This window comes from Anoplophora glabripennis, unplaced genomic scaffold, assembly GCF_000390285.2.
Source record: "Anoplophora glabripennis isolate ALB-LARVAE unplaced genomic scaffold, Agla_2.0 scaffold129, whole genome shotgun sequence".
Taxonomy (NCBI): Eukaryota; Metazoa; Arthropoda; class Insecta; order Coleoptera; family Cerambycidae; genus Anoplophora; species Anoplophora glabripennis.
This window is the reverse complement of record NW_019416294.1, coordinates 1042175-1112807: the sequence shown is the minus strand read 5'-3', so window position 1 is coordinate 1112807 and position 70633 is coordinate 1042175. Positions and strand designations below refer to the sequence as shown.

General features: G+C 33.2%; 1 long non-coding RNA gene across 1 annotated transcript; it reads right to left on the bottom strand.

Moving 5' to 3' along the window:
* Positions 1-16689: 16689 nt before the first annotated feature.
* LOC108905064 lies at positions 16690-36598 on the bottom strand. Its single transcript, XR_001964250.2, has 3 exons — positions 36441-36598; positions 16933-16998; positions 16690-16877 (listed from the first exon to the last, which is right to left on the bottom strand). It is a non-coding gene; the product is annotated as an uncharacterized LOC108905064 (long non-coding RNA).
* Positions 36599-70633: the final 34035 nt, after the last annotated feature.

Sequence of the window (70633 nt, the reverse complement as noted above, 5' to 3'; positions counted from 1 at the left end):
AAAGTTAAATTGAAAATAACGGATTCTCTAATACTGTCTAGGTTTGATTACTGTGACGTTGTATATTGCCCTGTTTGTCAGCGCACGATGCACATCGCATTCAAGTATTGCAAAATACATGAGATTTTCTACTAATCTAAATAGGAGAGACCATGTTACTCCCAGTTATTTTGAAAATGGTTGGTTGAAGATGAACATTAGGAGAGATATCCATTTTGCATGTTTTGTACAAAATATCATGATTAGAAATATACCAGTGTATTTGAAAAATAAGTTAATTTTTGTGGCAGATGTTTATGACAGGTCCAGAGGAAATCCTTTTCTTCTGCATGTACCGAGGCACTCCACCTCCATATTCAAAAAATCGTTTACTTATTATGCATCATCTTTATTTAATTCATTACCTTTTGAATTTAAAATGTTATCAAATATTACAAAATTTAAATCACATGTTAAAATATTTTTTAATAGCCCAGTGTAAGATCTATGTGTGTTTTTTATGTTGCCGGCAATATTACAATATTACTACCAAAATACAAAAATGTTATATAATAATTTTAAATTAACAAAACATTATAAATTCTAAAATCAGTGTACTACTACTACGATGGCAATTGTTTGCAGATTTAATTTTAGTTTATGTTATATCCGATGTACTACTATGTATTATTATGTATATTTTCAGGTTGGGCATAAGCAGCTTTAGCTGAGCCCCGCTTTAATAAAGACATATTATTATTATTATTATTACCTCATCTCGAACCAGATTCAGACGTTTTGTCTCGAAAAATTCATCTTCAATATATTTGTCCAAATTTATCTATTTTTAGATAAGAATTTTAGATAAACTATGGAAACATTATCTTTCTTACAATTTTTTTTCCTATATCACATTTTTTCTTTCCAGGTGGTATTTTTTGTAAGTTCTTCTACCTATTGATTGACTATAAAGCTAGGTATATATGTAACGCACCAATTTTATATATTTTATAATTTTCGTTGAATTTCTTTATTTTTTTAGTTATTTATATTTTCTTGTTTTATTAAAAATATTTCTAAAAAAAATTAATTCACCGTACCTATTTCTACATATATATTTATATTTCTATCATCTTCTCTCTCATTTTGCCCTCCCTTAGCCCATTGGCTGGTGACGCCCTTGTAGGACATGTTAATTATCCAGAAGCACGTTCTTGGTGACATTTTATATGTACCTATATTTGTTAGCAAACAATAAACGATTTATTGATTTTAAACGATTTTTTTGTTTTTATGAGTCCCGGTTCTCTATTATTTAGTATGTGCTACTAGATGAAATTAGCCAGGCTCTTATTATCAACCATTTAAAGAAAATATGCCAATAAAAGTAAATCATTGTAATAAGTTCGAAAGTTTGGTAATTCTGCTGACGAATGATTTTTTTCAGCTATTTGCTAGATATTGCGGGCGTAATTCAACGCTGAACGAGGCTATAGCCCGCAGAGTACTCGCTTCCTATACTATCATTAGTTTAAGTGTTATCCAATCGAAATTATCATCGAACAAATAAAAATTAAGTAAACGTTAAGGCAGGAAGCAATCGATATTGTTCCATTATAAGCAGGCAAGTAATGCTTCTTGTTCTTGGTCTATGTGAAGTATGCGACGCGGGCTCCACCCTAAACTTCGAAATCGTGATCCATTATTTATATTCGCGGCCGGGTGTGGGGTCTCCGGACTGATATATGGCAGCCACCAATTCCATTTAACTGACTGGTCACACGAAATTGTGCAGGTCACCGTTTCACTTGCTTCAGTGTCGCGACCAAGGCGAAAAGCGCGGAAACTATGTGCCTTAAACAAATTCTTTTGCTACTAATGCTAAATTCTAAGGAATTATAAAGGAATAATCGCCCAATTATACAGTCCAACATTAGATTGTGATTTTATGAAATATTTCTACTTCCTTCACGAAGAAAACGGTGTTCTATTCTAAATGATATATTATGTACCTTCAAACAAAATACTACGCTCTATGCACCATNCTAGAAGGGTGCGGTTTGGTTTGTTGGAATCCTCGAACGAAAGGCTAGATGGACGCCAGAGTTAGTTTTTCGATATTTTCAACGGTTAAAAAGATATGGAGGGGCTTTGTTAGGTCACGTTTTTAAGTCACGTGACTCTTTAAATAGGCGAACAGCCCGTAACTTTTTTATTTTTCGACCTAGAAGGGTGCGGTTTGGTTTGCTGGAATCCTCGAACGATATGCTAGAGGGACGCCACAGTTAGTTTTTCGATATTTTCAACGGTTAAAAAGATATGGAGGGGCTTTGTTTAAATAGGCGAACAGCCCGTAACTATTTTATTTTTCGACCTAGAAGGGTCTGGTCCATCCGGTGCACACTTTTACCAAGTCTGCAAATCTTACCCTTGTCATCTGCAATGGACCTTCGATAAACTTCTTCCAAAGCTGCATTAACTGGCACCTTTGTGAACAACAACATCATGTCAATCTTGCCATCTTGTCAATAAAATCTCCAGCGTTTTTGTAAATGTAAATTGTAACGGCTTCGTACATTTTATATAAAGCTGTATTTAAGAACCTCAACAGTTATGATTACTAATCGACCCGCCCCCGTATCCAGTGGGCCTGGAAACTGCACATTCCAGGGCGCGACGCACGTCCTCCTCGCTGATAACGGCCCTGCTTTACGGCCTCGTTTTTCTTTGTTATGCGGAGAAAAATGAAAATGGATGGCTTTGGAAACGCTGTTATCACACACACCGGCAGGCCTTGCATATTCGTTATTTCGGAGTTGTTTCTACAAGCAATTTTTCATTGTAATTTATTAGTTGGCTGTGGGATATTGTGCACCACGTACCGGGATGGCTTGAATTGCAGATTGTTCAACGTGCAGGTGATGGTAAATTAATCAAAACTATCTCGTATTGCGTTTAAATCATCAGAGTCAACTAATGCCTTGTAAATGGTTGTTTAAATCAATAATATTGAAAACTGTGCACTCAAAAAGTGCTTCTCTAGAGTCTTGGTCAAAATCCTCTCTTACTAAAATTCTGCTGTCACTTATATATCGTGTCTTCTGTTACTGCTCCGCGCAATCGCTGATGTCTCTTCTATCTTATTCTTTAAGTAACACTGTCTTCTAAATTCAAAGAATCAAGGAAGGCAGATTTGTCAGAAGGTAGTTAAGTGCACCTATACGAGTTGCACAAAAAAATACGCTTCAGGAAAAAACAGAATGATGAAATTTTGTAGACTACAAATTTCTTGAAATGCCTTTTGGACTAAAAAACGTACCAAGTACTTTCCTGGGAATAATTGATAAAGTTCTTCACAAACATATCAATAATGTTTTTTTAATTTATTTACGTTATCGTTTTTGCAACATTTTTACAAGAACACCTTACAAATTTAAAGAAAGAGCGTTGTTTTCCGTTGTACTAGTAATGTCTTGTCAAATTTTGGTTGATGCACATTTCATATTTACACACAAAGAAATATAGTTATTTACGCCATAAAGGAGCTAAGTATTGTTTACCAGTCGAGGACGATTTTGGGCCCGAGCGGAGCGAGACTGGCAAATTATACTTAACTGCTGCGTGTTGTATAACATTTCCCACAGTTCTTTATGGTTCACGAAATAAAGAATAGGTTTTATTTTTTGACATTTCTTAATCAATTAATTTTGACATTATTTGAAATCTTGCAAAGTCGCTTTGGTTGTTTGGATTTTATCGTTTCTCAGGTGTTTATAAACAAAGCTACATAAAAGTTGCAATTTTGCTAGTTTTGAATTATTATTTTTCTAAATTAGTGATTTTCAAGTAGCATAACCACTATGCTTACTTTGGACAACGTCAATTTCAAAAATTTCGAGTTACAATTCCAGATACTAAAAATGGTATGTCACGTACTTTTACAATGACTTCTCACCTGGGTTCTGTTTCTCACCTAGAAATTGTCAAGAAATATGTCAAGATTAGATTGGAAAGTAAAACTGAAATTTCACACTTTTTTATGTGCTATCAAACAGGTAGATGTTAAACCAACCAGTCGGGAAGAATACCCTTTCTATGATTCCTAATAAGATTGTACAGTTTTTGAAACTAGAACACCCTGAAATATATACAGGCCATCATTCCGAAAAACATCGGCAACGTTACTGACTAATACAGGAGTTGATGTATTAGCAATCAAGAGACATGATGGGTGGAAATCAGCCACAATTGCAGAAATGCATCAATGCAAGAAACTTTTTTATATAAAAAATAGCCTTGACAGTACACATGAATGAATTTCAATGTTAATGCAATCTTAGTTGTATGATCAAACCCGTTTATTCTTTCTCAGTTGAAGAAGAGATACGATATTCGAAATAGCCGAAGAAGAGGAGTGGGCAGGGCGGCCTACATGTCACAGTATCCTTCAAGATTCGCTTACAATGTTGAACAACGGCCGTCTGGGTGGATGTATAATTTAAACCACCCCCCAGGGCGTCATTTCGTTCACTGCACATAAGTGGGCTTATTGCTCGCTTGCTGGTTTCACGGGGTCCAACATTCATTTCCTTGAGAGTCGGTCTTGCATACATCACAACATCACATTACTGTTAATCTCAAAACTTAATGTTAGCTATAAATATAAGGGGTAATTATATAGCTGCGGGTTATGGGCCGTATATGTATAGTTCGTTTCGGAGAAGATTAGAATGAAATCACACAGTTGATTTATTTATAAATTTTTTTTATTTAGATACAAAATATAATACGTTGATATTAATAAAATAACGGGGTTCAGTGTTATAGTATTTCCTAAGTCAGTTAATAAGTAGTAAGTTTAATGAGTTTCATAGGCGTCCCTAAAAAAGTTTTCTGCTAAAGATAAAAATAATAAAAATTTGTAATATAATTTGTAGAAAATGTCTATTATAGGTATATATGTATTATGGTGGGTCAAAAAAATCGACTATTTTTTTTTTACTTTATACTCTGAAAAATAGTTTGCTAGACACCTCTAGAAAATTCTCACCAAATATGAGCTCTTAATTTTAATAGGAAGGTTCTCCGCTTTACAGTTTTCCATTTGTTCCTCAGTATTAGAAAAAAAATCATATCTCTCTATCAACTGTTCGTTAAAAATATAATAGAGAAATGTTTTAAACTATTTTTCTAGTTTTTTTTTAGTCGTAAGCATGTTTGGTTACATCGAAAAAAAAATTGTGCATTATTTCTGACTGAGAGTCAATGATTCATTAAATCTTGAAAAAATAACGTTTTTGTCAGAAATTTATTATGAAACGTATTAATCTTAAAGAGCTAAATAAATATGGGAACCTGGTACATACCGCCAAGCTCTTTGGTCTTCAATTAAGATCGGAAAGACCACACCAGCTTGAACCTAGTACGAAAATGTTCTCTGGCTTTTTTTTAAATGTTACATAACAACTTTGCCAGTTCCTTTGTTGCGTCTCAAATTCAGTTTAATATACCTACATACACACAAACTTGTTTTCTTCCAACAACAAATATTTGTTTAAACTAAATAATCCTGAAGTATATACGATTTACTGTAACTTTAATGAATTATGTCACGCATGTAGTATTTTGAAGATTTTAAGGAAATATTGTTTATTGCTACATCAGGAACATATATTTTGATATTTTGATAACATGTGGTCTTTGTTATCTCTACAATTTTTTTGTCTAACTGTTTTGTGATAATAACAATTACACAGCCACACAAAAAAAGAAAAGTAGTCTGTACTTATAATGCGGCATATGTTATCAGTAGTATTTTTGCCTCCTGATCACGAATCCGGTGTCAGAATTGAGCTTTCACATCACAGGAATTTCCTAACCTCAAAAAACAGATCAAAAATAGCAAAAATTCACGAAAACGTGTTAGGATAAATACAAAATTGTTTTTTCTATATTCAAACGGTTGTTTATATGGTAAGACCTCGCCGAACATGAATCCGTGGTCAGAATTGATGGTTCCTTTTCTAACCTCAAAAAACGGTCAATTAAGGTCAAATATCACGAATTTTCAAAAAATAAGAGATTCCCGACAGGAGTTTTCGGGGTCGCTGATCCCGAATATGACCTTCAAATTGGTGGATTTTGTGCTTTATTCGACTATACGGATAGACAGACAACTTGTTTTTGTATGGCTGTGTTATTATTACTATTAACAATTGTCAAACTTTCAGTTTTAGGCTCAAAATTTATTCGTACTCGAACGACGCTAAAATTACAGTGTGTGGCCACCTTAAATTTGTANTGCTGTATTTCCTCGACTATACGGATAGACAGACAACTTTTTTTTGTATGGCTGTGTTATTATTTCTATTAACAATTGTCAAACTTTCAGTTTTAGGCTCAAAATTTATTCGTACTCGAACGACGCTAAAATTACAGTGTGTGGCCACCTTAAATTTGTATATTTCTTATCCGACTTAGTAATAGTTTAAACTTTGAAAGCGTGATCAGAATAATTCACTGCCCGCCAAGCCCAGCTACTTCGAAACGATCTATATCGCCGAGGAGGCTTGCGTCAGTGTCGATGATAATCTGGCATGCACTTTATTCGGAATGAGAGGCGCACAATGCTGGCGAGCAGCCCGTCCCATCTCATCAGATAATCTGGGAGCTTTTCAGAGTCCCCGCGGGTCTGCCTGGAGGGAGAGGACGGGCTCTAGCTCTTCCTGCTGTCGCTATAGGGGGCCGTATATTCCGATGTTTAGTAGAAACGGGATACTTTGTGCATAAACTAAGGGTTTTGTTGGAAAGCTCGTAATGAACCTAGACGAGTTAGGTTGAGATGGATGATCGTGGAATTTATACAGACAGTAGAGGCAAAAACTGGAAGTAATAGGATTTTTATTTCGTACTGTACGTTGATGAAATTAATTTTAGTCCAGAAATGCGTTATTACAGCATCGGAGTCAGTAAAAGACAGCTTACCGGATTTCCTTCTTATTGACAGACTATCCGTGAAATAGTTATTTATGGTACTAGACGAAAAAATAATATTTTACCCAACACTTGTATATAATTTCTTTGGTTTTAAAGGAATAATGTGGCCTATAAGTCACTAGTGAGTTATAAGTCATAAGTCACTAGTAAGTTATGATTTATAACCCACTAGTGACTTATAGAAATCATAAAAAGACAAATGTTTGGTTTATTTTTCTAGTTTTTATTAGTAGTCCATTCACTGAAGCATTTTGGCTACCAATTTTTTCGGATGGAATGGATTGACGTGAAATTTGAACTGTAGTTAGGGAATAGCCCAAGAAACAAGTTATATGGTGCCGATGTGTGCTTTTATCCTAGTGGTGGATGCCACCCCCTTCTGGAGGGTGGGAATTTTTTTTATTAAACATAACCTCACGATTCGATAAAGGGACAAATTCTAAGCAAAAAATGCTCTATAGGAATTTTTTGTACAGTCAATACTTTTTAAGTTATTTGCGCCTAAACATGTTCGCTTTTAGCCCAAAAAATTCATGTTTTTTAACCCTTTTTTGCGAATATCTCAAAAATTACAAGTTTTATCAAAAAAATGATCATATGCAAAAATGAAGGTAATTAAATAGCAAAGGGATTGCATTTTTTATTTTTGTAGGTGGTATAGAACCCGAGTTATGACTCCCAGAAGTTGAAGTCAATTTCGAAGATAGCTATAATCGAAACGTTCAACGTCCTGTAGCGGAAAAATTAAAGGTTTTTCGAGGAAAATTTATATAACACTTATTAAAATTCTTGAAAAGACGTTTAAATTGAGTCGTTAGCATGAAAACTAATAAAGTTACAATCAAAATAAAATTTTTGAGAAAAAAATCGGTATTAAAATTAATGACTTGGCGGAAAAAAAAATTAAACGTATTCCTTCTGCAATTTACTTTATTTACGTATTAACAGTAGATTCTGGGAATTTGAACGATTTTAGAAGCATAAATTTAAAAAATATATTTCATTTACTTTTGAATAAAATTTTTGAATTTTTTAAAAAATCGCCTTTTTTCAAAATATTTCAAAAACTACCAGTTATAAAAAAAATGATAGAATAAGAAATTGTAAGTATTTTCTTACTGAACAATTTGCTTTCTTAAATTTTTGTAGGACAAAATTTGACTGATTTATGACCGTTAGAAGCTAAAAACTAAGCTCCAAGACTGCCTTTCCTGAGCCCTTTCAGCTTACACATCTAAAAAACGAAGATCTTAAAAAAAACTGCAAATCACAGAACTTAAAGTGCTTTAAAATCCCTACAAAATGTTTTTTGAGAAAATTTATAACTTTAAAATTACAAAAGTTATGGCAAAAAAAATTAATCGTATTTTTTCGGTAGAATTTTCGGTGCGGGTAAATTAACATAATCTTTGTGTATTTTGGAGCACTTGTAAACTGATTTGAGTAAGTATTTTAATAATAATAATAAAATTAAAAAAAAATAATTATATCATCATACTCACATATAATTTTTAGGAAATTTTTCTATAAGGGGTAGGGTTTTTTATGAGGGGTAGGTCTTCCATAAGGGTTTTTTTGGGTGGCTGAAATGTTGCAGTATATCATAGATCATTTGAAAACCAATAAAAAGTTTATAATTCGACATATGCATGCCACTAAAACTTCTTAAGCTTTCAATAATTTTTTGTTTATTTTATTATAAGGGATGGCTTTTAAGGGTTGCAACTTTGTAATGAGTCGTAAGCTTTCTAAAGAATAACAAAAAATGCAATACATTGTGAATGCACCAAAAGAATATTTTAAACTGTTAAAAACATTTTTTCATTTTTTTGGCCATGGAAGGGTAGTTTTTAAGAATTTTTAAGGGTTGAAAAGTAATTAAATTTCATAAATTATATTAAAAAACATGAAAGGAACTTTATCCAACATATCTGAACCACAGAATATCCTAACTGCAGTTAGGATATTCTGTGTCTGAACATGAATTGAATCCTTAAAATACGTAAATCTGCGATTTTCGCATTTTTTCGTACAAGAGTAGTTTTCACCCCCAAATAGAAAAAAGCACACATCTAGACAATATAATTTCTGAAGTGGGATGTCAGATGAGCTTGTACGCAAATTGTCAGGAAAATACATGCTATCCGAAAAAATTGGGAGCTTTTACCTTATTTTCGCCTTCAGTGAGTGGGTTATAGAAAACCAATTTAAAACAGTAATAACTCAACAATTAACCTAAAATGCGACAAACTTACAATCTACCTACTTATTAACATTAACAGTAACATTTATAGTACAGCCGTAATTTGATGCCAAAGGATATCATTTTGTGATTGTGGCAAAATAGAACAGGTTGCCCTTTTGCTTGTGCTTCCTTCAGGAGTCTGCACCCCTTGTATCTTTTTATCAATATCAATTTTGCTGGAAACTAACTCTTCTATATAATCTTCTGCCACGGTAGATGACTTCCATCCACAGTGGCGTATGAGTGTTGTAATATCCCCTCCAGTATTGGCCAAGAGAGTTGCAGATGCGCGACGCAAGCCATGCCCTGTATATAAATTAGAATCTGTCAAGCCCAAAATTCGCGCAACAACATTAGGGATTTTTTATACCAACACATTGACGTGTGCGGTTTCCCTTTTGAAAATTGCAAAAGAACCTTTTATGCTGCACATTTTGAGGCTCTAGCTTAGAGTATCTTCTAATTAATTCAATTGGATTAACATAGAATCCTTCATTTAACACAGATAAGCTTCTTGGTTTGTTCGTTTTAGTATTTGAAAACATGATGTGGATATACTGCCCTTTGTCCTCTATATTGTCTATGCTTAGATGGGTTAATTCCTCGCAACGGCAAGCGCCAAAAACTCCTAATATCGACGCCACCTAAACACAACAAATTTAATAAATATAACTCAGTTAAACTATTCAGTAGCACCTACCTTCTTCATAAGATGATCCTCGTCTAGGGATCATTTAAGAAGTTAATTACGATTTCTAATCACTATAGTAGCTTTTAACACTTTGTGAAATATGTCTCACCCACTGTGGTAATCATTACAATAATAATAATTGAAAACAATATACAGGGTCGGAAAGTCTCCATGGTTCATCGGCCGTTACGTGAGAGCGATAAAGTAAGTCATAGAAATCCGTGCGATAGAGAAGGATGGCTATAATGAAGGCGTCTCATAGTCACTGCCCGTTTCGCCCTTCCACAAATAACATCCACTTCCACTTGTAATTCAGCGACCGGTGGTCATCTTTGTTTTCGTCGTATGGCTTTTCTTTAATAGATGTCACTACTTATACAATTTCGACTTCGGTATTTCGATAAGTTAGTACCATCCGTTAACAGAGGGCAGCACAACGCGTAACAAAGAAAACTTTTTACAGTAGCTAGTAGATACCTCTGTTTGTAAATCTAGTGACCTCGTTTTCCCTACTGAGAAGTTATTCAAATAGAGTATAGTGCTCAGCTGCATTTAAATTTCATTTAGTTGTTATTTAAGTATACTTTTTAAAATGACTTAAAAATCCCAAGAAATAAAGCAAAATTCCCTATTTCCCCAATTCCAAAAAAAAAATATGTAAATCTGGCATCACTCTTTCTAGGGCTGCCCTCTGTTAACGGATTGTATTAACATATCGGAATACGAAGTCGGAATTGTATAAGTAATGACATCTATTAAAGAAAAGCCAAACGACGAAAACAAAGATGACCACCGGTCGCTGAATTACAAGTGGAAGTGAATCTTATTTGTGTAAGTGCGAAATGGGCGGTGACTATGAACGCCTTCATTATAGCCATCCTTCTCTATTGCATGGATTTCTATGACTTACCTTATCGCTCTCACGTAACGGCCGATGAACCATGGGGACTTTCCGACCCTGTATGTATTATAACGTTAGACAAATGGATTCCAGCCCATCAGTTGCTACAACCCGACCCGGCACAACAAAAATCGCCCATCAAGCCCCTTTCTCTTTCGCTACAAGACCCGCATCCAGGCGAACACCCAATTTTTTAGCTTTCCAATGCCGGTACATTAAGTTCGTCAGTCACAGATTCGCAGTAAAAAGCTTTTAGTCATGCCACGGCCATAAACGGACGAATCGCATTAGCCGGCACCGAGTAATGAATGCTCGAACCGCTGCGGTTATTTTGACAGTTGGGATGATTGATAGAACTGATAAACTTGGAGTGGAACTCTGCCATGTCTACGACTCGGATATTATTATAAACAACTAGGCAGCTGCTGCACGGTCTAGATGTAATCCCCGCTGTAAGTTGCGAACTTAAGCCGCTGGTTACGGCGCAACTAGAAATGGGACCGTCTCTATTATTTTTACAAAGCTCACTCGGGCGTTATGAACGGTTTAAGGGATTATGGTCGGTTTCCAGTGCCGGACCTGCCGGGGTTTATTCGAGGAAGGGAGAGGGGGGATATAACAGCAGGGGCATATCTGTTTGGAAGGAGTTACACAAGGTGCGTCTGAGGTGACAAACAATTCCTTTACATGCCATGAGAAAACATTTAATTTATTTGTTTTCAGTGAAGAACGTGTAGAAACTTAAAAAAATACATATGTGACCATCAAGTTAATGTATTGTTTCATTTTCTTAATAGTATTAACCTTAGAGAGCAGGACTAGGTATATTTACATTACATTTTGATGAAAACACCATGCATATTTTTGTAATGAGTTCTTTAAAAAAATATGACGCTTTTTGGAAAAGAAAATATAGAAAAACACCTATAGTGGTTTGGTCTTCAAGTGAGGAGAAAAACTCCAAGTAGCATGGAAAACTTGATAATACGAGAGACAACCGAGCAGGAACTAGGCTTTAAGACTTGTTCGTGCCTCGAAATGTTTTCGGTTTTATCCTTGTCCCCACTTTAATTATCCTATCCTAATTAACACTTATCCGGGCCATTACCTACTCGGTTTGTGCTTATGTACCCTAACAAACAACAACTAATTTATATTTACAGCCTACTTGTTCTAATCTCATTTGCTAAATACATTTATTTGGGATAATCTCGGATAATTCAAAGTATAATTTATATGGCTCGTAAATTCCCAGAAAGCAAAATATATTTATTGGGGCAGGTACTAAATGTAATTGTAGCGTACCGCTACACACCATTACTGTAAATTTACATATGCATAGATGTAAAATTACAAATATAATTCGCATAAAATTTAAGATTTACAATGGTTACATATATATTTCTGTAAATTTAATGTAATTTTGCTGTAATTTTACATTGATGAGTAAATCAAAATTGTTATATTCTTTACAGATACCTACTGAATATACCAGCACCAATAAACGGTTTAATTTCATTATTAACGTTGCAGTCGTAATTTTTACATTCAATTATATACACCATTACAGTTTTATAATTAAATTACATACTTCTCGAGGTAATTTAGGACATTGACAACAAGTAATCCGATTTAATTGTTGTAATTTTACTGTATTCTGTATCTTTTTAACATATTCAAATTATTATATGCTGTTCAGAACATATTCTGCATTGAAACACATATCATCATTTAGCTGTTTCTTTATAGAAACCTACTTAAAATTCTAAAATACCTTTAATAATTAATTTTATTTCATTATTATCGTTGTAACTGTGTAATTTTTACGTACAACTATGCACACTGTTATAGTTTTATAATAAAATTACTTACTTCTTTGATTAATTACGAATGTAATTTTACATATATTTTTATGGACACTTTACAGTGTACCTGTGCATTTATTCTTGCAATGTAATCTGTGATGACTAAAAAAGCAATTTAGTTTTGTTGTTTTCTTAATAAAAATATTTACATTTTACATATTAGTTTCTACGGGATTGATATGGTTATTGGATATCGACAAAAATATCATCGATACTTTTACAATGACTTCTGATTATAAGTAAAACACTTTTTACAACAGGTTGATGTAAATTTAATGTAATTCTCTCTGCATTTATAAATTTGCTAGTCTTGTGGTGCACGATAATCAAGACTCGATTCCGGACGTCAGACTACTGAAATTACAAAAAATTAACTTTTTAAAGTGTAAATTTATAGAAACCTTCTTAAAATTCTAAATACTACTATTACAGTTTTACGATAAAATTACATACTTCATTGCGTAATTGAGAATGTATTTTTACAGGCACTTACAACTGTGAATTTATATTTCAATTAGAACGCAGGCAACAAGTAATCTATTTTGACTGTTGTAATTTTACTGTATTCTTTTTTGCAATGTAATTTGTCTACGACTCGGAGACAGTGACAATGTAGTAATATTAGTACTGAAACGAAAAGTCTGATAAAGCCTTTTGGAAAAAAATGAGGTAAATTTTCTTTAACGTAGATATAATGTTACAAATATAATTTCCAATAAATTTAAAATTTACAGTGCTTAAATATGATTCCATAAATTTAATGTAATTTCACTGTAATCGTACATTTACTCCTTTTAATAGTTTTGTGACAATCGAGACTATAGTTCGAGATCTCAGATTATCGAAACTGCAAAAAATTACATTTTCAGTGTGTAACTTCAACCGATAAACGAAAAACCATCATTTACCTGTTTTTTATTGGTAGCTACATCCTAAAAATTGTTACTATCACTGTAGTTGTAATTTTCACATCTAATTGTAATTTTACACTAAAATTACCTACTTTTCTAGCCAATTATTAATGTAATTTTACACTCTAAAATGTAACTGTAAATTAACATTTCACTTGAAGTGTTTACAACAAGTCATCAATATTGTTTTACTGTATTCATTTTTGCAATGCAATCTGTATATGATTGAAAAGAGCGGTGACTAATAAATTTAGCTGTGCAAATAAAACGTTTATTTCAAAACGCCACCGAGATATTTTAAAATCCGGATTACATATTGTTATCCGCGAGATTTATATGGTTTTGGAACCCCACACGCTACATCCCAGTAATCATATTTCCACCCAAACCGCCATATACGTTTCAAAACATTTCCCATCGTTCTGTGTGGCTCTCTGTTGTGGCTTTCTTTCGATTCCATTTAAATTCCATGTTGACCCGCCTGCGGTTGCGTGCGAAAATAATTGCTAAACAATGTTATGCATTCTCTCGCTTACGCTGTCCAACTCAATGCATGTACTTTGATCTGACAATGACTATTTAATGAAATATGTGACACTTCATGAGATTCGTAACATATTTATAAGTAAATACTGTTATGATATTCTAAGTTGAAATGTGAAATGAATAAATAGCATAACGTAATGTTGCAAATTTAAACATATTCACGCTAGAAAAATAGAGAAGAACTGACAACAGGGATGTGAAATACTAGACATGAGAAAATGAAGGATAAACATATACAGGTTGTTACAAATTCGCTTCTCACTACAGGGATGTCGGAAACGGTAAGAGGTACGAAGTAGCTTAAATGGGGACAAAGTTGCGTAATCAGGGGACCAACATTATGCCTCTAAAAAATCAAGGCTAACATGATTAATTTTCGAAATATTTGAAAAAAACAATATTTTGGAAATCCGTTTTTATTTAATTTCAGCCTTGTTTGAGGAGATATTGAAAAAGGAAGAACACTTTCTCATGGCCACTTTTTGCCCTATATCGAATGGTATAATCAATTTTTATATGTAACGTTTCGTCTCTCCAGGACCATCATCAACTTCATTTTTTTAAATACGACCCTGGAAATTTTATTACATTTTTGCTAGCTTTCACGACCCCCAATACTGTACTGCCTCAGCCCTAACCAGATTCAGACGTTTTGTCTCGAAAAATTCATCTTCAGTGTATTCGTTCCAAATTTATCTAAATTTTTTATTTAGATTTCTTTGTTTATTGAATTTTCGTACACTGTAAGTGTCATTAAACCCTGTGAAATCCATCTAGTTATTCAAACTATTACCACCACGCAATAAAATAAAACATTAGATATTAGAGTTTTATTTCCGTGTCCATAGTTATTTCTAGGCTTCTCGAGTGCTCAAAATTCAAACAAATTCCAATCTATTTTTTTTTTTCAGGATATCCATACAAATACATCTGACATGCTCTTTGACAGTTGCCGTTACAGATATAATAAATTCCGATAATATTATGCATTATGCTGATCTTCATTTTTAACCTTTGCCAAAACGAAAACGTTTTTGAACATTTACTGAAATTTTTTAAAGAATTAATATTCAGTTGGCGTTTTGGTTGATCAGATGCATTTTTAAGAATTAATTTGTCATAATAAAATTAAAATTGTAACAATGTTTTAATTTTGACTCAACAACTTATTGAGTTATGTATGACCAAGTGATGGTAAGTTAATAATAATAAATGTTCTATTGTAGCGCGTGGTGGAATACACTGAAGATTAATTTTTCGAGACAAAACGTCTGAATCTGGTTAGGGCTGAGGTAGCACAGTATTGGGGGGTCATGAAGGCTTGCAAAAAATGTAATAAAATTTCTAGGGTCGTATTTAAAAAAATGAAGTTGATGATGGTCCTGGAGAGACGAAACGTTACATATAAAAATTGATTATACCATTCGATAGAGGACATCACGTTAGCCTTGATTTTTTAGAGGTATATTGTTGGTCCCCCTGATTACGCAACTTTGCCCCCATTTAAGCTACTTCGTATCTCTTACCGTTTCCGAGATCCCTGTAGTGAGAAGCGAATTTGTAACAGCCTGTAGAACAAGTTTGTTTAATAAAAAGGCAAAATCCTTAAATTAATACATCAATCTGTAAAAATAAACTAAATAATGTAAAATTTTGAATTAAATAGGCTGTAAAAGGCAACAATATATAGTAGAAAGTTAGAAAGTACAACAAAATACAATTCTGTAAAGTCGTGTATCATATAGGAGCATTGGTTTGAGGAAATTTGAAAAAAATTAAGATTTTGACAGATAGATTGACGGAGAGAGGAGTTACACATAAATAAGGTAATAAGTAGAGAGCGGACAATGTGTGACTTTAACCCGAAGAATAGGTCAAATTTTGGTAGAGATGTGTACGCGTTAAAAAATGTATTGTGTATAAACTATGCAAAATAGAATTATTATGTATAGCAAATATATCGTATTATCCTCGCGAAGATTTGTACCCTTTATTTACAATCCGTAAATCATGTGAACAGGTTAAATAACGAGAATATAATTAAGTTAATTCAGTTCTAAAGAAATGAAATGACACTCGCGCCCATCTCTAGTCCATCCATCGACATCGGTTGCGTTTATCGAATTCCTATTGGTCAGAATTCAAACTGCAGCCCTGTTATGAATGGGAGCGTGAGTTGGACTATTCTATCATGTGCTTCGCCTGAGGCTATTCGTTACATTGACTCCTAATTTCCAATTAAAAGAACGACACTATTTTTAATTGAACTTTATTTAATAAATATGTAGTATACAATTTCTGATTTTCTAAATATTTTATAACGCCTAAAAATGTATGTACCGTGAATTATCACGTAAATTTCCGATGCATACCCGACACGCCACTGCGTCATGGGTAATGTATCTAGGTTTATGAATGACATATCTATGTTCAAGGTTAAAGTCACAAATTGTCCGCTCTCTGGTAATAAGGTAATATGGTAAAGGTAATAAGGTAAGTAATAAAGTAATAAGATATATGTATTGAAATTTACAGAAAATTATGTAGAATCTGGATATGTAATTGTCATGCTGCAAAAAATATACATAATGGTATAATTTCCAGTTAAAAAATTTCATAAAACGTCAATATAATGTATCCATAGCAACAGGTTCTTTTGTCTTCAGTTTATCAAAACTAGAACAGGGCTCGTAGGAGTTAGTCTTTCATAATTTGCCAAGCTACAACCATCGTTGAGTTACTCCTAAAATAAACAAAAGCAACTCAAAATTAAGTAAATAAATGGTGAACTTAGTTACCAGTTTTGAAACGTCAAACCACATTCAGAAGTAATCTGCCATCAAATACCTACTGGAAACTTATACCTACAATGGGAACAATTGTTATTTAACCAAAAGCGCAAAGTATAAATTGTCAAATAAAAATTAGTGAAGTGCAGTGAGAAAATACAACGGCAGGTGGAGTGCAAACCCTATTTACCATTGGAAAATCAAGCACATGGAACCAGTTTGACAACCTAGAGTACTTTAAATGGGTCAAAAATGAGTTGTAGAAATATACAGGGTGTTTTTCTTTCAACAAAAGGGGCTTAAGTACTGTAATGTTAATAATATTATTTGAAACACGATAACTGCGTTTATGTAGATTTTCATTATTCAAAATTAGAATGTAATTTCACATCTCGCGCTAACTTTAGAGTTGTTTTATTCGGCCAAGCCCGAGGATCGAACGGAGGAACGCCCGAACACAATGCCGCTATTGGAAACGAATCAATCAAAACATTTATTAAAAACGGCTCGAGAGCGTCCCCCCCCCCGGGCTCGATTCCATTTAAAATTCGGGCGGGACTCGCATCGTCGGTTTAATTCTCCGTTCTCTTTCACAAAAACCCATCAGATACGTGCCCTAATTGAATTTGTCATGGGTTTCTGTACGGCCGTCACTCAACACCATGAATGGGCGTTCTCTCTGGGCCCAGCTAGTTTTTTTCCGGTCGTAAACGGCCAGCGAGTATGTCGATATTGTTGGCCCACATAATCTGGATTTTAATCAGGGGTTTTTGCTGTTTTTTTTTCTCCATGAACCAGCATTCGCCGAATAGTTGTGGTGATTAATTTATGTAGGCAATACGCTGGATTCAATTCGCTGTACATTTGCAAAAAAATTTCTATGACGTTAAATTAAATACGAAGCATTTATATTAGCATCAAAATGGGTACACAACAATGGGTACTTGTTGAGTTTTTCATATTCTGGGATTAATAAAATTAACTGTTCAATTCTTTTATCACCCATACGCAACGATTTTGGCCTGTTAAGAACGGAAAATCCCGTTTCGTCTAACAAAGTACTACAATATTCATATACATGTCGCTACAGGAAATACGTTTATAGTAAAAATAGTACGATTATTTCATTTATTCAAATTCCGGCAAAATACACCTAAAAAACGAGAAAATGACGGTACGTCAGGTGCACGTGCACGTGCACGATGATGAGTTGTCCGGCCTATACGTCCATCCCACTCTCCTGCTATCGCATAATTGCATACGAAAAGAGAAGGGTAATAAAATAATAAAAACTCCAATTTGCGGTCACCGGTTTTTTTGTTCTGAAAATATTTCTATTTTTTATCCTCTACATATTATTATGTACATATTTACACAAAAGGAGGATGGCAACTGGTTGTACTTTATAACATTTGCAACCAACTGAAAGTTTTATTTCATATTTTATTCTACATTTTGGTACTTATATGGATTCGGACTAGAGCAGGTGCGAATGTAGTTATTTCTTGTGTGGATCTTTGAGCTGTTATCTTTTATTGTTGCGTTGTGGCTGCGAAATATTTTATTTGTGGACTTTACTATTTTTTAAATGAAAGAAAAAACATTGTATTTAGTACTAAATTCAAGTAAATAATAGGTATTAAAATAAATATGTAGGTATTGTATTTGATTATTTGAAAATAAAAATTACATATGCGACAATGGACTTTCCGCTTACTTAGTCGTAATATAAAATATGACATATTGTTGTTGCAATGCACATACAGGCTGTTCCAATAGTGTGACAAAATTTATAATTATTTTCAGTTATAGTTGTATCTAAATGTTTAATTCGGTCTGAAAATAATGAATAATGGAAATAATAATAAAATGTGAATCCGAGCAAGTAACTTTTTTCGTATCACTACTACAGGCAGTTATACTAAACTTTATCGCACTATTGTGGCACCCTATATATGACTAGATATATCATTATGGTAAATCAAAAGCATGATAGGTGAAAATGTATAATTATGTATGTTTATAACAAATATTATCTGGTAAAATTCTTTTCTTACTTTCAGATACAGAGACAGTTAAATATGACTAGAAGAAGTTTATATGTTATTTCGTAATATACCTACAGTGGTGAAAACAACCCGCTCTATGTAGAACAAATTTAGAAAGATGAAGAATTATGGAAAAAATCAATGGCAACAAATTTGGAACAATTTTATAAAAATTGTATATTACCTGAAATAATATACAAAAATATTCCACAGGGAAAAAGATGTATGGATCCACAATATATTATAGAAGCACAAATTAATAAAAAGAAATAATTTTATTTTATGAATTTTTAAATTTTTTCCTGTTCTACTGTACCTATTCTATTTATTTCTTTATTACTTTCGTTTATTTACATATTTATTAAACTACACTGTTCCACAGAATTTCTGTTTATATTGGAGGTATTAAAGTACCTACAACTATTTTTTCAAGTGAAGTGAACTGAATATAAAAAAAAAATTTGTCTCAAATTGTCCTTTTGTACAAAATTTTTGGACAAAATAAGTATATCGTACATATTTTTTATGTTTTCTCATCGTTATGTATATTCACAGTTAAAATTCTATTTATATTAACAACACACGAATTTTTTTTATCAAGAATTACTTAATATTAATTATTAATTTTTTTTTTTTTCATTTCTGTTTATACCTACCAAGCCACTTTATTCACAAATCATAATTATAACATAACTTTCCGTTATGAACAACTTTTCTTATTAACATTTTTTTATATTATCAAAAACAAAAGCAGTTTATTCGTCAACGTTATTAATTTTGTTAAATTTCTGATCACCTTTCATATACATATATAAAATTAAAGTTCCTCATGACAACCATATTCAATTAAAAAGCAAAATATTTTTTGTCACGAATTACTTTTTCTAGTAAAATTGAAAATACAAATGTTTGTCCTCTTATCCACTTTAACCGCAGACATACTAAGGTATAGTAATTACAAATTATTGTTTTAAATAAACTACAAATTGTTTATATTTCATATTTCTTAAAATTATAAAATACTATGGATTTGCACTGTTAGTTATATGTTATATACTTTTATATAATAATATATCTGAAATGATCGTGACATTCTTTAAATATTTACATATCAATTAACGGAAACCATGACTACCAATTCAGAATCAGGTTATACCAAACTGACCACAATACAACAGTTGTTCGTTAAAAATAACCCGAGTCCATTCATAAATTAATTTTTACTAGTGCGACATCTATTACAAATCAAGCGAATTAAAGGTCAGACATAATGTGATTTATGAATGAATAATTTTTAATAATTTTATTCCAATATAACTTTTTAAATAATAAAGTGTTAAACAAACTATCAAATAAAGTCTAATCAGTTTATTTATTAAAAGACAACTATATAAAAAATTACATAATTCTGTAATACTATGAAGAAATAATCGTTTGTTTCTAAAAGTCCAAAAAACCTTCATATTTAGAAATTAATTTCTCACGAATTATCTACCTATTTCAATTAAATTTTGCTTTACTGTCTTCGTTTATACTTTGCCAAATGTGATATGAAATTTTACTACTTTCTTTCATTGCTTTAAAAAGTTATATTGGAATAAAAAAAGGGCTGTTTTCTACTACTTTTCGGTATAATTTAGGCAACCAGGGATGCATCAGTTTCCATCCTTAACAAAAACTGTTATATTCAAAAGTTGTTGTTTTCTCAGTGTAGGAGGCGGCGCATCTGGAACCGTGCAGTACACTTAATGACAGCAATAACTCTATATTTCCTTCATCATCCCCAATGCTCCCCGTCTGCCGCCGTCCCAAAAGGTTCAACGATCATATTTTTCCCTTTCCCGCTTTCATACACATATTATACGCCACATTTTGATATATTCAATTTGATAAATTCGTTTTTGTCGTTCGTGAGTGATCGATCAATCTATCAACTGTCACATCAATCTCCATCATTCTTCATAATTGTCGCTGGTCTAACAACGACACATTGTTTGATACCGAGTTATTTTTTTCGTCCGGGTTGATAGGCGTGTTTACTCTTTCTTGCGAGGGGGTAAAGTATATTAATCGCGTCGAGGCGACGTTATTTTAGCTCGCTAATGGATACGTCAACCAGTTATGACTCTAAAAAGAACTAGTTGGAAAACAATTATTTTTGCTTTTAGCATAAGAAGTGTCGCTTTCGTATTCAAGAATATTTTGAAGCAATTCTTGTCCTAGGAGATAATTTGTGCTAAACATATTCTTGCACTCACAACAAAGCAGTGAAACTACAAGTCAGTTTTTAATTGCTCTCAAAGAAGACAAGGCATTTGTACCTGGTATATCACAAAATACTAACACTTTTAGATAATATATATGTCTAGCATTAAATGAAACTTACAATCAAGCTCAATGCGTGGAAATGATTGAAGCTAACTATCAGGGATATTAGTCAAATTCATTTCTAAACTCTATACAAAAAAATTATATGATGGAACAGTAAATGAAAAGAATATTTATAAAAATAAAGCTACTGGACTCAAATCAAATCACTCATATTCCTAATAAAAAATTCAGAAGTTTTGAAAGCCGCACCCACTACATTGTTATAGGCGAGCGGTTCACCCCTTAAAAAAACATGAACCGACTAAATTTTTAAAACAAAAACCTACAGCATGAGACTTTTTTATTTTATAAAGTATATTTTCCTGATAATTTACATATTTTTTTTATATTTTTCGGCGTGGTCAGTCAATTGTTATAAACAAAAAAGTTGTAAAAAAAATTACTCGCCGAATGGCTTTTTTTATTGTAAAATGGACCAAAATAAACACTTTTTGTTCGATTTACGATTTAAAAAGCTTATTTAGTTTAGTTTTGGTATAACTTTCAAGTCAATTTTAGCCATTTATAAAACCAAAAATTGAATATTTAAATTTTACTACTTGCAAAAACCTTACTCCGGCTACAAAACCAAACAAAATGATCGTTTGAACATTTGTACTGTTAGCATACATCGATTAAAAGCAATATTTTTGCTAGAAACGTACTTGACATAGGTTATTTTTCAGGAATTGACGAATTTTTAACACTGTTTTATTTTGTATGTAGCTGGTTTTTGTAGAATATTTTACCATGTCTTACCAAGAATCTTGGCAAAATTTCCTACATTTTTTTATGACAAGGGATGTTTTTGTAAGAAACGCATCAATTTTCGAACAATTGTCATTTTGACATTTTAAAAAGGCAAGTAGCTTTTATATTGTGATATAGCCACATTTTCGTTTATTTGTATAGTACTTTTCAAAATGGATTATAAACCATAAACTGATGCCTTAAGAGATTTTGCCTAAAATAATGAAAAATATCTAAATCGTCTTATTGACACTTAGGAAACAAAATTAAAATGTAGACATTGATACAGATTTAAAAAAAAAAACAGTATCTATCGTAGAGCTACAATATCACCGTTAAATAGAAGCCTTCGTTAGTTTTGAATGTTGTTTATCAATGTGTTGGATTTATTATGCATTCCGACAATGCAGTACGAGAATATTGAGTGAAACAGGCCTACTCTGAAAAAATAAAAATTTATTTCGGTCCTTCCGACCACTGGGTAATCATAAAAACAAACTTAGCCGTTGGGCACTAAACATTTTACGACTGAATTGTTGCCAAGGCTCCGAGACTCTTTGTTGTTAATGTATGCGATTTAGTGTTCTGTTTAAAGTCAACAGCCAGCACGTAAAGGGTAAATATTATCGGAGGAAGGAATGGCGTTTGTCGACATCAAGTCTTAATTTGTGTACTGTTCATTTGAGGATTTCAGAAGCACCTTCGTGATGGGAATATTTAGGAGCTCGCCAACGGAGACGCCAGGGCGGGACTGGCCTCAAGTCTCGACAATGAGTGTATAGTTAGAGAAAAAAGACAGATAACAATCTCCTTTCTATATGAGGTATTGGTGACAACAGTCAGAATCAACCAAAAATAGGGTATAAAGCCAGAGCAACATCGCCGATTAGTAAAAGTTGTAGGATCTAGAGCGCACTGAACGACAAAACTCTTCGAGTGCAACAAGCGAGATCCGACAAGGTAAAAACTGCGGAATCATCGAGCCATGCGTTTGAACGTCTACCCAGATAAGCACACCTCACAAAGATTTAGATCTTTGTGAGATCTAGGACGGTATAGGCTACTAGAGCCGTGAGTGTATGATTCGTAGACATTTTTGTAAAATTTCGATTTTTATAAAAATTTGGGATTTATTGAAATTTTCTTGTCAATGTAAAGAAATAGCGAAAGTTGTATACAATACAAAAATTTGGAGCATACGAACTGGCCAGGTATTAGTTTCTGGTTAATAAGCTGCAAGCTACTCGGGGTGACGCGAACATTTCCGCGCCTTTGTCGTGTTATCGTGCTTTTGTTGGGATATGTGAACTGTGAATGGCTTCTGGAACGTTTCCTGAACTCCATTGGAAACTGGGGTAAAATTCGACAGACCTCGTACTATGATATTTGTTAACCAGGATAGAGTTCCTGGTTGCCGAGATAGACACCTTCAAAGTGAAAGGACGCAAAGCCTTATAATGAGTGCAAAATACAGTGTTCTAATCGCCGTGATTCAAATCTGTGGCGAAAAAATCCAAATGAAGAAAACGTTAGTTGCAAGAACTACACAGGTGTCAGAATATCCTTTTAAATTGACTTTTAAAGTCAGTAAACATCCTCAGTCCGGTTCTGGCGTTTGTTCCTCCCCAGGCGGTGGTAACTATCTAGAAAGGGCACCATAGTTTTGAAGTACACCTTTTCAAATTGCCAGTGGAACACCACCCAGTCGTGGACGTAATGCCATACATGTGTTTCGTTATTGTTCGCCGGAATGACGCCCAGGACATAATGAGGCGGCATTAGTCGGTATTCTGAAAACGTACAAGTCGCCGCGTACATTTCCAGCGAATGTACTTCGACGTTATCATTTGTTTGTTTCATTAAATTGACGGGGAACAAAAGACGGTCGTTTCGTTCCGTTTGTCCGCAATTTGCGACGCGCTTGGGATAGAGTTCTACGGAGTGTGTAAATTGCTTTAGCACGCAGTAATGATACATTTTTATCCAATATATCGTTTCCATTATTTTTTTATAGATATGGTGATCCATATCCTTGAATTTATGACATCCTTCTTACTAACAATGTGTTTCGTGCTAGACAGAGATACAAGTGCCCCAGGGTTCAATTTTAGACCCTCTTCTCTTTAATATTGGTAGATTAGCCTTAATTTAAATTTAAACTCCAGTAAATTTAATCTTATGATTTTTGGAAATAAAAATAGTGCTGATAAAGCAAGAGACATGTTAGATATCTTTATCAATGATGTGAAGTTGTCATATTAATATTGCCAGAGATCTTGAATTAACATGGTTGACAGTGAAATCATATTTAAATTTCATGTCAAAATTATGTAGAAAAATTACAGTTCTTTAAAGTTATGGGCTAATGATAATTTTATTAATTTAAAATTAGTAAAGTATTAGTTCATTTTAATTTATTATTGATGTATTCTATGACTCTTGTCTACTAATAGGTAATTGATAAATTTCGCTTATGAAACATTCAAAATGTTTTCTGGAATCTTATTCTTTGTTTTATAAGATATGGCCATAATTTCTCTAAAATTAATAATAACGAGCGTTCAAGTAAAAACGTGGTCGAAGTTGGCTCTGACACATTGGACGTAGGGAGTAGCTTATAGCGACTAACTTAACCTCATTTCTCAACGAGCTGTATAGCAGCTGTCAGTTTCAATAACGTTAATGACTATATAACTTTATTTTAAAGAATAATCGTGATAACAATAACAAACAATTAAAGGAGCTGCGGAAAGTGTCCCCCTCCTTGTTATAACAATAAATTAAAGCAGCTGCTGAAAGTGTCCCCCTCCTTGTTCCAAGCACTTTTCACACCTGTTCCTCAAAGAATTAAAGACATTTTCTAAGATGCTCGGGGTATTGTTAATTTCACGAATCTTGTCTATAAGTCGAGCCTGCAGATGGTTTAAATCAGGAATAGGCAGTTCAAAAATAGTGTTTTTAAGGTAAGGCCACAAAAAGAAATCACACGGCGTAATATCACATGACCTCGGTGGAAATTCATGTTCAGCATTGAGACTTATTAGTCGATTTTGGAAAACTTCCCTCAACATATTCATCGTCTCGCCTGCCGTATGTGCCCTTGCGCCATCTTGTTGAAAGTAAAAGTTTGTAATTTCGTTTTCTTCCAGCTGGTTAACAAAAGGAGCGATAATTTCTTCTCTATACCTTTGCGCAGTAAGAGTACCATTAAAAAAAATAGGTCCATAAATCCTCCTTCGATTGAGAGCACACCAAACTCCAATTTTTTGAGCGTGTAGAGGGCCCTCGACAAAAAAGTTATCTGGTTTTTCAGAAGACCACATTCTCATATTCTGTGAGTTTACGTAACCACTTAAATGAAACCAGGCTTCATCAGAAAAAAAGGTGATATTATGAAGTTCACCGTAGTTGTTTAAAAACCATTCACAAAATACAGCCCGTCGCGGAAAATCAACTTCATGAAGTTCTTGCTGACAAGTTAAACGATAGGAGAACAAACGCAAATCTTTTTTTAACACTGTGTGGCAGGTACCGACTGATACTCCCACCATTTGTGATAAAACACGTACAGAAGTTCTTGGCGCATTTTCCATTATTTGTTGGACATTTTCTTTTAATTCTTCAGTCCGCTTTTTAGGTCGGCCGCTTCCTTCTTTTCTTGTTACACTGCCCGTTTCACGAAAAACATTAACACAACGCTGAACTGCACTTTGAAAAATTTTGTACTCAACAACGCCGGGAAATTGATTTTGAAATTCTATGAAACATTCCTCAATAGAATACTTCCATATTCCATCAATCTTGCGTCCATTTCTAAAGTAGGACTCTATGATAAACACTTTTTGTTCTTGAGAAAACACCATTTTAAACGCTTTTTAAAACGAAAATATTCAAATTGATAGCGGCGATATAGTGCTTTGACAGATGACGTTTAAGTTCATTTGCTATACGCTACGCCCTACGTCCAAATTTTCAGAACCAACTTGACCACGTTTTTATTTGAACGCTCGTTATAATGGTTAATTGTCGTAAATCGTAGAAATAATCGTTTATTTTATACATTGCTACCACCAGACATATATCGGTTTCAAACTAATTAGTTTCTTATTAACCTGGTACAGGTTTCTGATGTCTTGTTTAATCTACAAACATAATGTGAGTACGAATGAGATATAAGATATAATTGCTACATCTGTTAATGATAACTGCGACACAATGTCTAAATCTTCAATACGGTTAAACTGTCAGAAATAGAACTACTATTTTGCAGGTGCTGTGAAAGCAAGATCTGTGTTGCCACTAAAGAAGAAAATCTCCTTGAGATTTAATGAAAGAAAATAAACCAAACAAAATACCATCTTCTTCCTATTCTGAAACTGCAACTATTCCGTTGAACCACTTCAAGAATATTTGTTAAAGACCAACTGATTGATTTGCTAACTGCAGTGTGTTCAAGGTCAATTATAGCTTCCACTAAACCAAGGTAAAAGTTTTCCTGCTTCGCACCATAAGCTGAAGCAATATTTAGGCAGATAAGAAAATTGTCTCTATCAAAATAATACCATTCCTTGAGGAATTCAAATTGTTGATCAAATAACAGAAACTTCCTAAAGATGCAAGCACCATAAACGATATTTTTTTGTACAACCTATCCAATATGTGGTGAGAACAGATTTATTCTCTTCACAGCTAAGAAGAACCATGCATTAGGGAAATCTAAATAAATCTTAATGTAGCTTCTCATGAATCTCAACTACTATCACAGCAAAATGACAAAGCAAAGAAAGCACTTTAAGTAGTTCGTCCTAGCTATTTATACTCTCGCGTAGATGGCGCTCTCTGATGTTGTACGAGGAGTACAATGAGAACGGTATTACTAGAAAGTTTACGCAATTAGGTAACTAAAATTTTGTAGTTAACACATCTTATATTCCTTCCGAAATTGTGTCCCAGCTATATCATCGCGGGGTCTCGCTACTGGCGACGCGCTTTTATCAACGACGTCCTACCGAGATCCACCCTGTGCACTGCCGAGGAATTCCACGCCGACTTGATTAATGACGAACATGACAAGGGGGATAAATTTATAGCTGACCGCTTGTATCTGTTTCTCTTAGTGTCTATCAGATCCCGAGTCAACCGGCGACATTTGCATATTCCATTAGAGATGGAGACGTGCATTAATTCAATAGATCCGCTAACGCTTTCAACGAGATTACGATACGATACTCGTGGTGGAGTTTTTGAAAGGTGAGGCCCGCCTCCCCGTGAAAAGGAGCCTGGCAGGAAGGGAATATTAATCGTGGTCAGGTTTTGGAGGTGTTAAAAGGGAAAGAAAGTTGACGGCGCTTTGAAAATATGCACAGTTATCGTGAAAATACAGTACACACGTCGAAATATCGCAAAATCTTCAAAAAACTTCGTTATAATGAGATATATTTCAAAATACTTCAAAACAAATACGTGGTTCTTTGATGGAAAAATCTAGATGGGAATATCCTGGTGAGTTCGTCAAAGCATTTTGCGTACGTGTTACATAGAAAATTTACAGTACAAGCTAAAATGCAAATTATCTGACACATTTTTCAGATTGACAAATAATTCAATCACTCTAATTTTTCAGTAATGTTTTGTATTGTATTGTATTTAGTCCCGTACCATTTTCCCGTATAATTTTGACAAACAGCACCGATTTTCACAAAAATTTGGATTTAGGTACTACTTAAACTCTACTTCAAAGCTGAGCCTTAAGCCTGGGGGTGGATGCCACCCCTTCTCGGGGGTGAAAAATGATTCATTGAAAATAACTCCGGGAATAGATATACTGACTAATTCTAAGCAACTTTTGTTCTATAAAGTTTTTTCTAAAAGTCAATACATTTCGACTTATTCGCGAGTGAATGTGTAAATTTTTTAACCAAAAAAACACTTTTTCAGACGGGTTCTCGCGAATAACTCAAAAAGTAAGTATTTTATCAAAAAAATCATTCTTACAAAAAATGTAGCTCATAAAAAAACAAAAAGAATGGTATGTTTATGATGTCTGTAGACCCAATACAAGAGGAGTAATGGCTTGTTGAAGAATTGTTCTTATTCGTCAAACGTCAAAATTGAAAGTTTGAACGTGAAATAACCAAAAACCAATGCATTTTTCAGGGAATACTCATAGAATCTTTTTTAAAGTGCTTGAAAAAATCTTTATTTTTATTTGTTATAAAAGTCCCTAGCATCAAATCTAAGCGAGTTATGACGAATATAAAGTTGGTCTGTATTTTTTTCAACGACAAAAACGTAAAAATCACTCTCTAATTACCACCCCCATTGAAAATAATCGTCACCACTTTACAATTTACTTTATTTATGTACTTGTAATATGCTCTAGAAGTTTGACCTGTTTAATGTGCTTAGTTTTGAAAAAAGTTGAGCTTGAAGTGAAAAGGAAATATTTGTATTTTAGGAAAAAATTGTCTTTTCTTCAAAATAACTCAAAAACTATTAATGATACGCAAAATTTTGTAGAGTACAAAATTGTAGGTTTTGCTTTTTGAAAATTTTAGTTTTTTTTTATAGGATAAAAATTAAGATATAGCCGTTTAAAGTTTGCATATGTTCGTAAATAGCAACTTGTTCAAGTCGTTTCAGCTTAAACCCTTACAAAAATAAGGGCTGAAAGAAAATGTAACTTATTTGATCATNAATGTTTGAAAAACGAATAGTGGTCCATATCTCCGCAACCGTTACTTTGCGGACCCATGTTTATTAAGACTTTTCTGCTTATTTTGGTTCATACTATTACCTCCTGAAATATTTTACATTCTTTTTTTAACACACTGTATTGACTAATTCTAAGCAACTTTTGTTTTATAACGTTTTTTCTGAAAGTCGATACTTTTCGACTTATTCGCGAGGGAAAGTGTAAATTTTTTAACAAAAAAAAACACTTTTTCAGACGGTTTTTCGCTAATAACTCAAAAAGTAAGTATTTTATCAAAAAAATCATTCTTATAATAAATGTAGCTCGTAAAAAAACAAAAAGAATGGCGTATTTGTGGTGTCTGTGGACCCAATACAAGCGGAGTAATAGCTTGTTGAAGATATAACCAAAAACCAATGCATTTTTCAGGGAATACTCATCGGACCTTTTTTAAAGTGCTTGAAAAAACCTTTTATTTTTATAAAAGTCCCTAGCATCAAACCTAAGCGAGTTATGACGAAAATAAAGTTGATCCGTATTTTTTTCGGCGACAAAAAACGTAAAAATTACCCCCTAATTACCACCCCAATTGAAAATAATCGTTACCACTTTATAATTTACTTTATTTATGTACTTGTAATATGCTCTAGAAGTTTGACCTGTTTAATGTGCTTAGTTTTGAAAAAAGTTGAGCTTGAAGTGAAAAGGANTGTTTGGGAAAATTATAGAGTAACGCCATATTTTACCTTAAGTGACTGGACTAATTTTACTATTTCTCTATTCAATGGAATAAATAAAAGATAACACGATAGAGCGAGATAATTTTCAAATAATTCATTTATGTTAGCGTGTATTAAAAATAGATAACTTAGCAGACATTCACGAAATATTCCAAGACCTTTCTATAATTGAACACCTAAAAGGTCCAGGTAAAAACTGTTGTGCAAAAATTTGCTAATGTTTCGAATTTTTCGGGAGAACCTCCTTCCCCCCCACTTTTCGAACGCCCCTGGCTTTAAGTGGCGTGTTATTCTGGTACGGGGCCATCGCGAAGTAATGATGGGGTGCGGAATTGCTTCCTAAGTCCTCAACCGACTATTATGGCGGTTTGATGAAATAAGAACACGTCGAGCCAGAGTTTTAGACAATAAATAACAGTTATTTGGGATGGGGATTAATTAGGAACGCTTTTATCTGAAGCACGGCCCACTGAGAGGGTCATAAATTAGAGTGGAACTCAATCATTTCTCGATGAATAACCGCAATAAAAGATGTTAATAATTTTTCGTTTAGAATCCACAAGGGGATATATTTCATTTCTTGCCATTATCACATTTGGAGGTTATAATTATTAATGTTGGACAAATTATTATGAAAATGAGTGCTGAGAATGGCGATGGCATTTTATTAGTTATGTCCTGTTCAAATTTGGTTATTGCACCTCTCTCGGTTGTGAAAATTCATGTTTTCAGCCATGAAAATTGCATAATTCCAAATATTTCGAATTTTCACCACCAAGAACAGCGGTGACAGCATTTTAAGGCAATGTTTCGCATTGTAGTAGCTATGTCCTGTTCAAATTTGGTTACTGCAACACTCACGCTTTCGATAATTCAATACCTATGTATGTTTTCAACCACGGAAATTGAATTATTCCAAATATTTTGAATTTTCACCACCAAGAACGGCGGTGACATCATTTTTGACAGTAATGCGATGGTTCACATTATATTAGCTATGTCCTGTCCACATTTGTTTAGTGCAACTCTCTGGGTTTCGAAAATTCAATACCTATGTACAGGGTGTATCTAAATAACACCGAAAAAATTCAAGGGGCGATTCTCCGATGAAAATTAATAGGGGTCTTTGGTATAAAATTTTTTGAAAAAACCCTCCCCTGAAAAGTTACGCCCCTCCTAAAATTACAAAAAAAAATTGTTTTTCTTTTTTATCTTCCACGTACATCAAGCTAAAGAAACCAAACTTGGTGAACATTATCTGTCAATAAAACTACACTTTTTGAATTTTTTTCAACCCTGAACTATTTTTGTAAGGGGTTGAAATAATCAACCCCTATGACATTTTTTCTTATAATTTTTTTTTCGATAAAATTTTTTCCTTTTAAAAAATATGTCTAAAAAACCCCATTCATTTACTAACTTTTTGATCTCTTCAAGTTTCTTCGAAAAGTTAAGGATTTATGACAAAAAAAAATAAATGTATTGTAATGTATTTTTAAAAAGATGAGCTGTTTAACGCGAGTGTATTTTGCCGAAAGATCTAGTGGCCTGTTCTTTACAATGGAATCCGTAGAAACAAATGTCAATGTCATTTATTGTCATATTAAATAACATTTTATTAAAAAACACTCAACCAAATAGTTGACCTATGATTCTACTAGGCTAAGAAGTTTGGAACTTAGACTAAAAGTGAACAAATGATGAATAATGTTATAACAGTAACAAAAAATAAAAATCTGTCGGATATTGACAATACAATCTACAAAAAATGTTGAAAATGATTGCCTTCAGCTTCAATACAAGCATCTACTCTTGTTCTCATAGAATTGCGTATGCGTTCAAATATTCCTGGTGAATTTTTTATCGTTTCACACCCTGCTACAATGCGGTTTCGCAAATCATTGATATCTTCAACTGGCCTTGAGTAGATCAAAGATTTCAGATATCCCCATATGCAAAAATCCAAAGGATTAAGGTCAGGGGAGCGGGCTGGCCAATTTACATATCCTCCTCGACCTATCCATCGATTGGCATACACCTCATCCAAGTGACGTCTTGCACGTATACTAAAGTGGGCTGGTGCACCGTCGTGCATAAACCATAAACGTTGCCTAATTTGAATGGGAACTTCTTCAAGAATAATAGGTAATTCTTCGAGAAGATGACAATATGAGTCACCATCTAATCGTCGTGGAAGAAAATAGGGACCAATTAAATGATCGTCGATAATTCCGAGCCACACATTTAATGAAAATTGATACTGATGATTTCCTTCAAAAAAGTCATGAGGATTTTCCTCAGCCCAAATATGATTGTTACGAAAATTTCTAATACAGTCTCTTGAGAAATTCGCCTCGTCAGTAAATAAAATATTTCTTAAGAACTGCGGCGCTTGGCCGATCATATTAATAAGCCATTGACAAAAAACCACACGTGGTAAAAAATCTCGAATCAGTAACGACTGCACCCGTTGGAGATGATAGGGATATAACTGTTGTTCTTTTAAAATTCTAAAAACTACCGAATGGCTTACATTTAGGACACGAGCTATTTTCCTGGTACTAGTTTCTGGGGATTCCTCAATTAAATTAAGTACGGCTTCATCGACAGCTTCAGTTCTAACTTCTCGGCTACGGCCACAGTCATGACTTCTCTTTTCAAATTTTCCAAGTTCCCGCAAGCGTTGGTGAATATTTGTGAACGTAGTATGGTGGGGTAATCTACGCTCTGGGTACTGTTCAGCATAAAGTCTTTGCGCTTCCAATGCATTACCGTTAGCATACCCATATGTAAAATGCATATCTGCCATTTCTAAATTCGAATAGTTAACCATATTTTCGGTTTATTAACTAATATTTTCTACACAAAATCATGAAACTTGTGAAATAGTAAGAAACAGTAACAATAAATGACATTGACATTTGTTTCTACGGATTCCATTGTAAAGAACAGGCCACTAGATCTTTCGGCAAAATACACTCGCGTTAAACAGCTCATCTTTTTAAAAATACATTACAATACATTTATTTTTTTTTGTCATAAATCCTTAACTTTTCGAAGAAACTTGAAGAGATCAAAAAGTTAGTAAATGAATGGGGTTTTTTAGACATATTTTTTAAAAGGAAAAAATTTTATCGAAAAAAAAATTATAAGAAAAAATGTCATAGGGGTTGATTATTTCAACCCCTTACAAAAATAGTTCAGGGTTGAAAAAAATTCAAAAAGTGTAGTTTTATTGACAGATAATGTTCACCAAGTTTGGTTTCTTTAGCTTGATGTACGTGGAAGATAAAAAAGAAAAACAATTTTTTTTTGTAATTTTAGGAGGGGCGTAACTTTTCAGGGGAGGGTTTTTTCAAAAAATTTTATACCAAAGACCCCTATTAATTTTCATCGGAGAATCGCCCCTTGAATTTTTTCGGTGTTATTTAGATACACCCTGTATATTTCCAACCATGAAAATTGAATAATTCCAAATATTTCGAATTTTCACCACCAAAAACGGCGGTTACAATATTTTTAGCAGTAAGGCGATGTTTCGTATTATATTAGCTATGTCCTGTCCAAATTTTTCTATTAATAATACAAATTATCTGTTTCATTTTGTTACTTAGGTGTATTTCACTTTATATAACCTATCCATATTGTTGTGGCATACAGAACTACTAAAAATTATTATTATTTCTCTCTTATTACGTTGTTTTAATTACCATTTACAGCTCACCATTTGCAAAACGGCCCGCATAACTAGAACGACGCAATAAAGAGAAACAATGAAACTGAAATTTCGCATTCGCATTACCAAGACGGCCGTTAGAAAAAAGCAGTTGCATAACCCACAGCTCATTTGTAAATTCCCCCATTGTTTCCCGCAAAAACAATAACGATTTCCATAGGAAACCGATAAACCTAAACGGGGACGTTATCGCAAACGGTATGTCGGTATAATTTACGTCCTTGTAGGTAGAGCAAACTCGCCAGAAATATTTATCGTGGTTCGGCCGACATAAACACGTCCGTCCATGTAGGCGACCACCATTGTTGGTTGGGCCGCTGGAGATGCGCCGGTCGTGAGCCAGCTGCCTCTAAATAATAGATACATTAGAGGTGGCCTAGAAACTGCCGCGACGCCTCTGCTTCGCTACTGTTTGGACGAGCGTCAAGTGGTGGTACGGGGTGGACCAAATCTGTTATTGCCCGACGAACAAAGACAGTGACAAATACTAATATCAAAGTCATTGGAACTTGTACCTAGGATTCGTGTAGAGAATAAGACTATAAATGCCTAAACTAAAAAATACTTTAATGTACAGGGTGATTGTTTTTTCATGAGAAATGCGTTTGTCGTTTAAACAGCTGAAGCACTGCCAAAAGTATTTTGTTTTGGTTAACTGGCAATTGAAATTATTAAGATAACGAAACTATAAACGACGCTGGACGCCCCGATCTTTTTTCAGAAGCATACGATTTTTATTACGGATATTGAAAATTTTTTTCATTTCAAGCATTTTTCTCAAATAACTGCATCTTGCATTTATTAAAACTTACAGGCTACTTCTGAGAAACTTGAATTTTTCGTTTGCCAGATTAATCTTCAATTTTATAATAGACGCAAAGCTGGTAGACATTTTTAGGTAGTTGTTTTAGGCACCGCGAAGAATTGTTCAAAACTTCTTCTAGTGACACCTGAATACGAAAATACAGACCATTAAATTTTTAAAGGAGCTAATTTTTTTTTGCAAAAATATTCTTGAGGCACCAAGCATTTCTTTTAAAAGTGGTAAGAGAACTTTTTGCTGTAGAATAAACCGCAATGTAAAAAATATATATTCATTTTGGAAAATTTCCACTGATTTCCGTAGAAATTAAATTAAAAATAAGGGTTATCAAAACCTCTTACGGGGGCATCTATGATTGGTCTATTTTCACAGTAATTTGTAAAATCGATAGAGCTTTTCATTCGTTCACTTCATACTTAACATAAAACAAAATGGCTTTCATAGTTTAAGAAAAAATAAATAAAAACCAAAACAAATTTTTTTTCAAGAGCTTATCTCTGAAAGGAAGCTTTTGCAGGAAAAAGTGTATACTTCAAAATGACATTATTTTGACGAGATTTATCGATGATTAAAGTCCTAATCATAAATAGTGAATCACCCCGTATATAATTACATTCTCACTCACCTGGCAGGTAAAATGTCCCACCGAAACGACCTCTGTTTTTGTAAATATCTATTTTTAGTCACAAATATTATCCTGTAAAAATTTCAAGGTGCCTCAAGAATATTTTTTGCAAAAAAAATTTTGCTTCTTTAAAAATTTAAGGGTCATTTAAGTCCCGCAACCCTTCAGCCAGGTCTGCATTTTCATAATCAGGTCTAAAGAAGTTTTAAACAATTTTTCACAGTGCCTCAAATATCTACCCAAAAATGTTTACCAGCTCTTGGACTATAAGATCAGATGGGCCTAATTTGGTACCGAAAATTATTGACAATTTTAAACAATATACAGGGTGATTCAGTCATAATGTCATTAATTATAAGGGAAGATAGGGAAAAATGAGTAGAATACGAATATGTGATTAAGAAAAAAAAGGTTATGCAGTCAAGAAAACTGAGACGTTTATAATTCAATGAGCAAATTCTGGACGATTTTATAATACTGTGGGGTATGGAGCTCTTGGGGTTTATTTTTATGGTTGGTTCTTTTTTGTTTTATTTGTACTAATAATTTTTTTTTCAGACCATTTGGAGTCCCTTGGATCCGCGCCTATTGCTGACCAATAAAGGTTTATCGAGAGTGAATCTTGATCTACCGTGTTCGGTCAGTAATCTAGCTTTTAATGACTTTTTAATCCCTTGTGAACAGCAACGAACAAACAGAACATATTTTTTTAATAATAATGTAATAAAAACAAATGTATAAGCATAATAATTATTGTTTTCGAATGTTAGGCGAGTATTTTTTTAATTTTAGTATTTAGTATTTTTAATATTGTTAACGTTTTCACTATGTTTCATAATTGAGTTCTTATTATTATGTTTATAGTACTATACAGGGTGATTCAGAACTTATCCAAAAAAAAATTATGAAAAATCAAAAAGGGCAGTTCGAAAATGATTTAAAAATACACTTCTGCACGGCACTGGAAACTGGTCCACTGTAAAACCTGACCTCGCACAATGCGACCGGCATGGCGGTGTGATAAAAAACGGACAAAAAACCTTCGAAAGATATAAATAGAATTTTATAGCATCTATTTTATATCGGCAAATTCAACTGTTTTTACCTTTATTGATATTATAAATTAATAAAATTAATTTGTGTTTTTAAATAATAAAATCATTTGACATACCCCACGTTACAACAATTGTTCAAAATTTTATCCACCAACGTGTAAGCTCATTTGGGTCCGTCCTACTCAGTTTCCACGAACTAACACAAATGATGTCTCGTTTCACTATAACACAATTGCTTCACCATAATACAAATGTTGACTTGCTTCACCATAAATTAAAACGATATCCATCAACTCCGAGTTGCTATGTACGTAAACCATTTTTGACACTAACTACTAAAAAACTATTGTAAACACCATAGATAACAGGTACACACTATCGCAAGGACGATTGCAAAATTGGATTTCAGTATTCGGAGTTGCTGGCCACGTGGCTCTCCACGCGTATTGCGAATGACGCTAGAGACTACAGTTGTCCAGCTATGTAGTGGTTGAATGTATTATAACTTCAATAATTTTTTTCTCGGAAACTGTAAACATTTTACAACATTTTTTTCTACGATATTGACTCCATTTCTTATGCCGCATCTATTCCCAAATTTTTTTGGATAAGTTGTGAGTCACACTGTAAGTACTACAAACTTATTGTGTGTTTCAAAGAATAATATGGTACCTACCAATTTAAAATGCCAGTACGACTAAAACAACACTTATCCGTCCAAAGCACTTTGTTAATAAAATGATGATCCCTAAACTTTGATTTTGAACCAACTGCAGACTACTGGGGAAATCAGCTGTTTCGCTTCAACGGTCAAACGCTCTGGGGTGCGCAGGCACGTTCCCAGTCTGTAAATGTAAAGCAAATTAGGGCACCGAATCAACGGGAGTTGAGGGGTAATTTTTAATTTTTTTTTAAAGGGCGAGTACACATTTTTTTGTCGATTTTCTGTCTATTAGGCTTTCCGAATACGTGGTTAAAATTAATGGCATTATTATTGAATCACCCTGTATTTATTTACATAATATTGCAATTAGATAAGTTATCCGATTATCCTTTTAATTAAATTTCAGAAGGTACATAATTTTCAGACTTTTCAAGAAAAAAATACGTACAGCATAAGCGAATTTTTTTTTTATAAACCATTAATTTATTAATTAATTATTAATTATTAACAATTAATGTATTTTGTATTCAAAAAATGTTAGTTTACATTGAACAAGACATATTTCTAATAAATTTATGTCAGTTACGTCTTAAAATATGTATAGTAGGATCATATTCGATGCAAAGTAATAAATCATTGCCTGTCAAGTGATCCATTGCCGTACGCTTTTACGGGTTTTAGAAATTGAATAATTTCTTTATACATTCTGAAGGGCCGAATGGATCAGTTCACGTCTGGCACCCTTGTTCCTACAAAAATTCCTTTATTCTCATAAACTATTTATTTTAAATGTAATTTAATATAAAACCAATTTGTCTTTTAATTTAAACATATGTACTACATTTTACCGCTGTACGCGCCACTGTTTACTTGGTTTTTGGAGGCGCTCTCTGTTTTACGATCAAGCTCGCCAGGTTAGTATTTGACGTATAACCGACCACTTCGTACACTCGATGTTCCTGGGCGACTACAGAATACAGTGCGTATGCAGCGGTATTTCAGATTTAACATTGAATTTCATTTTAAATTTGAAATGGTTCATCTTACGCCTCCTAAAAATGATGACACGATATTCCTTTGATAAAAGACCGACAACTTTTTGCTCTACTTTGCATCGAATACGAACCTACTTATAGATTAAAAATCAAATACAGGGTGTTCGGAAACTAAACCGATAAAGATAGTAAATTCTAGGGATGATTTCATATCGATTTGACATCAATCGTCTTATCCAAAAATATTTCCTAAGAGAGGTAGGGCTCTTTGAAGATGGCCCTTTGACATTATTTTTTTTTTGTTCAGATCGCTATTTATCTAGAAGGATCAAACTTAGGTTCCGTGTTAACTCTTACACGGACAGCCTATTGATCTAAAAATGATCTTTTAATTGTAACCGCAGGCGTCGCATTTGGGGGGTCAACTGATATTTTCAAATACATTTTTTTATCTTCGATTTTTTTATATTTTTCAATATCAAAATCAAAAAATATTCCAGGTTAAAGAGGTGCTCTTGTCTTGAGTGGCTAGAGTGTACCGTATGTGACAAAAATCTATTTGACATGTTTGTGTTTTTTTTGTACGATAATTACAATATTCTTTCCTAATATTTGGTAGTTGGCTTTGGAAAACAGATGAAGTAAGATTGTATAAAATTTTGGAATTTTGTATTAAGTAATATCATAAACTGGCAAAAATTATAACAAAATGACGATTAACAAAAACAAATAAACTTTAATCTATAAAAGATGCTTACCGACCAAAATTGAATTTTATTCGCATAAACAGAACAATACACGAAACAAGAAGGTTCTCCAAAGCCCAAACATCCCCGTTATCCATCAGCTTCATCTTCCTCATCGGGAGCTGTCCCTGTTCGTCGGCGAATTGCTCCATTTATAATTTCTAGGTTTTTGCTAAAACGTATTTCCCTGGGGCCAGATTAATCGGTGATTTATCGCCCGATGCATTATCGCGGACAGCATCGCCCACTGCGATTGTTATGAAATTTATGGCTGGAACGTCGAGAGTAGATAACATTGAATACAATAACAATCACTTTTGTCAAAAACGCTACGGATGATGGATGGGTATCTACGAATAATCCAATGTTTACCTAGAAGGTTTATGGTGCCATTAAAACGGATTGCCTCGACGCCCATACAGCGCGATAATTTTACAACCGCCGCGATTAAAAATAAACTCGGATATTTTTATTACGGGGGCCTACTTGGATGTCGTAATCCGAGTAAAAGCGATAATAAAATAGGAAATAGGTGTTAACGCATTCTGTAGATAACGACGGGCGAACTTTTATTGAGTCCGAAGAGCAATATACACGGAGAAAACAGTGTCTTATAATTATATACCTTTTAAGACAATCTTAGACTCGATATTCGATATACTAAGAACATATAATTATCGTAAATGTGAGTTTACCATTGGAAATTATATTATATTAAGTGGATAAAAGGCAATTAAAACACAAATGCAATACAGAGTTTTATCCATACTCACGTCACAATCATATTTGTGGAGTATTATTGGAATTTAATAAAAAAATATTCGCACCACTTGATATTTCTTTCAACGAAACGTGGAAGGTTTTGTTATACATACTGGTTGCTATGGTACGTTGTTTATTATCAAAATGCAAAAAAGTAAGTTTTTACTGGGGTTTCCGATAAAGAATATTTAATGAGTGATAAGTAATTTTTAGTGACTAGTTAGTAGGTAATGACTAATTACAGTCACTAAAATTCTGATATAAATTTAATTAGAGTTTAAAATATTACTAAGAATCTATGCGTTGTTTATGAGACATCCATCAATAAATTTTGACTTAAGCCTACTTTGAGAAAAGTCAATTTATTTTATACACCGTAATATTATAAGAGTTTAATTAAAACCCTTTTTTCTCGAAAACCGTCCACATTAGGAAGTTCTAACAAGAGTACATTATTTTTAGAAAATAAAATTGTACATTAGAAATTGGAGCCCGAATGGTAAAAAACATATCCTTAAAAAAATTGGAAACATTCCTATTACATTTTAGTGCCCTCAATGAAATATCCAAAAAATAATTAGATCGGCGTATTTATCATCATTAAAAACCCAGGAATCCCAAATTTCATAAAAATATTTCGCACCGTTTGGAAATTTTCGTAAAAATTCTATTTAAAAAATTTTATTTTGTCGCTCTGTATCTCGAAAACAAGAGGAGATAGACATACATATATTTCATAAGACAAAAAATTCTTACTATTTGTCGTACTATCACCCTCTGTATTTACGGGAGGTCTATCTGAAACACCCTGTATATTTCACCCTTATGAGTTCAGTTACAAGAAGTAGTCACATTTTTAACATTTTTATTTAATGTGTAAAGTTGCTGTATTACGAATGATAATTTTGTAGCAAAATTTATATATTTCACCTTAATATTAATAGAATGTCCAAATTGAGACTTTTCAATATTATGGAACACTAAAAATGGTATTATTACGTAATTGCATAACTGTAGAAAAATCATGTTTCGATATTAATATTCTATTTCTTCCTAATTCCAAATCAACAATTAAACAGTAGTGAAAACAATATTTTTGATATTATATACTATGGGAATTTAAACACATATTTTTCTAAATGACTACTTTTCTTCTCTTTTTAACAAACGCCTAACATTATAGCAAAAATATCAGCTGAACTTATATTATTAACCATAATGAGCTAAATCAAAACATCAGTGAAACTTTTACTAAACAAAACGATCTTATAATTACGTTTTTGAGAGTTATTGTTATTGCGTGTTTTTATGATGCTAATTTTTTATGGGACTGTAAATTAATACGAAGAGGATAAAAGACGGAAATTCCTTTACGGATCTGCGTCCATACTCATTTATTATGTTGTCCAAAGTAAGCTGATACTTTAATGCAATCATGCGTTGATAAATCATATAAATATGATACGTTAGAAGATTAGTACTGGACAAGGCTGGCTTTGCGGTTGAGGCTAAACTAGGGAAATGCTATTACGGAAATCAGATCCTTGGTATTCAATGAAATAAGCATTTTCTTTTTTATTTCCCATATTTGATATACTAAGGGATTAAATAAAACACCTAAAATCCTTTTTTATTTGCATTTTAGTGTATTTTAGATTTTCACTTAACCGGTTAGCGACTAGTATTGGTCATTGATGGAACTGTAACATAAAATATGTCAGAAGTGCCAACGTAATAAAGTAGAAGTTCCTAAATTTAAAGCTTTCAGTAAAAACATAATTCTTCCTTCACTTTAACTGTACAAACAGTAAGTATGTTGTTTGCTGACTTTTTTTAAATTTCAAACTATTATTTTTCGTCCTCAAATACTTTAAGGCCTCTATTACTTCACGCCCCCTATGATCTAATGAGTCAATGGTCGTGAAGTGGAAGTGGATGTGAAATAATTGAGACCGTGAACTATTTAGTGACATAAAATTATGTAACATTTAAAAGAAATAACAAATAAAGATACTAATTAACGACTCGCTATCAAATTTTATTAATATATCCACAATCTCCTCATATCACCTTTTATCCACACGTGAACCGTCTAAAGTGATACTTTATCCATTAGTGGAATAAAGTAACTTTATTTCACTATAGTCTGTTTAGAAATGAAAGAGAGTAATAAAGCTTATTATGTATGCAAATAGTAAATAAATGTAGTACTGGTGCTTATATTAAATATTTTTATATTATGTATTTTCCGTATAGATGAGGTGTACTTTTAAAAAAACTTAAAATAAAATTATTCAATATTTCAATTTTGTTTCAAAAGGAATGTTGTTTCCGGATAACCATTGAATTATATCGGCTTTCCTCCAAGCAGTCATAGGCGTCCGCTCGGTCTGCCGTGAATGGTAACTGGCATTATCCATGACAATTACAGACCCCGGAGGAATAAGATCGATAACTTTATCGATAAGAACTGACTTCCTGTTCTGCATTTCCAAGCAAAAATTGAACTCTCGTAAGACGGCCCATAATTTGCTTCTACTGATTTTTAGCAAATCGTTGTCCTCTAAAAGATCACTTAAAATTTTGTTTAGCGTTGGGATTTCTTTTTTAAAATAAAATGAGTGTACTTTTCTGCGAATGACATTTTTGAAGAAATCATCTGTAACGACTTTTGACCTCCCTGTAGATGATTTTGGGGGATTTACAGTAACTTGTTCATTTTTTGTTTCCTTTAAAAGTCTGTAGATAGTCGATTTTCCAATCCCTGTCATTTTTGTTAGCATTAGTGTTACCCGATAATTACCTGAAACGAAATATTACCACGCCCATAGCCGGTCCTTATCTCGGGGTTTTATTACTCTCTCATTTCCAAACAGACTATAGTAGAATAATGAAAAAATCAAATTTAATTTATTTACCTACTAACATTAACATTTACCTTTATAGTAATAGACATATCTTTTTTTGTCCTATCACATTTAACTTTATTTCTGTTAATAACAACCCTTGTAACATTGTTGCCATCATTTTCTGAACGCATAAAATCTGCCGAAGTTTATGAAGAATTTGCACAAGTTACGGATGTCTCTTCTTGTAAGGAACAGCTATATTTTCCTTGCAATATCAAGTTTGTTAGATATAGACTCTCAACATAACTTTCTGCTACAGACGAGTTCTTCCATCCACAATGCCGTTTGTTGGTCGTAAGATTAGCATCTTTATAAGCCAATAAAGTTGTTGAAGTGCGCCTCATACAATGGCCAATATATGCTTCTGGATTTGCAATATTTAGGAATGAAGCAACTATTGAGGGTACCTTTGCCAATGTGTTGATTCCAACAAGCTGAGAAGTACATTTTTGATTGATGTATCTTAGAAAGGATATGTCTTGTGTTAGGCGAATTGGACGCAAAGAAATATATTTTCTGCATATTTCAACAGCATTCACGCAAAGTCCTTCTTCTATAGTTGTAAATTTTCTTGAAATGCCTGTCTTGGTGTCAGGTACTGAAACAAGTAGGTAATGCCAATGTCCCGTACGTTACTAATTTTCAAATTTGTCAATTCGCAGCATCAGAAACCCCCATTATTAATGCAACCTAAAATTAATTGATCACCCTGTATAAAACAAAATTGGCTCGCAGGAAAACGTCACCCTGTACGCGCTATTGTGGTTCAACGGTACAAAATGTGAGGAGCAGAATAGATGTTACCAAGGAAAGCATTGAATGACACGGAAATTATTTGCCGCACCTAAGGGCCCTTTGTCGAAAAAACAAATACATCAGTTTCAGGTTTCCAAGACACCGGTACCTGGGGGCAGCAGATCGATCAAGTAAAGTAACATCGACCACCTGTCAGGGCCCCTCAGCATCCACGGACTGTATAAAGAGTGTTTGTTTACCCGAGTCAAAATGAATATGAAGTGCACGCAAGGTTTGTTCGTCTCATAAAGCGACATCCGTTGCCCGTAGTAGAGTGGTCGCTTCGTCTCCGTCGTCTGAAGACGAGACAGAAACAGGGAGTGTATATTTCAGGCGAGTCGACGTGTGTGGTTCGCTTCGGTCCAATGGAGAAGGGGTAGAAATGCAACAAAATTTGATCAACTCTATTGGAAAATGAACTAAAATGTTTTTTCAGTACTTATAATCCTTACCTAAATTGAATGTTTTGAGAACTAAATATAACGAGCAAAATGATGCTATTTTATATCAAATTTAAAGAATAGCATCAAAGAGAAGAAAAGTTACAGTTTATTCCATATTTAAAAGAAAAATAAATTTTAGACTTTAGGCCCCAATATTTACATGGGGTACTCATGATTTCCGTGATCTTTCGCTGCAAAAAATTAAAGGAATCCTTGTATTTCAACATTTTTATACTTTAGATGGATTTTCTTGTTGTCATTGTATTAATAAAAGTGCTATTTCTTTGTATAAAACGACGACGTTAATAATATTTGAAGGACGAATCATCATATTTTAAAAGAGCTTCAAAACCTATCAAAATTCGCCAAATCGACTTAAAAATCCTTCAAAAAATTGGAAAAATAACAAAAAAATTTAAATTCTATCATTTCTTTCTGGGTCATCTCCCACAGAATTTTTTTTATCGAAAAACCAAATAACAAGTATTTCTTTCTTTATCTTTCAAACATTCATTAATCGCAGCTAGTTTTGTGGTATTAATTTTGTCACATCTTCAGGATTAAAAGGCTACACAATCTGTATTAAGTAAACGACTAATAATATAACATTTTTATAACAATTGCCAACAATTGCAAGTATACATATTATATTTATTTTACTGCAATTACTCGTATAGCTAAAGGAAAATTATCAAATTTAAATAATCAAGTCAGTAGGGTGGAATATGTATGAATATGTCACAAATTATGTTTGTAGATTTAATGAATTAATATTAGAAACCTTAGAATGTCCTGATATTTCAAAATACTCTAAATTATCAAGAAATGGGCCTTTGGGAGCACTGTATATGGAAATTATTTTGATCAAAGTCCATTGAGCGTCCGGAATTTCTTTTCAAAAACGCTATCAATTTTAGGAACCTTCCTATCAACATTATCATGCATCCGTGTTGTCTTAGACGTCGAATATTTCAGCCATGTGGAAGATAGTGTGAAAGTACTACATTTCATGTAAATACGTCACTTCTACATCCTCATTCACTGCATCAACAACTTCATCCTTCATCTGCCGCTCATTATACACAGAATATTTCTTGAAACATAGCTTTTCACTTGCCGTTTTTAGCAATAAATTCAATTTGATTTTATATCTAATAATAAGAGTTTTACAGGAATTATATGGGTAAATGTGGAGTAACACAAAACAAAATATAATTAAAAAATATTAGAGAATGCCTATTATCATTCTAAAATTGTTACCTTGCATTTTGCCCATTTGTGAATCTTGTACTTTTTTTATGTAAAGGCGCGTAGCCACTACTCCAGGTTCGGCGTGCAAATCGCTCATAAATGAAAGAATTACTTTCTCGTATATTACATACATAGTTGTTTTAACAAGTGCATAGTTACAACGATTTCTTTTACGATTTTAGTTGTCTTTTGATGCATAATTGTGTGTAATTATGTCAAGCGTAGTTAGTGGTTAGCGTACTTACTCGAAAATTAGGCTTTTTTCGAAAAATATAAGAGAGTAGTAATTTGTACAAAACTGAAAGACGAATCCGAAAATATCATGGTCGTTACCGTAAAGCATGGTTGTTCGCTGAAGCAAAGGTAGAAACATACTTGATGATGCGATCTATAACGGATCCCATCGAGACTGTGGAACCGATGGCAACGATGCGTATAACGATTTATATGTTCCACAATAATACAATGACATAAATCTTATAATCGTTGTTCACTTTATTTTATGTGATGGCACGCCTTTGGTGAAATCAAATTTAAAAAATCCCAAATAATATGTACTTGTAGAAAGTTCGGCTACTCCTCAGTTTAATATAGTTATAATTTTAACTTTCCAATTCAAATTCACCAAGATTCATGATAGATTAATAGACTGCTATTGTTCGGGGACTGACACCACCTCTATTGTACTCTGGTGTACGCCGAAATTTGAAATGCATTAACTTGTCATGTTTTCCACACCCGAGTTAACTGTTTCCTGGTCGGCTAAAGGGCTGGACGAAATAAGCCGATTATAACTGAATATTTTAACCAGGACGCCGCTGAGTGAATGCTAGAGAAACATTCCAACACATCGATGCAATATATTAATTGAGATATTAATATGTATGACATCAAATTTTTCATTAAAAACAAAGCAAAATAATCGCAGTCTTGTTTATTATTTACAATGTTTCGAGGGACTAGAAACACTTCCCTTTGTGTGACCTCAAATTTATATTCAGTTAAGTAAGGGACACCTCAAGGATCAGTTCTTGTGCAGCTTATTTTCTTAATGTATAGTAACGATTTTTAACTACTATATCTATAGGGTGATTCAGTCATAATGTCATTAATTTTAACCACGTATTCGGAAGACAGAAAATCGAAAAAAAATGTTTCTGGACCTTTTAAAAATAAACAAATTACTCCTTAACTCACTTTAACTCGGCGCTCTAGTTCGCAGTAAGGAATGCGCCGGCCGGCAGAGTACAAAGCGTTCGAACGTTGATGCGAAACAGCTGATTTCCCTAGTCGTCTTAAATTTTAATCATCATTTTATTAACAAAGTGCTGTGGACGGATTGTTTTAGTCATACTGACATTTTAAATACGTAAGTACGATACTACTATTTGAGAAGCAATAAGTCACACAATAGGGTATACGTACTATAAACTGAATAATTAACTGAATATAATACATACTAAAAACTCATTTTCAATTATAAAACGTAGTGAAAACGTTAACAATATTATAAATACTAAATTGTATAACCTAACATTCGAAAACAATTATTATCCATATACATTGGTTTTTATTAACAAATAAATAATACTAGTTAATATTCAAAATGTAAAAAATATCTTATTTATTCATATATCTAGCTAAAAAGCTCTGTTTTTTCATTGTAGCTTATTGCGGATTTAAAATGCATTAAAAGCTAGGTTAATGACCTAATGTTACGGTAGGCTAAGATTTACTATCGATAAACTTTTGTAGGTCAACGGTCAAGTGCGGTCCAAAATAATGATTTTTTTCAGTGTAAACTTGCATTTAAAATTTTTTTCGTATTCTCTTATTCCCTTAAAATTAATGACATTATAACTGAATCACCCTGTATATCAGAATGATGTAAAATTATTTGGAGAGACAAAAATGTTGTAAAAGTTAATTATTATAGGTATCAACGAAAAAAAGGGTATTACAGTTTTCCGGCTGATCTGTACTATTACATACGGGACATTCCTCGCCAAATTAACCACATTTAACCCTGACCCTTTTCGATTTGGCTGAAACTTTTTTATTGTTTTTTACTCCATTGAAAATCTCTGTGAATTTTTTTAAATTTTTTCATCCAACTCAAAACAAGTTATGAATTTTTGAAAAAAAATCGCTTTTTTTATTAACCAAAACTTTTTCAAAAATTGAGTTATCGGGACGTTTTTTTTTTCAAAATTTTTGTTTTTAAATGTACTTTTTGAAAAAAAAATAGATCAAAATTATCTGGACCTATCTTCACTGTTTTTTTTGACATTTTTCATAAATCCTCTTTTTTCAGTGGTTTTCTCGTTTTCTATTTTTTTTATTGATTGAAATATTTTTTTTCAAATTTAGCTTCATTATCACAATTTTGAAAATGTATATAGAATCCGAAAATAGCAAAAAAATATAAGAAAGAAATAATTGAGTGGTAAACATGAAAAAAATTCCGAAGATCGTTTTGAATAATTTTTTTGTATTTTTTTTGTCGAAAACTACATCCAAAAACAAAGAAAATGAAAAAAAAAGTTGTTATTTGGTCTATTTTTGGACGAACAGTGAGCTTTAAAAAAAGACATGCAACGCATTTGAACTCAAATAAATTTTGAACCATCCTGTTCTTTTTGAAATTCAATCAAATCAGTCATCAATGCTGCATAGAATTTCTTTTTTTGAATTTTGGGATTCTATATACATTTTCAAAAATTTTCAAAATGGTATGTAAAATATGCGAAATTTGAAAAAAAAAAAAATTTCAATCAATAAAAAAAATAGAAGACGAAAAAACCACTGAAAAAATTTGAGGATTTATACAAAATGTCAGTTTTTTATAGGAAAAAAAATTTGTTTTCAAAAATGGTAACGAGACCGAGAAATTTTCGTTTTTTTTTTCAAAAATTGAAGAAGAAACAGTGAAGATAGGTCCAGATAATTTTGATCTATTTTCTTTTTTAAAAAGTACATTTAAAAATAAAAATTTTGAAAAAAAAAGTTCCGATAACTCCTCAATTCTTTAAAAAGTTATGGTTATTTAAAAAAAGCTATTTTTTTCAAAAATTCATCTTTTTTTGAGTTGGNTATAAAACGTAGTGAAAACGTTAACAATATTATAAATACTAAATTGTATAACCTAACATTCGAAAACAATTATTATCCATATACATTGGTTTTTATTAACAAATAAATAATACTAGTTAATATTCAAAATGTAAAAAATATCTTATTTATTCATGTATCTAGCTAAAAAGCTCTGTTTTTTCATTGTAGCTTATTGCGGATTTAAAACGCATTAAAAGCTAGGTTAATGACCTAATATTACGGTAGGCAAAGATTTACTATAGATAAACTTTTGTAGGTCAACGGTCAGGTGCGGTCCAAAATAATGATTTTTTTCAGTGTAAACATGCATTTAAAATTTTTTTCGTATTCTCTTCTTCCCTTAAAATTAATGACATTATAACTGAATCACCCTATATATCAGAATGATGTAAAATTATTTGGAGAGACAAAAATGTTGATGTAAAAGTTATTTATTATAGGTATCAATGAAAAAAGTGAATTCCTCGCCAAATTGACCACATTTAACCCTGACCCTTTTCGATTTGGCTGAAACTTTTTTATTGTTTTTTACTCCATTGAAAATCTCTGAGAATTTTTTTAAATTTTTTCATCCAACTCAAAAAAAGTTATGAATTTTTGAAAAAAATCGCTTTTTTATTAACCATAACTTTTTCAAAAATTGAGTTATCGGGACGTTTTTTTTTCAAAATTTTTGTTTTTAAATGTACTTTTTGAAAAAAAATAGATCAAAATTATCTGGACCTATCTTCACTGTTTTTTTTGACATTTTTTATAAATCCTCTTTTTTCAGTGGTTTTCTCGTTTTCAATTTTTTTTATTGATTGAAATATTTTTTTTCAAATTTAGCGTATTTCACATCACAATTTTGAAAATGTATATAGAATCTCAAACATGAAAAAAAAATCGATTTTTTTTGAAAAAGTTAAGAAAAAATAGATGATCGTTTTGAATAATTTCTTTGTAGTTTTTTTTAGAAAACTACATCCAAAAACAAAGAAAATTAAAAAAAAAGTTGTTATTTGGTACATTTTTGACCGAACAGTGAGCTTTAAAAAAAGACATGCAACGCATTTGAACTCATATAAATTTTTAACCATCCTGTTGACTTTTTGAAATTCAATCAAATCAGTCATCAATGCTGCATAGAATATTTTTTTTCAATTTTGGGATTCTATATACATTTTCAAAATGGCATGTAAAATATGCTAAATTTGAAAAAAAAAATTTTTTCAATCAAAAAAAAAATAGAAAACGAAAAAACCACTGAAAAAATTTGAGGATTTATACAAAATGTCAGTTTTTATAGGAAAAAAAATTTGTTTTCAATAATGGTAACGAGACCGAGAAATTTCCGTTTTTTTTTCAAAAACTGAAGAAGAAACAGAGAAGATAGGTCCAGATAATTTTGATTTATTTTTTTTTCAAAAAGTACATTTCAAAATAAAAATTTTGAAAAAAAAAGTTCCGATAACTCCTCAATTTTTTAAAAAGGTACGGTTATTTAAAAAAAGCTATTTTTTTCAAAAATTCATCTTTTTTTGAGTTGGGAGAAAAAATTTGAAAAAATTCTCAGAGGTTTTCAATAGGGTAGAAAACATTAAAAAAGTTTCAGCCAAATCGAAGGGGTCAGGGTTAAAAGTGGTCGATTTGGCGTGAAATTTCCTGAAAATCACTTATTAGTGATTACATGACAGTGATTTTAGTCATTGTCCCCGGATAAGAGCTATTAATGGTCTGAGATGATTTAATTACACCGAAAAATACCCTTAATGCAGGAAAATTTACTTAAATTTACAATGGGGCAATTGTAAATATTATTCGAATTGATTTAAATGAGAATATTTCTTTCGAGATATGAAGCTTATTAATAACTAGAATTTTTCATTTATTTTAACTTACGCCGAAATATTATTTTTATTATTCACAAGAAAACAGTGACGTACCAGAAGACTGGCGTCATATTTAGTAGCTCATCTCATCTAAAGGCCCCGCGAATGTCTATTGTTAAAATAACTGCGCCGGATGTAATTTGCAGATACTCAAAAACTTAAATATTTAACCTTTTTGGGTTCCGATGTATCGAGCTGGGGAGCCCTGATCGGAACACACTGTACGTGATTGAACGGCTGCCACGACGACGACAGCCATAATTAACCTCCTAGTTACCCAGCAATCGATGCTAGACCCGATTTTCTAATAAATCCCAATTAAGCAACACGGCATTACCGGTGCTTACTAATCTCTACCTGAATGAAACTAAGTCACTTCGTGTGTGGCACGTTGCCTTTAACGTACCGTAATGGCGATTAAGCAGGACGGGGTCTTAATTCTTATGGCAGCAGATCCCCATTACGGAAACTGCCCCAGTCTGGCTAGCAGCGTCTGCTAACGCTCGAAGAAGGCAGTAATAATAATTGTGTCCAAGTAGGCAGTGGAACGTTATTTGAATCCGCCATGAGCGGCGGAAAAGTCCGGAGACCTCCCGCGTGTTAAAAAATTGAGCTTTGGGCATAGGCGTGTGCAGAAAATTTTTACAGAAAACCAGAGTTACACGCAAAATTAAAAAAAAAATAACATTCACGCCAAATTTGGTATGCGGGAGTTTTCGGGGTCGCTGATCATGGATCCGAGGTCAATTTTGCAAAATTCAAGATGGCGGATCCAAGATGGTTACCCAAATATTTCAAAAAATAACACACTCGCGTCAAATTTGGTATATGGGGGTTTTCGGGGTCGCTGATTATGAATTGCAAAATTCATTTCGTAATATTTTTTGTTCCTTTTATAACCTGAGTACCCAATCATGTTTTAACCTTATTTTTTCGGCTCTATCGTGTTTTTTCTTTTGTAAAAGATCTACTCACGGGTTTTCTGCCTAATCTCAGATAATAAAGTAAGTACATAGGTAATTGATTAAATTTTTAAAAACGAATTTTGTAAATCTGATCTCGGATTTGTGGTCAGTGACCCAGAAAATCCCCGTATGTAAAATTTGGCGCGAATGTGTTATTTTTTAAAATTTGGTCGGCCATCTTGGATCCGCCATCTTGAATTTTGCAAAACTGTCCTCGGATCCGTGATCAGCGACCCCAAAAACCCCCGTATATCAAATTTGGCGCGAATCTGTTATTTTTCTTTAAATTCGTGATATGTGACCTTAATAGACCCGGTTTTTTTTAGGTTAGAAAAAGAACCATCAATTCTGACTTTGGATTCACGTTCGGCGAGGTCTTAACCATATAATTGAACATTTGAATATAGAAAAAAAAATTTGTATTTTTTTCTATAAAAAAATAGCACCTTTTTGTGAATTTTTGCTATTTTTGACCTGTTTTTTGAGGTTAGGGATTTCCTGTGATGTGATAGCTCAATTCTGACACCGGATTCATGATCAGGAGGCAAAAATACTACGAATAACATATGTAGCATGAAAAGTACAAACAACATTTTTTGTGTGGCTGTGTTGTGCTAAATTGCTAAATTCAGGGGAATAGCAAACATACAAAACGAATCAAAACTGACCCGTTTTTGTGCAAGATTTTGTCGATTGCATAGAAAAAATTGTGTGCCCTTTATAAACCTTAATTTAAACCCACGGTACACGATAAACTTTTTGAAATTTTTTTAATTAACAATTTTTTGTGTAAAATTGGCATATGTTTTACTATTTGTTCATCAATATTTATAAAAATTTACTTATTTTAAAAATTGCTCTAAATATACGATTTTCTACTATTTTTCGCCCATTGTTAATGCAAAATTCAACTTTTTTGATTCGCAGTTGTTTTAATTTTATAGAAAATCGTCAAATAAACAAAAAATAAAAAATGACTTCTTTTATTTAGGGCTTACTTTCAATGTTACAGGGAAAAATATGTCGAAAAACGGGTTATTTTTGTTCTTTTTGTATGTTTGTTGTTCCCTGAATTCAGTAATGGTTTTTTGGAATAGGCCAACTCGGATTCTTATTTTAAATAATAATTGAGATGAGAACGCCTCGAATGCTCTGCCGCCTGGACTAATTTACGAATCTCGGCTATGAAAAACAAAACCAATTTGCCAGATTTTCGTGTGGGTGTCGGCTTTCAAAGTTAACTGACATTGCGCGGAGGCCAATTAAATCTGTTTCCTTTCGCCCAGTGTTAATACCCCGTAAGTTCATTGTATGCAGCACCGTGTAAACAGAATACCGAATGTAAATTATAAATTTCGCTTCGCAGTACGTTTATANAACGGAAGGGGTCAGGGTTAAAAGTGGTCGATTTGGCGTGAAATTTCCTGAAAATCACTTATTAGTGATTACATGACAGTGATTTTAGTCATTGTCCCCGGATAAGAGCTATTAATGGTCTGAGATGATTTAATTACACCGAAAAATACCCTTAATGCAGGAAAATTTACTTAAATTTACAATGGGGCAATTGTAAATATTATTCGAATTGATTTAAATGAGAATATTTCTTTCGAGATATGAAGCTTATTAATAACTAGAATTTTTCATTTATTTTAACTTACGCCGAAATATTATTTTTATTATTCACAAGAAAACAGTGACGTACCAGAAGACTGGCGTCATATTTAGTAGCTCATCTCATCTAAAGGCCCCGCGAATGTCTATTGTTAAAATAACTGCGCCGGATGTAATTTGCAGATACTCAAAAACTTAAATATTTAACCTTTTTGGGTTCCGATGTATCGAGCTGGGGAGCCCTGATCGGAACACACTGTACGTGATTGAACGGCTGCCACGACGACGACAGCCATAATTAACCTCCTAGTTACCCAGCAATCGATGCTAGACCCGATTTTCTAATAAATCCCAATTAAGCAACACGGCATTACCGGTGCTTACTAATCTCTACCTGAATGAAACTAAGTCACTTCGTGTGTGGCACGTTGCCTTTAACGTACCGTAATGGCGATTAAGCAGGACGGGGTCTTAATTCTTATGGCAGCAGATCCCCATTACGGAAACTGCCCCAGTCTGGCTAGCAGCGTCTGCTAACGCTCGAAGAAGGCAGTAATAATAATTGTGTCCAAGTAGGCAGTGGAACGTTATTTGAATCCGCCATGAGCGGCGGAAAAGTCCGGAGACCTCCCGCGTGTTAAAAAATTGAGCTTTGGGCATAGGCGTGTGCAGAAAATTTTTACAGAAAACCAGAGTTACACGCAAAATTAAAAAAAAAATAACATTCACGCCAAATTTGGTATACGGGGGTTTTCGGGGTCGCTGATCATGGATCCGAGGTCAATTTTGCAAAATTCAAGATGGCGGATCCAAGATGGCTACCCAAATATTTCAAAAAATAATACACTCGCGTCAAATTTGGTATATGGGGGTTTTCGGGGTCGCTGATTATGAATTGCAAAATTCATTTCGTAATATTTTTTGTTCCTTTTATAATCTGAGTACCCAATAATGTTTTAACCTTCTTTTTTTCGGCTCTATATTGTTTTTTTTGTAAAAGATCTATTCACGGGTTTTCTGCCTAATCTCAGATAATAAAGTAAGTACATAGGTACCGTAAAGTGGAGTGAAATTGATAACTTTTCAGATAATTTTCAAATTTTTTGCTATGTATTCTAGGAACTCGATAGCGAAGAAATTATGATATCAAATTAAAGGTATTACAGAAGCAACTGTAGCATTTTCAATACGTAATTCCTTCACATTTTGTTAAAAAAATAATAGCGTGCTGCCAATGTCATACTTTAAATGGGGTCACTTTGATAGCGCCATGCTAACGTAATGAAACACTACGTTTTACTTATACAAACTATCAAAGACACCCATTTTTAATTTGGCCAGTGGAATGAATATATTAATGTTTTATCAATGTTTGACTACAAAGGGGACACTTTGATACGTGGCTAAAAGCCATGTCACTATCAAGGTCGCCCCTTGGGTAACATTTATCATTTCTTAGCTTTTATATTTTTGTGAAAATCTATGTGTTGAATATTAAAAAACTTGTAAATATGTAACTTTATTAAACAGAAAATATAATCCAGCATTTCAATATCTTAAATTAAATGACACTAAATGTTAATCAGTTAATATTAGGTAAAGTTTTACTGTTCAAAAACATCAACGCAATGTTTAAAATAATATCTCACTCGATCCTTGCTTCCCTGGACTTCTGGATAAGGTAATACTGCCAAAATATTATTTAAGACACCCCAGTTTCTAACTATGGGGTTACTTTGATACATATCAAAGTGCCCCATTTTGCTATCAAAGCCACCCCATCTAACAAAAAAATTAGTAAAAATGTTCCAACTGATGGTATAATATTGCGTATCATTTGAGGTTATATAGACACATAACACAATATTTATAAAAAAAATTATATAAAACAAGTAATAAATGTACTTAATACCAAGCAAATTTGGCAGGGTACAAATTGGCGCCAAATATGATGTACATTTTTATTTTACTTTAAAAATATCAAGAAAAAATCTTTTCTTATATTTGTTTCGACTACTTTGCATCAAAAACTGTATGGAAATGAATGGCTTGGCTCGGATGTCGTTGGATAGAATTATGGCGGGTATTTTAAACTAAATATCATTTTTAAGTGTAGTATCAGTCACCCCACAAAATCAATTTCACCCCGTTTTACGGTAATTGATAAAATTTTTAAACGAATTTTGTAAATCTGATCTCGGATTTGTGATCAGTGACCCAGAAAATCCCCGTATGTAAAATTTGGCGCGAATGTGTTATTTTTTTAAAATTTGGTCGGCCATCTTGGATCCGCCATCTTGAATTTTGCAAAACTGTCCTCGGATCCGTGATCAGCGACCCCAAAAACCCCCGTATATCAAATTTGGCGCGAATCTGTTATTTTTCTTTAAATTCGTGATATCTGACCTTAATAGACCCGGTTTTTTTTAGGTTAGAAAAAGAACCATCAATTCTGACTTTGGATTCACGTTCGGCGAGGTCTTAACCATATAAATGAACATTTGAATAGAAAAAAAAATTTTGTATTTTTTTCTGTAAAAAATAGCACTTTTTTGTGAATTTTTGCTATTTTTGACCTGTTTTTTGAGGTTAGGGATTTCCTGTGATGAGATAGCTCAATTCTGACACCGGATTCATGATCAGGAGGCAAAAATACTACGAATAACATATGTAGCGTGAAAAGTACAAACAACTTTTTTTTGTGTGGCTGTGTTGTGCTAAATTGCTAAATTCAGGGGAATAGCAAACATACAAAACGAATCAAAACTGACCCGTTTTTGTGCAAGATTTTGTCGATTGCATAGAAAAAATTGTGTGCCCTTTATAAACCTTAATTTAAACCCACGGTACACGATAAACTTTTTGAAATTTTTTTAATTAACAATTTTTTGTGTAAAATTGGCATATGTTTTACTATTTGTTCATCAATATTTATAAAAATTTACTTATTTTAAAAATTGCTCTAAATATACGATTTTCTACTATTTTTCGCCCATTGTTAATGCAAAATTCAACTTTTTTGATGCGCAGTTGTTTTAATTTTATAGAAAATCGTCAAATAAACAAAAAATAAAAAATGACTTCTTTTATTTAGGGCTTACTTTCAATGTTACAGGGAAAAATATGTCGAAAAACGGGTTATTTTTGTTCTTTTTGTATGTTTGTTGTTCCCTGAATTCAGTAATGGTTTTTTGGAATAGGCCAACTCGGATTCTTATTTTAAATAATAATTGAGATGAGAACGCCTCGAATGCTCTGCCGCCTGGACTAATTTACGAATCTCGGCTATGAAAAACAAAACCAATTTGCCAGATTTTCGTGTGGGTGTCGGATTTCAAAGTTAACTGACATTGCGCGGAGGCCAATTAAATCTGTTTCCTTTCGCCCAGTGTTAATACCCCGTAAGTTCATTGTATGCAGCACCGTGTAAACAGAATACCGAATGTAAATTATAAATTTCGCTTCGCAGTACGTTTATAACGCTCAACCGTTTATTTTGTCTGTCAATGCGAATTTATTGCCCACATTTCGTTTTCAGCGGCTAAACTTTCATTTCTCGTTCATCATCGGATTTGAAAAGTAACAAGATTTGTGGAATCCGTCCTTCCCTCTCGCTGCGAAATCCCCATTGTGTCCTCCGGGCTCTGGTTTATTGTATTTTATAATACGTAGTTTCTCCCTCTTTCGACTGGCTTTTCTATCGCACTGGCCCAACTAGCAGCGTTTGAAAGTATAATTTATTTAAATCTTTTCTGTTTGTTCTTGGCACGGGATTTATTTACAGTTCTGTGTTATTCTGAAATGTTTTGTTTGGCTTTCTTTTTAAGATAATCGTTCTCGGAAGCCGCTGTTTGTGTGTTGTCGGGCATTTTTGCCCAATTTTGTAAAGTTGAACCGCTACATTGTATATCATATCTAAGTACGACCAGTTTCTTTGTATTTTGCTTAATGGTTCACAGCCTAGAGCTTTGGTCTACGCTCAGGTTTGTCTGCCTAATGACACTGGACACTCCATCGGAATGGCACTGGTTTGGTACTTACGCTTTTAGCTGAACCGTTTTCTACAGAAATATTTTAAATCTTACTTGCTTGCACTTTGGCTAGTTTTTCCACTTTCTCCGTATCTATATCACTGTCTTTAAGTCCTTTTGTCACTACTTTGTAAGCTTCGCTTTGTCCTTAGAATCTTTGCTACAGGCACAAAAAGTTCTGAGTGGTCTGGTCTTGAGCACTCGCAACAAATTTTTAACAATGTTCTGATTTGTAAAAAATTAATTTTTGTAAATTTGTACAATATATTGATGTCACAATTAAAGCGATTTTATACAATCAACAAATCCGGAAAGAACTGCTTTTGGGTTTTCAGATTTATTTCCCAAATACGCTTAATTTCGGGTCATGTACTCACACTGGCTAGAAACTCGCGTTCTTTTTTATGAAGTGGCATACCAGGGTGGATGTTCGATCACACTTCGGGGTGGCTCCGCGAATTATTGGTGACTTCTGTTCGGTTTAGTTTCTGACATCTGGACTCGCCGAATTTAGGTGATTTATGACTGTTGGCTTCCTCGTCGTGGAATCTGGCGACTATTCTAGATTATGTAAAGCAACCCGTGTCTCAGTTAGAATTTCGTGGCATTTTTAGGGACTTCGGGGAAAAATTCGAAACTCGGTGAAATATTGACAGCAACATTGGATTCTGAGGTCATCTGCCATGGCTTGAGGTATTCGGAGTGGTTTGCGGTTATCTGCTCAGTTTCAACGTCGTTTGATTTCGAAACATAGGTGAAAATTTTGATTTCTACTCAGAGTCTTCTGCTTAGCTAGGGGCGGTCGATTAGATATCCTCTATCATCATCTACTACTTTTGACTGAGTATGCGTAGGAACTCTACAAACGGGCTCATAGGTCACATTTGAAAGTTAAGTGAAACTCGACACTTCTCCGCTGATATTTTCATAATCCAATAATTTCAGACATTGATAATAGTATGTCTTTATTTAGGGAGGGGGGACTAAATTTGCGCATGATTTTAATTAAGTAAAAGGTCCATATAAACATATGTTCGTAAATGCTTCGTTAACATGGTACAGGGTGTTAATGTTTCAATAATTTTTCTGGTTTTTTCTTTTTTCTTTGTATCTCCCACATTTTTTTTTTATTAGAATTCTATATGCCATTATAAGACCATTGTATACTATATGTGACAGTTAAACAGGTGAATATTGGATATAAAACGCATACTGCTAGCACAGTTGTATATANTGGCAAAAACCGGAAAAAAGTGAAACCGGTTAACCGGGTTCCGTAAAAACCGATTTCAGATAAAACCGGTTAGTCGAATAGTTGCTAAAACCGGTTATTCGAATAACCCGTTACTTGAATCGCCAAAACCGGATATCTGAAAATCGGTGCTTTACAAAGACAGACCCGGAGAAATTGTTTAAAAAAAAGGAAGTAGATCATCGAATAATCGGATATTTGAAGATTCGAATAACCGAATAACCGGTTTTCGGATATTTGAAGAATCGAATAACCGAATAACCAGTTTTCGGATTTCATAAAAATCCGAATTATCCGAAACTGGTTAACCGACTATCCAAAAAACCGATTTCAGTTGCTAGCACTACTTTTGACTGAGTATTCAATGCGTAGAAACTCTACAAACGGGCTAATAGGTCACATTTGAAAGTTAAGTGAAACTCGACACTTCTCCACTGATATTTTCATAATCCAATAATTTCAGACATTGAGTAGATATTTGATAATAGTATGTCTTTATTTAGGAGGGACTAAATCTGCACATGATTTTAATTAAGTAAAAAGTCCATATAAACATATGTTCGTAAGTGCTTCGTTAGCATGGTACAGGGTGTTAATGTTTCAATAATTTTTCTGGTTTTTTCTTTTTTCTTTATACCTCCCACATTTATTGCTCACCAGAAAATATTTAAATTTTTGAGATATATATCTCAAATTTGGAACGTAGGCTAACTTAGATTACCTGCATCATTAGCCCTGTCTAACAGTCGTCACGACCTACAGGGTAATACTTTTTCTGTGGTCGGGCCTCTTTTCAGCATCCCAAACTTACTTCCAGTACGCCACTGTTCAATTTAGAAACTTTTTTGTCTCTTGCAATGTTTTCATATCTGCGGTCGTTTTCGAGCAAAAAATTAAAATAATAATTTTTTTAAATTTACAATAATTATTATAGTAGAAGGATTTTTCGTGAATGCTGTTGAAATATGCAGAAAACATATTTCTCTGCTCCCATTTCGCCTAACACAAAACAGATTATTTTTAAGATACATCAATAAAAAATGTACTTCTAAGCCTGTTGGAATCAACACACTGGCGAATTTACCCTCAATAGTTGCTTCATTCCTGAATATCGCAAATCCAGAAGCATATACTGGCCATTGTATGAGGCGCACTTCAACGACTTTATTGGTCAATGAAGGTGCTGATCTTACAACCATCAAACGGCATTGTGAATGGAAGAACTCCTCTGTAGTAGAAAGTTATGTTAAGGAGTATATATCTAACAAACTTGATATTGCAAGGAAAATATAGATGTTCCTTACAAGAAGAGACATCTGTAACTTGTGCAAATTCTTCACAAACTTCGGCAGATGTTATGCGTTCGGAAAATGATGGAACAGTGCTACAAGGGTTGCTATTAATGGTTCATATGTGTGGATAAAAGTTCGATTATAAGGTGATTGTGGATATAATAATTTTAATAATTAACACTTAAAAGTGCACCCTATAAATGATAATTTTGTTTTTACAACTTCCAAATTCATTGTTGATAAAACTTGAACCAATGACAAAAATGCGTTGGCACACAAACCTGTCAATCAGTGACGGAGATAATGGGAAACGCCATAATAACAGAAACTATAACTACTTTATTGACATACATCCCATATATTTATTGGTATATGTCCCAAGAAAGAAAAAAATACTTTATAGTGGTTGTTAACGGTCAGGAAAATAAAATATATAACAAATACGGGTATTCATTTAAGGAAAACTTCTGTAAACAAGAAAGACATCCCCCAGAAAGTAACCGCGCGAATGCAAAATTACTCCTGGCAGTTCTAGCACAAGGTGTCTGTTCCTCTTCCAAATCCTATTTCACACTCGATACATCACCCGGGCGAAATGAATAACTAATGTGGAAAACTAATTCGAGGCGATTACCCCGCTGTCAGGGCGTGAGTTATGGGTGCGTTTCCCATTAGAGCTACGCGGGACGTGGCGTCGAATCCGTACGACACAATGAGCGATTGTCTCCCCTCGGACGGAAAACGCCGTAAGTGTACACAGCTGGTCGTGTGTAAATCACCATTCAGACGTCAAGGGTTGTGGGTTGGGCAAGTCTAGCTCACTGGAGCAGGTGAAAATCGACGGGATCGGCGAGGGGGTTCGCAAATATAAGGAGGCTCTAAACACATCCAGCCAAAACATATGACGTTGAGTGTAGCCAGAGCGTCGCGGGACTCCCAGAAAAGTAACTCAGTTTCGAATTATTCACGCCAGAAATTCCACGAAAGCTAGACACCAGACCGAACTGCTTTATATAAATATAAGATTATCTACCACAAGACCTCGTGATGTATAGAGATAACATCAAATAACGCTTAAAACTTAAACCAAAGCGTCCAGATGTTCGAAACTCCACCGAAGACACTCTTTAGAATCTGTCGGAGCCATCTTGTAGCGAGTTCGAACGTCGACCCTGACTTTTCCCGGCAAGGCAACCAGAGCAACGTTCCTGGCTGGTATGAAATACAATCTTAAACATTCAATACAATTGCATTTTTATATGTTTAATTGAATATTCCAAGGCGCTGGATTGTTAATTAAATGATTTAAAATAACTGTTTATAATTAAAAACAAAACACAAAACAAGGTGCTTTTTAGCCGCATCCAAAAACAGTGAGAGGACACCAAAAATGTCAAACCATGAAAGTGCTAAAAAGGGAATATTTTTCAACAGAATCTTTCTCCTCCCCCTCCCCCACCACCACGCGCATCAACGTGTCGAGCGGAGCAAGCATTTTATGGGGCCAAACAAAATTAAGTTTACTGAGGGTCAATCATTGCGGACTATTTTTTATATTCAAGTAAAAGTAGTTAAATACAATATGTGTAAATTTCATACCTTAATTTTGATAAATGAGATTTTTTTTAAGTTCCCTGAATGTATTGTTATAGTTTTTCTGAAGTCAATTGAAGAACCAATAACTTCAAGGTATGTACCAGGCTCGGTCGCTATGCACCAACTCGGCATTGAAATATTTGTTCCAATATTTATTTACCCATACCCATATACAGGTCTGATCGAATTAAACGTGGAGATGATAGAAATGTATACGCTCAGTTGAAGAATGCGAGCGCGGGTAAAAGAAAACGATTACAGTTGTATTGGTCTACTGGGCAATAAATCACAGCAGACGACAAGTGGTAATTTTAATTTATTATAGGCACCTTCTATCAATCATTCATATTACAATTGCGAAAGGGAGAAATAAGACGGATATTTTGTTTACTAATACTATCACAACATGGCATTTTGCAGACCTTTTGAAGCGGAACAAAACGAAATTTACCACCAATATGATAAAATTGTTTGAGGACATAAATAATTAAAATATGTTGTTGGCCAAATGAACATAATATAAATTTTCTACACATTATACATATAGATTATAACTTTTTACCTTTAGCAGAAAATTTTTTTAGGGACGCTTATGAAACTTATTCAATTTTATTACCAGACGTTTTTTGCATATTCAACTGACTTCGGAAGAACTATACACATTTAGCAATAAATAGAAAATAGTAAATAGCAACGTAGGTATGTATCTTCTTATTTGATTTCCCAATTATCTAAAGACCAGTAAATTTTACTAATACTTTATTGCAACGAATTGATTGTACATTTTAAAAACATTTAAAATTATTTTAAAAACCAGTGGCGTACGATTTTTTTTCAAAACTACCTAATCTCCCAATAACTACGACACTGGAGTGTATTTTGGAATAAGTTATCTATGAAAAAATAGTCCCTATTAAAAAAATGTCATCCCTTAAATTTTATCACTCAAACTTTTATGCCAGTGAAGTTACAGGAAAAATAATATAAATATTTGAAACTTTTAACACCCTATAATTTGTATAGGGCAAACCTTGATTATTTTCATCGGTAAAATACGCCATTACAGCTTGACTTATCATTAACATCCTGTATAGAAGTTTTAAAGAATTGCGATATTTAGTCGTTTGCTGCGATAACTAATACATTTTGTTTATCAATTGAAATCGGGTTGGGCTCAAAATTTTTGTTATAAAAATTTCTACAATTTTTGTCTAAAACATTTTTTTCTAAATGAAAAAACTGTTTTTTTGCGAACTCTGGATACCATTTTGAAAATGAGCTGGGGTAAAGTAGTTTTATGTAATTTTTCCTAATTTTTAAGAGTATTTGTTTACTGAACTAAATTTTGGCAAAAAAAAACGAGGTATTTTCGACAATTTGACTGGCCTATTAGAAAGGATAGGATAGATAGACAATTATGCAAAGTAAAAATTGTGTGCAATGTTTTGATATTGTGTCTCCATTAAAATTCCTGGATCAAATTAGGACATATTTATAGATTTTTTATATTTTTGAATATCTATTTATTCTCTGTGAAATTATCAATATGTTTTTTGCTGATAGTACGATACTTTTTATGTGCCATGGGAAATAATAGGTTTTATTAAAAATTTACAAAGTTTTGAAATTAAAAAAACACTGTTTTATAAAAAACATATTGACATGCATCAATCCTATCATACAGGGTGTCTCATAATTAGCTGCCAACCCTGAACAGGCCGATTCTATGATCAAAACTAAAAGTTCATATGAACATGGGTCCGGAAATGTTTCCTAAGAGCGCAGGGACCCATTGAAGAGGGGGGAATGGAAATCATTTTTTTGCAATATCTCTCAATCGCGTTGTGATAAATGAATGAAATTTGGTATACACAGCTAAATTTTGATGAGCAATTTGATGGACTAATCCATTTATTTCCACAAGGTCCATTGGGGTGGGTACGGGGGGGCCCTTGGTACTTTGCGTGTGTAACTTTTTCATCTTTGACTTTTTAACAAATTGGACAGCAAATTCCGTTTTCCCGAACTGATTTACGTTGAAAAGGTACTCTTGTTTCAAATCGTTATCTTTAATCTTTTCTGAGAAAATCGCTCTTGAATTAATCCCACTTTGGTCAATTTCATAGTAATAAAATGGACCTTGTGGAAATAAATGGATTAGTCCATCAAATTGCTCATCAAAATTTAGCTGTGTATACCAAATTTCATTCATTTATCACAACGCGATTGAGAGATATTGCAAAAAAATGATTTCCATTCCTCCCTCTTCAATGGGTCCCTGAGCCCTTAGGAAACATTTCCGGACCCATGTTCATATGAACTTTTTTACTTAGTTTTGATCATAGAATCGGCCTGTTCAGGGTTGGTAGCTAATTATGAAACACCCTGTATATCATTAAACACTGATAAATCCAAAGACTATTGTTAAATGTTTCTATTAACGGATATAATACATATAAAAGAGAAATACACGGGGTGTCCAGGAAATGGTTGGCGATCTCTCAAATTTGAGTAGGTCCTATTCATATTACACTTTAGTAGTAAATATTTGAAAACAAACAACTGTCGTTTTCAGACATTTACTACTACATAGACGTGACTAAAATAGAACGGTATCTTCATTATTAAACGAAAGCTTGGTAAATTTCCTTTATCACTGGCCCACTGATCCATGGCCGTGCATTAACCACGGCTAGTTAGCTTTCCATTATCACTCCAGTCTCTATTTATACAGCGACATCGGTGCATATTAACAATTAGATCCGTGCTGCAGATAGGCCCGAATGGATGAGACTGTAAACGAGATCAAGCGGGCCGTAAAAAAGCGCGTATCGCCGGGATCGGGCCCCGATATCTAGAAGGCCGCTCTAAACAATAACAATTAAGAGTCTTTCACGAGCAGCGTTTAGCGGAAACAAATGGAACGTCGCCAGCAATCTAGATGGATTCGTTCGGATCGCGAGCGGCGCTTATTTATGATCTGGTAGTAAGAAACATTAATTTCTCGGGCAATATCTGAAAAATTCTTGGGGGAACGAGGGGCAATTAATGTAATTAATGGTGGAGGCCGCCCGGCGGGGTTGCAAGAGCCATTAGGGCCGTGGAAATGTATCTTCTGGTATCGTGGTCGGGTGCAGGCGGTGGTTGGCGAGCAGTCATCTTTCTTGGTATTCTCTAGACAAGATATTTCAGCGACATTTTTAGATAAACTTTTTCTGTACCTCGCACAAAGAAAAAGTATTTGGAACCAATGAGCAGATAGTTTTCACAAATTCACTGAATACGTTCACTACCTATTGATGGCTGTCAAACAAATACTAAACAGCATGGCGTCTTCAAACTTGAAACATATGCTTTATAAATTGTGTACTTTCTAATACAGTGATATTTTTCAAACAACTACCGCCATCTCTAGGGTCAGGCCGGGTACTTCTAGGACTACCCTCGTACGTCAAAAGTTCTTCAAAATCCATCAAATTTCCTCCAATCGGTATTATAATCCTCCAAAAAACACTAAAACTTCTATAGTCCAGGCGAGGGATTAGTAAAAGTAGGCTTTGGCGTTTGTGTTTGAAGTCATCTATTTTGTTGTACAGGAAAATCCCAAATATTATGTAGAATAAGAATCCGAGTTTGCCTATTCCAAAAAACCATTGCTGAATTCAGGGGAACAACAAACATACGAAAAAAACGAAAAATGACCCGTTTTTCAAAATATTCTTCCTGAATCATTGAAAGTAAGCTCTAAATAAAAAAAGTAATTCTTTATTTTTTGTTTATTGGTAAAGTGTAACATTTTGCTTAGGCATGTCTTGCTCAATTGTTTTATTTTGTCGACAGATTGAACTGTCAAAAATTGCTGGTAAAAATTTTACTTAACAAAAAACCAACGTGACCAAATTATTACGGAACTATTCGTAATTTTAACCACATCCCGGATCCCCGAAGGTATTTTTAAGCAAACTGCTTTTCTTTCGTTGCGACATTTGGCCACCCCTTGGCCCAGCCGCTGCCGGCGCTCCGCAATAAATACTAATCTTGGTATATACCAGATAATGTTGTGTCGGGCCGGCTGAGCCATGTAATTTATGGCAGGGAATGGGGTGTGTGCATAATGCAATTATTATAATTATGCACCGGGTAGGGACCCTACCTACTTACAGAGATGACAGGTCACAAATTTCGAGTGAAATTAATAGGATCGGGCGGAGAGAGCGTCAGGAGATTAGAAGGTTCCGTCTGTAATCGAAAAATTGCAGAAGATATTTGAAATATTTTAACGGAAATTGACTAAATAATAGTAGTGATGAATTAAATGTTAAGAAATTGCGTTATTCAAACAATAATAAGCCATCCCTTCTCTCATACAAGTCACAGAGGTATGAATGTGATTATACAGGGATGGCCAGAAGTACGGAATAAAATTCATATCTTTTGAATGAGTTATTTTTTTTTTAAAACGCCGAAACACGTTAACTGAACTTCTGGCCATCCCTGTATACTGTTATACATAGTTAAAATTATTTAAAGTAATCAGTCATCAAAATATCAAATATTCAATAATTACAGGGTGTTAGGAACACAAAAAAAAACCTTTTTTAACACTCATTTTTTTCTTTATATTTACAAAATTTCTCAACAAGATTGGTAAAAGAAATATGGCTACTAGAATCACATGGCTACTGATAATTTTGTCTGGTTTCTATTATTTTTACTCCCCTTTATGTTAATTCTAACAAATTTCTAAACAATTTTCGATAAAATATTTGATACAGTCACTTTTTTCTTGTCGAATAGTTTTTTACTCGCTGACGTTCGCAAAAAAGTCTTCATTGTTGAATACAAACGCAAATACTTAGCAACCTAAAATAAAAATATTGTTTAATATTGTTTTCTTTGTATAAATTATAATTATTTTATTTCACTAAAAACCAACGTGTAAAAAAAAACAACAAAACTGCAATTGTTTGACAAAATAAATTTTATACTATCTTATCTAGCAATTTTGTGATATCTAAAATGATAGAAGCGATTAATCTTCATCAGATACTTCTGAAATCTATGGATGGCTTTGCCATCAACGAAACCTTCCTGCCTTTCTTTTGGATTGTACCTCAACCTGGCTAATAAAGGATCAAAAGTTAACTTATTGGTATAACCACATCGTATTACTTTTGACAAACCTACCGTGATGTCTATGGCATTTACTCTGGCAGTCAGAGACTTTTCAAGAACAATTTTAAATTGGTAAGAACTCCTCCAGCCAAATCCGTTTGAACAAACTGTACTAAAGCGAAAATGGAAACTGAAAGAAGCAATGCTGACTGTTTCTAGCGACGCATGTTTTTTTTCTTTTCAAATATTGCATCTACAGTAAAAATTAAAAAAGTAAAGGTTGACTTCGACATAAGAAAATTCAGTTCTAAAGGATTTTGATTTCGTAAACAAGGGAAGAAAATTATTCTATGTAGTTTATACTTATGTTTTAACTCTTTCCAATATGCCACGGAAGCCTTGTCTCAACACTAAGGCTTATCGGGTAAGTCGTGTCATTGTCATACTTTCTGTAAACATATTAATATGTTCATCCGAAATCTGACTACGGTCCTGTTAAACTCCGCGTCGCACTAAGCCTAGTTATAAACTTGCATCGACATCTGCTAACTTGAAAAACTTTTCTCCAAACAAACACTAAAAACACGCAAGACAACCTCATAACTCAAGAGACACAAACACGAAGACAGACGAAAATTTTTTTCTGAGCTTGATTACGTGTGTGTCTTATGTATTTTGATACGTTGAGTTCAAATAAAGAACAAGGAGAAAGATTCCATCAAGATACAAGTGAAATGGAGACTCAACACCAGATTGCAGATTTCTGTTGGACACTAAAGAGAGAAATGAATCAGAATAGATGGAAGAGAAAGAGAAACCCGCTGTATAGGTCATTCGAAGAGAAAAGACTTCGCTACAACACAAGAAAAGTGTAAGGGCAACACCAAAGAAAGTTTAGTTCGAGTCGGTCGAATTTATTTGGAACTAATCCATATCCATGACATTTATTCAAGATTTTTTCACGATTTCCATTTTTTGCGATATTTTAAGATGTTTGAAAAATTTTTGGGTAATGAGGCTCAACAGACTAGATTAAAATTCGACTCGACAAAATTTATGAGAACACTTGATCCAATCTAGGAAACGTCTTTCTAAGTTTTCCTCCTCTCTCATTAATATGTCATTGCCATTAGCCATTTTTTTTTTGCAAAATCTGTGGGGAATGCAGCTAATAAACTTCAGACTCGAACTCAACGTATCAAAATACAAAAGAAATACACTTGATCAAGGTTCTAATTTTTTTGCGCTCACTATCGTGATTTTTGGCGATTTTTCGCTATTTTTGAGTGATTTTTCGTCATTATTATGCGATTTTTTGCAAATTCTAGGAGGGACGCAGCTTAAAAAACTTCAGATTTGCATTCACCACATCAAAATACATAAGAAACACACTTGAACATTTTTTTTTGAATTTTATTGGGCTCACTAACGTGATTTTCGGCGGATTCACTATTTTTTGCCAATTACTCAAAATTCAGGGGTGTTTGAACTAAACGGACTTCAGATTCAGATTCAGCAGGCCAAACTACATAAAGCCTATCAGACCACTTTTTTGTGTGCCGGTGTAATTAATATGGTCTCATTAATAATAGGTTGGTATAAAAACTAAGATTATTTAATTAAGTGCCGCCAAATTGTTAATATACAAGGGTGTCCCAATAATATTGCGAAAAAAATCAGGGAGAGTTTCCTTGACCAAAAATAAGAAAGTTCCTATAAACCTTTGTCCGAAAATGCTTCGTTTCGGAGATACAGGGTGTTGGAATTTAGAGAAAATTTACTTAGGGTTCTCCAGATATTAGTAAAAACCTTGTATTTTCTCTAAATTTCAACACCCTGTATCTCCGAAACGAAGCATTTTCGGACATAGGTTTATAGGAACTTTCTTTCTTATTTTTGGTCAAGCAAACTCCCCCTGAATTTTTTCACAATATTAATGGGACATCCTGTATGACACTGTGACACGCTATCTTTTATCTGGCAATTTTATAATGTCTTAATTGACCGAAGCAATTAATTAGGAGATATTTGTTAAATATTGTGCAAGATTTGCATCTTCCGTCAGAAATTATAAATGAAACGGCAAACGACCCTCCTGGAACTTATGCCAAACCCGCCGGGTCACGCCGCTGGCCGAGCTGGCATCTGAATTATAGACACACACACACACGCCGGGCTCAGTAGACATCACGGCTATAACTTTTCCCTCGAAGCAGCTGTTGTGCGCGTATTTCTTCGACCTCCCACTCGCAGACGGTCCCTCTCGGTCTCCGTGTTGCCGTCTCAGTTGCCGAGAGAGAATTACACGACTCCCACCAGCCCCGACGTGGCATGAATGAAAGCGGCATTTTATTAATTCAATCACACGTGGATTTTTCACGTAATCCGCGCGCGGTGGGGGAGGGCGCGGGCGTCGGCGACGTTAAAAGCTTTACGAGCTGTTTACGGCCCGCGGTAGCCGTTCAAGATTGTCTCGCTTGGACTAATCAGTTTATTTTTGGAGACGCGGAACGGTTTTGTTCGTACCTTTGATTGGGATATTAGCACAGTATTATAAATACATACAGAAAGCCTTTCTGCTAGTGGGTTCAACTCCTTTGATGTGCACCCAAAGCGCGAAACTTGGAATGGGACGAAGGTTGTGCGACAAAATTGCAATATATTTCCTGAAAATTTTGCTATCTACTTCCACTCATAAAAGTTTTATGTAAAACTCCAATTTAGATCGATGGTTACTTTGACAGTACACTAGATAATGTAAAATTACACACACACATAATTACACTTTTCTGTAATTTACCCAAAATGTAAATTATATTTACATTTTGTATATTTACATCTAAATTGTAATTTTACTAAGAAACTACATAGCATTTTTAAGAAGAAAGAAATATATGTGCATTATTATTTGTTACAAAGAATATGTTTCTTTTTATATTTATATATTTCCAAGGTAAATTCTAAATGAAGGCAAAATAATATTAAATGAATTTAAAAAGATTTATTAATGTAATAAATGGTATACACCCTTGACGCTGAATTGAATGGCCACCTAGGACTCCAGATTTAACCCCTCTACATTTTTTTATTTAGAAGCATTAAAAGAAGGTGAAAAATAATTAAATTAATTCGAGAGATTTAATTGTAGTCAGTATAAAATGTTTCATCATTATTTACTAATTAATACATTATCTCCATGTAAACAATCAAATAAACTTCCAAAAAGTTTTTGGCTTGATACTCTTCAATATTATGTATTATTCTGTAATTTTAGTTGTATCGCGGAAGGCCAGGAGTAAACGCGAAGGGACCACTAAAACTTCCAAGTTTATTATCTTAACATGAAAAATGCGAGCCTGATGAAAGTGCCCTATTATAAAAACTTTACAAATTATGCTTAACTGGTTGCCTAAAGTTGCACAAGCCGTTAAAAAACGAACTTTTTTACGTAAAATTACACTCATTAAAACTACATGTAAAATTACAAACTAGAATATTTGTTGTTTTGGCGCTTAAATGTATATTTATGTAAAATTATTTTACTTTACACCAGTTTGTTATACCACATTAAACATTCAACATGTATATGAAATACATGCTCAAACCTTTAATTTTACACCACATGCATATCGTGCGCATGGGTTAATGGGTTCTTTTTATGTAAAATTGCATTATTGGTAAAAACTTTATATAAATTGTTCACAATATTATTTTTGTAATTTTAACTTATACAGATACCGTTATTAAAGCATGTAATTTTACACTATTTTGTATATCATTCTAACTGTAAACTTCATAGTCGAAATATTCAAGATATATATGTATATTTACTTCAAGAATGGTAAAAAATAAAAAGGAATAAGGTCAATGCATTTTATATTATTTAAGTGTAAAATTACATTGTATGCGTTAAAAATTTCAGACTATGATAGTGCCTCTTTGACACTTGTGTATATTAACACAAAATTAGCTTACTAAGTAAAGTCACATTACTTATGAATTTTTAAATATTCCTGAAAGTTATTAAATATATAAATATGTATTGTAATGTAATTGTTTGAACCTAAACGTTTTAGTCGTAAAAACAACAAAAGATTAGAATTAATACATTTTTAGTACTAATACATTCGAATTTAATTTTACAGTACATATTATGTGTGTGCATTTTCTGCAAAAAATCTCTTATGTAAAAATCACTACTATTATGAAAACTGTTTTCACTCATAAAAAGTTTATGTATACATTTATATACATTAAGCATGTAATTTTGCACTTTTTCGTACATCATTTAAATATAAATACTGTAATCCAACTGTTTAAGCAATATTCGTATAGGAATAGTGACAACATTGGGATTAATACATTTCGAAATGTAATAATACATTCAATTTTACATCACATTTTGTATGCGTACATTTTCTTTACAATCTTTTGATGTGTCAAAATTGCTTATAGAATATTGGTTCTTTAGTCACTATTGTAGTTTTATGTAAAATTAAAATACGTAAACAAAGTTACATTAGCTATGTAATTTCACACTTTCCTGCAAATCATTTATAATGTAAATTCTGTTACTGTTAGAGTCAAAATGTTTTCCTGCAAAAATATAAATGATTAGGATTAATACATTTTAAAATGTAATAATACATCCAAATGTTTCATTTGGCACTAGATGTTGTGTGCGCAAAATTTCTGTACAATTTCGACATGTAAAAACCATAATGAAGAAATGTTACACTAGGTATGTAATTTTACACTCTCTGTGCTTTATAATGTAAATTTTGTAGTCTAATTGTTACAATTAAAATATTTTATTGTAAATGCATATTTATATATGTGTATTACATCAAGAATAGTAAAAACGTGAAATATTAGGACTAATACATTTTATTACATCTAACATAATAATGTTACACCATATATTATGTGAGCACATTTTCTTTACATTTTATATGTGAGAATTACATCTTTTGGACATAAAAATAACTGCAAATGGAAACAATTTTTATACCCATAAAAACTTTTTGTAAAATTACACACTAGAATATTTGTCATAGATTTGTATAAAAAGTAGATTACACATTACGTATTTAATTTTATACTTTGTTAAAAATTTAATTTTATAATCAAAGAATTTTACTGTAAAAAAGTTTAGCAAACACTAACAATACATTCTAAAATGTAACAAACTTAAACATTTATTCGTAATTTTACATCACATATTACATGTGAACATCTTATTTTTATTCTGTGTGTAAAAACCATTGCATTTATTGTAAATTTCCGTCATACTTATCAGTACACTTTTGAGAATGGTTTTTAAGTAATACATCAAATTATAAATTCTTGTTGTTCGCTGAATAGTGCTGCTAGAAGCTGTTTGATGTCGAAATTGTATTGCATATATTTTTATTAATATACTCGTATATTCCAAAAAACGTTTAACCATCGGAG